Here is a 60,948-nt window from a genome sequence, read left to right as displayed (position 1 = left end):
TGTTCTCCACAACCACAACAAAAGTTAGGATTTGACATAAAACCCTATACTTTCATGGGATGTGTAATACAAACTATTCAAGTTTGGTTAACAAGTTAAAGTCAACACATTACTAGGCATACATTGTTGAACATTTCCAACAATGGTTGCATGTCCATGTTCTCCACAACCACAACAAAAGTTAGGATTTGACATAAAACCCTACACTTCATGGGATGTGTAATTTTAAAACATGTCAATCTCATTAGAATGATAAATTTCCGAATTGGCAATTAGTTGACATTCTAGAAGTTTTATTAATTGTCGAAAAGCCCAAATATAAGATATTTTCATAAATCCATATAATATGATACGAAATGGCTTGCTATGATAAAAACACATGCAACATCTACTTGGGAAACTTGCGTAACATAATAGACAAATGATGCAATACATTGCCAAAAAAATTAACTACATCAATCCACATAATATTATAGAAACATGTTTCTACACATATTCGTGGCATATTCATTAATCGACATTATGTTGTCAATGTTCCAATTCTTCCATTCTTCCAAGATTCAAAGATTCGTGCTGCATAACCTCTTCAAAGTTGGTCTCCATTTGGTGTATTGATGGCCAAAAACATAAATAAAGTAAGATGTTTAAAAGAGTTGCTTTCAAATTTTATGTTTATCCTTCTTGATCTTAGAAAACCATCTTTCACATGATCATGGTAATGGTCGCAAAACAAGAATCATCCTCCAAAGCTTCATTATCCATAGAAAAGGATTTCATCACGATTACCACAATCTTTCTAAGACTTTTAATTCTCCTGATAAAATATTAGTTTTCTCCATTACATTCTTCTTGATTAATGGATGCACTTGAATCCTTCCCAAAATGATCAAACGACACTTATAACCACTCTTTCATGAATGCATGTAATTGTCCAACTCTCGATTGTGGCATTTTGGTCAGAAGAACATTGCAGCTCCAATTTGTCATACCATATGATGGGCATGGCAAACAACTCACTCTATGTAAAATTAATTACTTTGTCAATTTAGTTTACCTTATTGCTTTGTAAAGTCTATTTAAAAGCTTCATTCATTACTATGTGGGGGCAACACTCAACCCATTTCATTGATATCACTCTCTTATAAAAAAAGAGAAACCAATAAAATCTCAATTGGAAAATTATTGGAGGGTGATCAATAATGGATCCAGAGTTGCTTCGTACCATGTGCATGTTGTACCAACATTGATGAGCATTGAGAAGTATGAAATAAATAAATTAGAAGAATACTCTCAAAATAGAGTAGTATTGAGGATTGGGGAGTCATGAAAGAATAAAATGTTGGATATGTATTGCACATTTTCTAAATAAAGAGAATCATCCTCGTAATTATGTTGTGGATGAACACTTCACACGGTTACTTTGTCAAAGGACAAGACATGAATTCTTTCTCCATTCGTGTTGACAAGTAAAAGTTTTCCATTTCAATCTCATTACTCTTTTGAAATAGTTTAACATGGCTTGTGACATTTTCAAAGATATTGGACAAGTGGATAATCATCAAATTCTATAACTATGTACAACCCACCCAAAAACTCAATAGGTTTCAACATTCTAATTTTCAATTTGTTACTAATCAGGAATGCCAAAAATATCGATATTAATATAATGGTTAGGACTTTCAGTATTTGTTGCATTACTAATGTGTCTATTACTACATATTTGCTTGTAGTTTCAACATTATTGTCCCTAATAGTAATGTGAGAAATATTGGCATCCAAATCAAGCAATTAATGTCTAGAGTTTTGACGATACCACTAGGAAGATTAGTGTTAGTAGTTCTACCATTTACTATCACAAAAAGTAAATGGTAGAACTACTATTAGTAATATACCAATTCTTGAGCCTTTTTTTAATGCCAAAAATACTCACTCTATTACATGAGAATTTCTTGCAATTTAATGTTGGGAAATACCAAATGCTGAAATTTTGTGGTATTTTAAGTAGTGCCACAAAATCTGGAATTGAAAGTGTTGATATTGGGGGTTCGGTTCCCACAAAGTATTGGCTTTTCTTGGTTTTAATTACCAAATAGAATGTGTCGTTATAAGTGTCATAAGGAGCCTATTGTATATATACTATTGGTTTGTGCATGTATACTTTGGGCTCGTATTTTCAATAACTCTTGAAAGAGTACATGTCGATGTATTTGCAATACTTCACCTCCATGCCATTGTTTTCCTTTTGATACTAGATACGACTATCTCGACCAAACTTTAGCTCACTTTTTCTTTGCAAAATCCTGCACCCTAACATTCTTTCTATATTTAGTTTGCAGACCATTGTTTGATATATATTGCAATTCTCTTGCGTCAAGTTTCCATGTTGTGTGCATATATAAGTACGTCTTCATGGCATGGGTGTCACAATAGAATTGATGCAGAAGACTATTGATTTAAAGAGCTACGTTTTCTACTAGCCTCTCCCTATCTCCCTGTCTGTCTTTTTGAGATTAATCATTACACATACTATGGTCTCCATCTCAGAAAGGTTCAAGTGCTCGCCGACCGTCCCAAAACTTCAGCTTGGGGGTGCAAGGACGTCAAGTGGGGCCACGTGTCTCGGATATCATGACCCTAAACCTTAAAATCCTAAACCACCCATTGTTATAAACCTATACCCTAAACCTTAAACCCTAAACAACCCATTGTTATAAAACTATACCTTAAACCCTAAACTACCCATTGTTATAAACCCTAAACTATACCTTAAACCCTAAACTACCCATTGTTATAAACCCTAAACTACCGATTGTTATAAACCCTAAACTATACCTTAAACCCTAAACCACCCTGGAGTGATGGGTTAGTCCAAACTTAAAGTGTAGCCCACAAGAGAACTCAAGGCACAGACAGACCCACATATTTTTGTTAACAAAAAAAAAACATACACATATCATATATCATATATCATATATGGATATGGATGTGTAATCTCAAAAAGAAAGAAAGAAAGAAAGGACTCAGGAGAAAGAGATGAAGGAGAAGAAGCGGCCGTGTGGCCCTCGGCTATGGCGATTCCCCAGCTCCTCCTTCCCCTGTCACCTCATGCCTCCAATACTTCACCTCTCTTCAACAATGAAGACCCTCTTGATGCCCTGATTCATGGCCTCCTTCACATGGAAAAGCCACCCCCTCAGAATGTATATATTTCCCTCCTCAGGCAATGCAACCGAAGAAAAAGCTTGAAACATGCAAAGCATGTCTATGAACACATGACCTCGCATTCCGTCAAGCCTTCGGAGTTCCTCGCAGACTATATTGTTGTGTCCTTTGCCACTTGTGGGTCCGTTGTTGATGCACTTGATTTGTTCTATAAGCTGCCATGCAGATCTGTTTTCTCATGGACTTCTATTATATCTTCGTTTGTTGCATCTGGAGAGGCTCAAGAAGGACTCAATATGTATGAACGCATGCTAACAGAAGGTGTCGCACCAAATCAGTACACTTTTGTATGCCTTTTCAAGGCTTGTGGTATCATATTGGATGTGGAAAGAGGGCAAAAGTTGCATGTAGAAGCTTATAAGAAGGGATTTGGTGCAGATGCTTTTGTTGGGAATACCCTTGTGAGTATGTATGGAAAGTGGGGATACGTTTCCGATGCTGAGAATGTATTCCAAGGTTTAGTCAAACGTGATGTAGTTTCGTGGAATGCTATGCTTTGTACATATGTTGAAAATGGATTTGTAAAGAAAGCTATTTTGTTGTATAGACAAATGCAAGAAGAGAAAGTAGAATCAAATCAATATACATTTTCCATTCTTCTTCAAGCTTGTAGCATACTTTCACAATCAGAAGATGAAGTAGTAGAAGAAGAAGGACAGGCGAAAGAAAAAGATGAGAAAGAAATAGAATCAAGAGCAAAAGCAAAAGAAGCTTTTGAAAAAATGCCATGCATTCTCGGACAAGCAGTACATGCTGACCTGAGGAAGAAAGCATTTGGCTCAGAGAATATTGTTGGAACTGCCCTTGTAGGTATGTATAGTGAATGTGGGGATGTTGTAGGGGCAGAAAATGCATTCAGATGCTTAAAAGAGCATGATGTTGTTTCATGGACTGCAATGCAAGTGGTATATATCAAGCAAGGCCATGGAATTGAAGCTTTATGGATTTATCTCAAGATGCAACATGAAGGTATATATCCTAATCAACACACAATAGTAGCTGGTCTCCAAGCTTGTGCCCATATTGTGGATATGGATGAAAAGATCCCCGTACAAGGGGAAGAATCAAATAAGATGATCGCCTTTTTTATTGGAAAAGCATTACACGTGTTTGCATGTGAACAAGGGCTTGCAGCAAATCTCCTTGTCAATAATGCTTTGGTCACTTTGTATGGGAAATGTGGAGCTATAGAAGAAGCCGAGGCTGTGTTTTCTTGTTCTTCTGAGCACGATGTTGCATTGTGGAATGCAATGCTCTCTGCCTATCTAGGAGAAAACCAAGCCAAGAAGGCATTATTGTTGTATAAGAAAATGATAGAGGAAGATGAAATAAGTAAAGATGAGCTCACATTCTCGCTTTTGATTCGAGCATGTGGAGATCTTGCAAAGAAAGAAACGGGTTCAGTTCCAAAAGACCGACTGTTCAAACTGATGCCTTTAGAAATGGGTTTCACCCTACATAATGAGGCTTGTTTAAAGGATATTGCTTCAGAAGTTTTGGTAGGAAACACACTTATAAGCATGTATGGAAAATGTGGCGCTATAATAGAAGCAGAGTATGTATTCAATGATCTGAGTCAACGTGATTCTGTCTCGTGGAACGCTATGCTCTCGGCATATGGAGAAAGAGGCCAATATACAGAGTCCTTACGTTTGTATACAAGGATGCAAAAGGAAGGTGTTTGTCCAACCGATATCACACTTCTATGCATTTTGCAGGCTTGTGGTGAAACCGGGAACCTAGAAATATGTAAACACACACATTACACTATGATTTCATCTGGATTAGATTTGCATCTCTCTCTTTTGAATATACTTATACATGCATATGCGAGTTGTGGAAGTATGGTAGATGCTCGAAATGTATTAGATGGTCTTCCCCAGCCAATAGTAGTTTCTTGGAATGCATGCCTGTGTGGGTATGCAGGGGAAGGGGATTTTGTTGAGATTATGAAGATATTTGACAGCATGCAAATGACTGGATTAAAGCCAGATGAGGTAACATTCACCTCGGTTCTCTCAGCTTGTAACCATACAGGCCTTCTTTCTATGGCATTGAAGATTTTTGAATCTATGACGAATGATTATTGCATTTCTCCAAATGTGACACATTATGGGAGTATAATGGACCTTCTTGGACGAGCAGGCAATTTTGAGACTATAAAGAATGTTATTACAAGGGAAATGTCACAGCATGCTGATCTCACCCTTTGGTTGAGTCTACTGGTTGCTTGCCAAATACATGGGAATCTGGAGCTGGGTAAAGAAATATTTCATCATGTTATAGCTATGTATCCAGATGAGACACCAGCATATATACTTATGTCAAACATTTATGCTGATACCGGATACAGAAAAGAAGCCTAATGTGAACATCTAATCATGAAGGTGTCCTATTGACACATGATGCCATACAGTTTAGACAATGTAATCAAATTGGGTTCCAAGGCTACAGTGATCATAGTTGTGTTATTTCTGTAGAGATCATGGTGGGCTCTTTTAAAGTTTAGCCTCACGTGACGGGTGCATGATAAGACATTGGAGCTCTAGATACTAGTAGCGGGATGAAAGAATTGTAGAATATACCTAAACCCATGTAGTGTTAACACTTCTTTGATAAGTTTTGTAAACCAATGAAAATGTAAAGGTTGCTTTCATAATGCAGAGTGACAAATATTGTAGGGCTGAGGTTTTGCATGCCAATGACAATTTAGAGATTGCTTTCCTATTGATGTGGAGTGGCAACGATTCTTTGCCTGAGGTTTTCATATTGCATCGAGATGATCTGATGTTCATGCAGTTTAGGGTTTACGGATTCATTCTGATTTGGTACACCATGTCTCAATGTTTACCTTGCAGAAACATGGTAATCACATGATACAAAGACATATGAAAACTCTTATCAGCTTGCTTGCTTACTTCTCCATAAATAAAATTATTTTTGTAAGGCACATTCAAACTTTGGGTTAACTGTTACATTGAAGTTACACTCTAAATGTACTCGTAAACTGAAGATTATGTAAACTGAGAGCATTACATTTAGAAGTAAAATGACAAATTAATAGAATTGAAGATTATAGAAAATGAGGCAGAGTAATCAATGATCCTTCCAAGATAGCTGAAGCTTGATCAGTAACCAAACAGGCTTTGCTAATTTTTTGGAAATTCATGTTATTGATTCTTTCATCCACCAAATTTGAGTGATGTATACTTGAACTGCTCTTTTAAATCTCTACAGTGTATAGGGTAGGGCTAGTAAATGGAGATGTACTATAGAGGATTTTATTGTAATGCTTCCTAGGATAAGAATAAACTAATCCAGGAAAGAAACCAATTCACGTAACTCTGTCATTTCCTGAAGCTGTCATTTCACATTAATCAACTGTGAATTATCAGATAATGTCTTTTGTACACCACATATAGAGTTTAGGGTTTAGGGTTGCTGATGTAGAGGCCTTGAAGAATTGAATAATTTCTCTGGACAGGTAACAAAATATTGCTGTCAGAATGAAACAACAATTCCAAAATTTCGAGGTTCCATTGCCATAGGCTACACACATTCATACAACATGCTAGTGGTACAGCATGAGAACCCTATAGAATACAAGTTCCACCTGAGTTGGTAATCAAAGAAGGAAGATTTTCTTTGAAAAGCCAAGCTCTGCACCCAATAGACGTAACAAAACAAGCAGCAGCTCCCGTATCCTCGTCTCTCTACAAAACGTACCAAATAATTGGTTAACATGTATACTCATATGCCCTTTTTTATCAGCAAATAACAGAAGTCAGCTTTTGAATCCTAATATTAAGATTAACGGAGACAAATTGAGACCAATGACAAACCTATCCATTCAATTACTGGTGTTCCTTGCATAAAACCTCTCATGCTTTCAAAGGTCTCAGAGATCAATGCAGTTTTTGAGTTCCATTGATGAACCAACAAGCAATGCAATTTTTTTAATTCAATGGATGGGACATATTTTTGCAATTTTCTCTAATAATATGGTAATGTACGTACTTGCATTCAATATAAAAAATGCATTAAACAATGCATACTTTTTACCTACTGGCCAATGGTATTACATACCAATAAGATTGGTATTGAAGAAATGCTGGCAAGGATTGTCTGTTTTCTACATCAAGGTAGTGTTAACAACTTTGACATATTTCAAAACTATTTGGAAGACTATGAGTACGGTGCATACGGATGGCAGTGGTTTATGGTTTATAGAGAAAACAACTCATCTATTATGTGATTATTATTAGAGCATGATAATTTTGAAAGAGAATGCAATTACTTCTTGGAGCAAGTGAAATTTATTTATTACTTGGACATTTTCAAATTAATACTTGTGCTACTGTGCAGTTCACAAAATAATGCCCATGCTAGACTCAAGCAAAATACCTTGTACCTTGTAATAACTAATTCACATAGTGACCCATATAATGCAACAAGGTGAGCCCGTTCCGGTACTTGTGGTTTCCCATTTATAGCATACACAGATATTTTTGACTCTGTTAGATTTCCAGGATGTAATGTCAGCCTCGCAAGTTCTTTGAGCAATAATAACACTTCATCAATTCTGATAGATGGCAAAGGGATGTCCCCTGCTGACAGATAAAACACAAAAAATATGTCATCAAAGATATGCCAAAACTACTTGAAAGAAACACAGTTAAAACAATGAGACTTCCACCTTGATCATTCTCATCCTTGCAGAACTGCTGAAGAATGAAATCACAACGAGCAATCAAGACTGGCACCACCATTCTGGTCACTACGATGTTGGACAAAGCATCTGGAGATTCATCATACCTGCATACAAAAATGGAGCATGTAAAACGAAAGAGAGACCATCATTTACAGTTTGGAGTGCTTTAATACACAAATAACTGGAACAGTAAATGCCAATGAGGGGAGAACTATTTAGAGTGCAAATTGAATGATGTGTTGTTTATATGGTTTGAGGAGCAAGTATGGCTTGTCATCAAAGATAACTAAAATCTAGATTGTTACATTCAGAATATCTGAACTGTGGAATCACGAAAACCAATTTGGTATAGGTTCATGATCCTTTGGAAGGCGGCAAGCAGTATCTAAGAGGAAATTGATGCTCTGTTTGAATTGCTTTCTTTAGGAATGAAGTTAAACATAAAACTGTAAAAAAACTTAAAATATACATCCACTTGTTATGAACACAACCAACATTCTAGAGTTTGGCCAATAGTACTATATTCTTTATTCACCCCTAATAGTTTCTATCATTTTTGTGCTCTAGATTTCCTCCATATGATTGCTTGTCTATGCTGTAATTATCTATGGTGTCCACGTTGATCCTAAAGTAGAAACTCAACAGCATGGTTGCAGTGGAGGAAATCCTCAGTTCAGGAGATATAAGTTTGTTGGTGGGTAAGAACAGTGGTGTAATATATGTTTATTATGTTAAATATAGAGCTCAAAAAGGAAACTGGCAAAAACATTTGTAGATAACATGAAATCAATTTACCTGGAGAGATTAAAGAGTGCCTGTAAACATACAAAAGAAAACCGGCTGCAGTGAGCAGGCAACAATTGCAGACTTCCCAGAGGCAGAGTTGATGTGCGTGATGCACAACGGTCTAGTACATGTACAAGTCTGCCTAGTACCTGTTATTGATTAATTTTAAGGCATTCAAATTAAATCAACAAACGAAAAACTATTCTGATTTTCTTATGAATTCATAGAATTATACCTCAACTGGAGCGTTCTGGCATAACTTCAACACCCTATTGCAAAGAACATCAAGAACATTTTGTTCTAGTAGTTCGTCAGCTTTTAGAGAGTCTTCATTTAGACTGTTTGTACCCACAGTGGAAGCACGGCCACAAGTTCCAACAAGAAACGTCTCATACAAATCAGCAAGCTCTTTCCAGAAACGAGGTCTTACAAGACCATTCTGCAGTAGATCATTATCTGACTTGTATAACGGCTCAGATGATGAAATTATAGAAAGATCCTGCATAAGCATACTGTTGAATGCAGCAACAGAAACTCGCCAAAGAGTAAAGTGTGGTAAATCTCTTCTCGTACACATACACCTATTAAAACCATTACTCTCAATTAGCATTTAAGATTTTACTTTGAAAGAAATATTGATAGTAATCTTGCGAGAGATATTTAATAAAACAGACTAAACAATGAGCTACGGCAAGATAACTTCACTATCTAAGGCATCCAAGCTATAGTACTCCTTCAGTGCTAGCATAGAAAACCTTTAGAGAGCTGGCGACAATATAGCATTGCAGAATTCTATATTTTCATAGAGGTTCTGAACAGCCATACTAAAATTGCAAGATTGTGGTGTTATGGCCTGCTTTCCTCATATAATACTATTGCCTACTGTAAATATTATTATGGCCCCCTCCCCAAGGAAGCTCAAGTACCCATTCATACGCAGGAACACATGTCACCATTGCAATACACAACTCATTGACTGATTTCCAAAGTCGAGATATAAGACCAGCATCTATTAAGGAAGACCTAGCATTCAACTACCCTTGTTTTTATGATAGGAGTACAAATGTTTGTACTCAAACCTGACGGCAGTATCCCATTGAAAACTCAGCATCAACTAAGAAGGACCCAAACAAGGCTTATGCTTGGTAGGGACATTAGTAAGTTTGAACATTTGTCGTTAAGGCATATTCTAGTGACCTCTGGGCGTCTCTAGCAATAATTAGACAGTAACGCATGAGAACTGGAAAATCCCACTCCCCAAGATCCATGAGAAAGAAAGAAAGAAAGAAAGAAAGAACGAAAGATATATTAACATCTTTTAAGAGGCCAAAATGGCCTATAAGACTGAACAAGAGATTACATCTTAAGTGTGTTGTCTTGTCTTTGAGAACAACAAATCAAAATAAAATAAATATTACTCCGTAAATATCGAAGTAAATAAGATAAAAAGAGACAAGGGAAACTGGTTTTCGGCACATCTTCATCATGAGAGAGAGCCCTATTAAGTCTCTTCATCATCTTTTCTTCTTGCCCATCCCAAACTTGAGATGTCCACATATTCCAAGACAGCAACTAGTTCCCTCCTTAAGTTCTTCCTTGATAATTGATGTGATCTCTTTTTTATTTCGAAATATGTACATCTTCCTCAATTAATATCTGGATTGTATGATTAGGATTACGATAGAAAAATCAAATCAAATGAAACATTATAAAAGAAATGCTAAAGGTTATTATTTCTAGCTGGGTGAGTAATATGAATCAATACTTGGCAAAAGTTACACCATGTAAAGTACAAAAAAAAAGAAATGTATGATAGCGAGAAAGAAGTACACTGTATTAAAGGAGAAAGAAGTAAGAAAGATACATTTATATCCTATAAAACCAAACGAGAGAGTACATCTTAAAATGTTATCTCGTCTTTAATAACAGAACCAAACATAGGTTACTAAAGCATCTAGTTATCAAAGCACTTGTGTCTAAAGTTAGATGCATGGAAACTTTGACCTGCAAAATTTCCAATATGAACTGGTTAAATATGGAGAGAACTCCTAAATAGAGAAGGGCCTTCAGTGCTGGGTGATAATGGCCTTTACTTGTCAATGACAAGGGTAGAAGACCATTCCTGATAGCTGTAGTCTACATTACTGTTGCCCAATCTATTATGAACTCTTCGAGTGTTCTCGTCGAGAACCCAGTTGTGTTGCTCTTGATTGACTTGTAGCACAAAGAGTGACAAAGTTAAAGAAACTCATAATGGATCTTTGTTAATGAGTTTTCGTGACTGTATTGTTGTCCAACAAGTTCTCTCTATGGCTTTTGAACTGAATCCTGTTCTCAACTAATGAAACATGATGGCGTGCAAATCTACGGAAGGACATTATGTTTGTCTTTGTACTGTTTTTGTAAATAAGAGGGAGATAGCAATGCCTCTTCAAACAAGACATTGGCCTATTACACAAGGAAATGGAGTTTGACGACCAAATAGTGACTTACCAAGGAGGGCAGCACCCATAATAAGAGGAGTTTTTGCTGCTTAGTGGATTTCCAAAAAGAATTTCACACTGCCGCCTGCTTGGCTTATGCAACGGTGAGTGTCCCATCTAGATATGCAATGGCACTTGGAATAAAGAGAATTCCTATAGTTCCCTCTGCTCCTAATCTACTGCTTATGTATCGGAACAGTAACATCTAAATTTACGGCTTGTATATCAGAAAATGTTAACTGTAAGGCACTTGGGATGAAAAAGGGTCCAATAGCTGCTATCTAAATGTTAAACATCCAGACCGTAGTCTCAACATTAATGCATAAATTCGCAATCTTGAATAAGCCAGAAACTGTAGAGGCACTTGGAACAAAGGAAGGTCCTATACCTCCCTCCAACTCCAAATGTAATGCAAATATCAGAAAATATTAAAAATCTAACTTTATTCATTCCAATATGTTACCTTCCCAAACCGGCAATAATATCTGGCAAAACATCCAACCTTGCTGGGAAAGGTGCCAGTAAATAGCAGGTTTGCAACACTGTTACCACATTCTCAACAAACACTGGGTCTGAAATGAACTTACTACTTGTTAGAGTACTTGGATGATCTGCAAGGGAATGAGAGAAGCTTTTCGACAAATGGTTAGTTTCAAAATCTTGTTTTGTGGAGTACTGATTCAACGATTTTAAATATTGAGCCTCGGTGTTTTGTATACTCGGCCCTTCCTCCAATTCCACAGCTGCACCATGCCCATTGACTGATAAAGATGTAGAATGCATAGATTCCTTTCCGTGTGAAGTTGTTGTGAAGTCCACAATTAGATACGTTACTATCTGTCGGAGAAACACAGGCCAAGCTGCTGCATGATCATCCAAAGGCATAAGAAGAGGCAGAACCTCGAGTACAGTACGTTGCACCAATGGAATACCTTCCTGCAGATGGCATGATTGAGAAAATAATAAAAAATATTGATATCTTAAAGGATTTGAGGAGAAAAAAACCTGCAATGTAGAAGTGCCATCACTGACGTTAAACGGGGATCTAGCCAAGGCATCCACAAGAGAAAGCATTCTGATGTAAGTGTCTAGTGTAAATATAGAAGAAGCTTGTTTGTAAAGATCAGCTGCACAGTCATGACAGAAACATTAACAAGGGCACATAAAGCATAACAATACCACTACATCTTTGAGATAATAAAGAACATCCCACCAATATTGTGTAGAAGCTCTTGTCGAGCTTTACAAGTGACTCTGCTCTGAGAGCTAGCAGACCCAATTATCGCTGCTTCATATGCAGCAAATGCTGCTTCAAAGTAATCTGGTGGTATAATACCCTGTGAAAAATCCCCCAAAACGTGAAAAAATATTTACAACTTTAGAACCTGATATCTGCATACCCTTTCATAGTATTAAAAAGTGATAGAACTGTATTGAAAATAGGCAAATTTCTCATATTTTACATTGTAGTTTCCAGGAACGGATAACATGTGAATTTTAGCAGTAGGATACATGCAATAATTTGAGCAGTAGTTGCCATTATCATATAAAATAAGGGTGAAAACATTTGTCAGGTGAAATAGAAAATAAGAATGAAAACATTTGTCAGGTTCACCTTCACTGCATGAGTTGTAAGCACTATATGAAGAGTGGTAATTGCAGCAAATCCCACTTCTTTACTACTATTCAAGATACTTTCAGTTATAAACTCAAACAATGAGTCCCAACCTGCAAAAGTAAGACATATATGTAAATTGAAATATTCAATTATACCTGAGACAACTCCATTTGACTAAGACATATACCCTTTTTAAAGTTTTTCAGATTTTGAAGAAGCACAAAAAGATGCTTCAACAACCGACGAATTCCATTCAGTACGAATACCAAAGTTTCATCCCACTGCTTCTGGGCAGTATTTCGGCTGCACCAACAAACAACAAATGTAACCAGAACATAAACATTAGAACCCTATTGATCTCTGAAGTATGCCAAATAAAAGGATCATATTTTACCTATGGTGGACAAGCATATGTACAGGTTTGCCTCCTTCTGTTCCCAGTTCACGGCCCTGCCATTCATCTTTTGATGAAGTTGCAGCCTGATACTCAACCAATACAAAAGTAAGAGCGTTGTTCAAAAAGCATTTTCCAAGAATCTGATCAAAAGAATAGAAATTTAATCTTACCAAGTGCCTCACAGTATCAATCAAAGGGAACACCAGCTTCCAAACACAATGATCCAACATAGCTGGTGATAGTTTATATCCATGCCGGGTTATTGACATGAAGAGTGTATCAATGGCCGTATTTCTAACCTGTCCATTCATGCACGATTAAGATATGTGACAAGATGATTAGATTTCTTGGTTCATTTACAGACAAAAAGCAAGAAGAGTTTAGTATAATTGATTATAGCCAAGACATAAATACATATGTAGAATATTATGACATTGCATCATGAACTAAAGTGCTAAGCTCAAATAATCATATTGTCTCACCTCTTGATATCAGATTATTATGGTTATGGATCTGGCATTTTTGGAGACATTTCATTTCAGATGATTATGGCTAGGGGTTTATGTGGCCATTATCCTCAGGAGAGGGGTTTGCCACTTTTTTATGTCATTCAGAAAGATTGTTTGGATAAGGTTTTGCAAATATCCTAAATCATTGTTTATGATTTTGTAAAGGCATATGGTGCAGAATCCAGATAATCTTACTCCTAGTGCAGTTTTGTACATATCTGCCCACCAAGGGCATTGTTCAAGTTGTATTATTAACTATATGAAACCAGGTCCATAGCCCTCAAATGAAAATGAGTGGTAATTCTGGTTCCATTTGAACTCCTCAAAACTAGATCACGTTCACCATCCTCAAAAATTGGCCCAAAGTCTTAGCATATGCTCATATAAATATGGCCAATATCTACTTGGCCTTATACGTTTTAGATTGGAAATTCAGAATTCTTCTCTTCTTTTCCTCAGAAACTGATATTTATTTCCTGACTTTGTGAAGTCATTCCATTTTAAGCATAAAAAATTGGCATTTCAGAATTTGGAAAACTGGTAACTTATCTTCATTTCCTACTAGCAAGTTGTAATAATGGTGCTAAGGTTCACCTTGCTACATGACATCTATTAAAACTCAACAGTGGATCAGTTTCCATGTTAGATTGTAATCTTGAATAACTTTCTGGATTACACATGATTGTTGATCATGTTGTGTGCACTGTTGACAAAAACTTGCATATCTCAGATAAGGTAGCAAACGTAACCCAAGTAGGTGCCCACTGTGACGCAGACTCGAGAAGACTTTGAACATAAAAATAAATATATCTGAAACGCAAAAATACTCAGATAGTGAACAAACCTCAGGCCTTTCATCTGTACAGAAACCTTGAATAACATCATAAACAGATAACAGTAATCTTTTATAGTCAATGTCAATCCTCCTTTCAGAGGACACAGCAACACCATTTGAAGTTTTTCCAGTTTCTGCTGATGTAACACCTAAAATGTTGGCTTGATCTTGAGAGTGTGCTTGAGTGGTTGCTGCACCTGAAAAAAAACAGTTCAGAATAGAGAATGCTTACACATAAATTTTATAATCATCAATGCTTGTAACGAAAATTATTACTTGCTGTGCTATCTCCATTTCCTTCAAAAACACCTCTTGCGAAAAAATCTGATGTTGTCCATAGAAGCCCTATTGCAGTAAGACTAATATTTACATCTGTTTTTTGTGCTCCGTATGCTCCCGCAACTTCGATGCACCTAATTATAGACAGAAATTTAGAAACAGACGAATTTCTCCAACAAAAAATAGACATTGGGAAAATGCAAATCACCCTTAAGAATAAAACTCAGAATATTTCCAAAGTCAAATATAACACACCTATTCTACAATAGGACAAAACCTTGGTTAAACAACTTTCCAGGTAGATAGGTGTCAGAACCAAGCTTTCCCATCATTTTGGCAGGAAAAACCATTTATTTTCCTGAAAGATTTTTTACAACTAATTTCAGGGTATTATGACATAATATGCTTTAGTATAAGCAGCACAGCCTCAACTCAATCCACCACCAACCTACCCAGTAACTCTACCTCTGCATTGAATCCAATCTACCTAGATTGAAACTATCCACCTACTGGTTTTGATTACTGGTAATCAATGAAGATAATGGCATCGACTGCAGAACCATCATTGAAAACAAGGATATTGTCATCCTTTCCAATGAACTTTTATTCCGGAAGGGAAACATGTTGATCCGATGAACATAAAACCCCAGATGAATGTTAGAAATATTGAGAATCGATTAGATAGGTATATAGAGTTACAACCAAGAGATGGATATATGAAAACAAAACTTCTATTACATATGAGAGTAGCTCACAATGGTAGTTTACCCATGCGCTCACACCTTAGAGCTTAGATGGAATCTGGACCAGCTCACTACAAAATTAGTGGGGAGTGATGATGAATCCAACGACTATGTAAGAAAGTGGATTATATTCTATGTTTGGTCTTGAGTATAACATTAAATATGCAAGTCAGTTGATAGCAGTGGAGATATTCCATTTCTGTCAACTGACTTGTCATTTAATATGACCCAACTCCCTAGATACAGGTTAGTGCTAGATAGTACTTATCTTGAAGTCAATGGCACATACTTCAAGACTAAGTACATCATAACTTGCACACAAAATATTCTAGTTGACTTGATTAGCCAATCCTATTACCTATTTCGCTCTTTCCTAAATACATTGTGTCCTACGCATCTACGGTTTCCTAGATTAACACCATATTGACCCATATGGTCGAGTTGCACACTAGCCGCTCCTCATTTGGAGCGCTATCACAAAATGTGCACTCTAAGAGCACATATGGGGATAGATTTACAACTTGGGGTTGATCATTGATTATATCTAACACGCTACCTCAATGGTCAACCCATTGAGTTCACTTGGAATTGGGCCAACTCCTAGTCGTCAAAGGTGGTGTTGTAGCTGTTCTACTCCAAGCGCCTTTGTGACGATATCCAAAGCATTTTCTGATGTCGAACAGTACTCAAGCTCCACATTCTCATCATTTATTAGCTCCCGCACATAGTGACACTGAATCTCTATGTGTTTAGTGTTGAGAATCAAGCTCAACTTGTGTGAACATGTGCTTGTGAAGAAAAGGACGATGTATGAAAAAGTGTGTGAGCACACTTTATTGTAATCCGTGTAGTTATCAAGTGTTAGTGTGGTCAAAGAATATTAGATATTCTTATGACAAAATAGTCCTCAAGTGGATATCTTGGTTAGATTCCACCAACACATTTAATAGGGCAGACCCTTGAGGACTTGTATATAAAACCCCCTTTGGCCATTCAGTTTAGTTGATGATCTTTAGATAATTAATATAGCTCTCTTAAGTGCATAAGCTGTCATTCCCCTACTGTGTGTTTTCTTATTTTTCTGGTTATTCTCTGTAATTCCTTCTCTTGCTTATACATTCACTCTCTCACTCTCTCTCACACACTACGCTTCTGAATACTAAACTCTACTAGAGTTAGATTATTTACATGGTATCAGAGCGTGAGGGTTAGAGATCCTTCACTAAGCTCTACCATTGAAATTGTGTGAGCAGCTAGAGACGCTGTTTTAAAACCTGCTATCGTCGCTGCAGTTTTGCACAGCAAGAGGCTCACCTTAACAGGATCATACGAATCAAGCTAAATCAGAAAAATGAATGCACAGATGGGTAGCGCACTTCCAACAGAGAAGTTGGACAGGCACAACTATGCATCTTGGGAATATAAGATGCAGCAGTACTTAGTTGGGCAAGGGTATTGGAGTTATATCTAACAGGCATTCCAAGTATGGTATCCTATATCGCGAGGATGCTAGATGCACTCAATGGATGGTGTGGTCTGTAATTTTTAGGCATGTGGTTCTTAGTCTCTAGTTTTGTAATAATCAAGGATACTATTAATGTAGTTTTTAGCCTTGATTATGAAACTATATCATGAAACAGCAGACATTTGTTGAATATCGAGTTGCTCATCACGCCTCCCGTAAAATACTTGGCTACATCTCTTAAAGGAATTATTGTCTGCAATCTGGGGCTACCATTCTCCATTATTATAGTCAAAGATACATTTCTATAGCACAGAATCCAGTTTCTCATGCACATACCAAACACATTGAAGTACAAAATCATTATGTTCCGGACTGCATAATCACTGGAACTCTTCTCCCACATATTATCACCCTCACAATGTGAAATCTCCCCTGAGGTAACCTAGAGGCCCAATTTCAATCACTTAGTGGATCTTTGTCCCTGATGTGAAGGCAAGTCATTCACAGCCTCGTTGCATTTCAGAGACAATAAAGGCGACAAGGCAGCACATGACCTAAAAATCCTTCCCTAACTTTTTCTATTAATCCTCCCCTATCTTTTCCAACAATCCCAAGCTATCTTTCCAGCCAAACCATAGTTGTTGTGGAACTATAAATAGAGCCACATCCTTCTGAACCAATCAATTATAAAACACATCTAAGTTTGGACCTGTGGAGTCTTTTCTACTTCATCCAATATTCATTATCATTCCTCTGTTACTTCTCATCAGCCACCTGTAGGAAAGAGCTTTTGCTCCCGTTATAAGGTGTGGCACTAAAAATAGAGCCACATCCTTCTCCACCAACCAATTATAAAATACATCTCAGTTTGGACCTGTGAAATCTCTTCTCCTTCAGCCAATATTCCTTATCATAGGCCAGATGTAGTTGAGAGCTTTCGCTCCTGTTGTCGTAGTTCGCACTCTTAACCCATTATTCTGCAATGCAGAATTTCCTGCCTATGTCTTGTCTTCTCTATTCATTTCTTTTGTGAAAGAAGGAGGTGGTCACAGAAAACGTTGTTTTAGTCACATGTAGAATTACTAATCCTTATAAACCTCCTTGCAGAGTTTATAGTCTTCCATTCTATTACTTATATTATTAATTAGCACATAAATATTTCCTCATTAAACTTATAAAAAAGGCATGTGTCAATTTGGAAAAATGAGACATAATAAGGGAGAGCATTACATGTCAATAGCATATGCAGGTACTGACATAAGTCCGTCATTCATGATGAAACAAATGCTCTAACAGAATAAGAAACACCCCGTTAATCCCAATGTCTGCAAAAAGTAAAACTAAATAGGTGATCAAAAGTTAAATAATATACCTGAAAAGCTAAAGGAACTAAATCCTTCTCAGAGGTATTTGCAACAGATCTGCCCAATAAATAAAGAATCAGTAACGCTTGAAAACCTTCCTGCTCAAAAATCATCAATATATCCAAAGAAAAAAATTTACCGACAAAATTACAATAGTGATTCACCTTAAAAGTTCCAGTGTGTCTGTCCAGCTATGGTGTAACTTTTCACTATGCCTCTGAATTTCACAATACGAACTGAGATTTTCATTGCATGATAAAAGCATACACAAAACAAGCACATAATCAACAGATATACCACACACCTCAAGAACATGCAGCAGAATCTTTAAAGCACCAGAACGGATCTCTATTGTTTGACCAAAATTGTAGAGTGTTCTTAATGGTAAAACAACTTTACATTCAAAAATATCCAACTTGAATTTCCCATCTGTGCTGGCTTCTGTTTGCTTTTTGACTTCAGGAGAGATGTCAGAGAGATCAATTGGTTGACAAGAAGCATCAGAAGATTCTCTATTAGAATTAATGTCACTTCTGATGCGTTCACATTCAAGTACAGCACAAATAGATCGATCAAGAGCATCAAGTGCAATACTACGAACTTGGGAGCTTTCATGCTCTGCTAGCTGAGAACATTATTCAGTTCAACGAAACTTTCAGGAATAACCTACGCAAAGAATACAACATATTGAACAGGTTTACCTCCAGAAAATGAGCAATAATTTGATCCCAAATCAACTCAGCTCCTGCCAGCATAAAATAAATTCCTCCAATGTCAGAAAAGGAACAAACCAAACAACTAATCAATAACCTCCGGGTTTCAATCATAGATTCAATAGAGGTCGAAAAGATATCCCAGTAACACAGTGAGCATAGGGTCAGTCAGAAACAACGATGCTGATTGTTCAACCATAGGGAGACTGTCTATACAAATTATTTTGTACAACGCCATGCTGATACAATAAATCACATAAGCAGTACTCTAAAATCTAACCTAAGAATACCTATTCTATCTAAATGTTGATCGATAGTGTCACTTATAGTTTAGAAATTACACATTTTACTCTGTAGAAAATTACAAAGTACTTACTAACTCTTACCAGCTCAAGAGATCCAGTAACCATCTGAAAAAGCCTCATCTCATGCGTTTCAAATATTTTCGTGGTGAGCAATAGGGAATGAGAATGAAGGAAGATGAGTAAACACCGCAAACAAATGAGTTCCTCTAAGCAAGTTCTTTCAAAATGTCTAAACCTATTCCACTCTGCAACTGGGAATGCATCTCATGGCAAAGTGTGGTAAACAGTCAAAGAATAAATGAAATGTTATATGAATGACTTCAAAGAGCCACATTGACCTATAAGATTAAAAGTTACATTCAAGTGAATCTTATAGAATGTCTGGTAAATAGACTAGACATTCTATAAGAATTGAAATGAAATGGTATATGAATGTCTTGAAAGAGCCAAAGCTACTATAAGATCAAAACTTACATTCAAGTGAATCTTATAGGCATTTTGCCCATGTAACTAGGTTGTAATCAATGTACAATGATATAGGGACATTGGGTGAAAGTGATGTGAAAGATCAACGTAGGAAAGAAGCAAAATAGAATAGGTATTTTATCGTTCCTGATGAGGCCAATTTTGACTTATGGAACCAAATCAAAACATCATCTTGTATGTGATTCCTTCCTAAGAGGAGGGGGGGGGGGGTTACTACTCTATAATAAAAACTCTCAATGTGAAATACTGCAGGCACATATGTGCTCACCCTTCTTGGATGTCTTCATATTTAGGTCTCATGATGTTATCTCAATACCTACCTTGTGTGTGAGAGTTTGAAGACGTGATAAAGCTCCCCAATAATCAACGCTCATGGGGTAATGAGATGTGATTCGATACGTTCTAGCATTTTTTCTTTGTATTGGAGCCAAACATTGGGGGTTAATATTTGAAATGTAATATCACAATTTTGACACTTTGGCATCTTGCCACTTTATCCTCAATGATCACATACTTCATAGCATCCCCTAAGAGCTCCAGTAGATCTTTTACTCCCCATCTCTTAAACCCTTTCATAATATCAAACACCCGGCCAAATGAGAGGATTTTGCTCTTACAAGTTTTTTGTATCTTGCATCCTATGCTCAGAGCTTGTTGGGCAGTCTATGATCAGGTATATTCTTGACTTCCGTGATATATTTGTACACTCTTTGCATGGCTGGTACCTCTATGGGCCAAGCACCTGTTTCTAATAGCATGGTAGGATGGGATGTTGAGGATTGGCAGATGTAGAAACATGAGTAGAAGAACATGAATGCTCTCGCATAAGGATGTCATATGACATCAATAACCTCCATACTCTGGGACACATTGGCAGATGTAGAAACATGAGTAGAAGAACATGAATGCTCTCACATAAGGATGTCATATGACATCAATAACCTCCATACTCTGGGACACATCAACAGTGAACCACCTAGGGGATCCAGCTCAATTTTGGACAATGATACTAAGTATCCTCCGATGCAGTTGACATCTGGGCCAAATAAGTTGTTCAGTCAAGAAATATCCCTCAATGAGGTGCTGGTTATGCTTGCTGGGAGGTTTTGGCAACACCTTCCAAAGAGATATGGCATCTGCCTTTGTACAGCCCTGGTAGCTGTCAATTCCTCGTGAGTGACTTTAAATCTACGGATCTGTTAAAAATAGCACCAAACAAATCTGATCACACAACTCCATGACCCAGGAGAATGGCTCCAAACCTAGTTAAAAAGTCAGTGGAAATGCCCTCGAAACTCATAGTAAAATTTGCAGCAGATATCTAGTCCTTGACAGACTCTGGCTCTGAATGACAATCACATCCTCTTTGCTTGGGAGGTACACAGGAGCTAGCATAAAAGAGATGTCAGCATGAACTATAAACTACGAAAAGAGAGAGCAACAGGTATGTGCTAGTCTTCCTATTTCGCGTTCAATTGATGTCTTCATCACAATAACAGCTCAGCAAAGATGCATGCAGGCTATCAAAGAAGTTGCGTTGTGGAGGGTATACTCTCATCAACCATGATGTCTCTATTGGCGTGTATTGTGTGGTGTATGCTTGAGAGATTAGTAAAGCGGTTGAAGAAGTTGATAGATACAATTCCTTACATTCCTTTAATTTACTTGCATCTGGATGTCAAGACCTTCAAGGTAGATACTTACTATGCAAGTTGTTGACCAGAGTAGCAACCATCCTTTCAACAGCAAAAACCTTTGGCATTGATAGTGGCACACTCACTGAGGTGGTTACATTTGGCATATTTCCTGAAACTGCCTGACCAAGACCACTTGTGACACCCGATAATGACTCATTTGAAACTTGCCTTAAAGCAGTCAATAGTGAACATACTGCTGATGTACTCATGTAAGCAGTACTCTCAAAAAGCTATTAACAGCAGAAAAATGGAAAATGATATTAGAGAGCAGAAATATAATAAACAAAGGAAACTATCTAGCGAAAATGTAACCATATTCAGTTTCCATATATATCACCTGAGAATCAAGAGTGGAAAGAATGTTGAAATCACTGGATTGAGAGCTTAAATCTCGAGAGAAGCGAGGGACTACAGCTGACACTTCCTGTTGAATGTGACAGAATTATCTTATACAGACCAAAATTTCCAGATCTAGAACATCAAAACTCAAAACAGAAATATTTACAAATTAACCTCACATAAACAACCACATGAACATTATGAAATGCTACCAAGTTTGTCTCCACATAATACCATGATAAGTCCATGTTGGGCCTCATACATTAGTTTCTTTACCATGAGTCAAAAAGATGGTTAAAAATCACATGAATCACAACACCAGTTATTCATCATATGCAAGTGGCATTTAAATTATAAACCCAAGAAACTACAGAGGCCAACTAGATCTTTTTAACATTCATGGGAGATTATTACAATCTACCAATACATAAACCCTCCTTTTAAGAGGCCAAAATGGTGGTATTGTCTTCAACAACATCTCTCTGTGCCTCTGGAATCTCAAACATTGGTGGTCTTCCCATTCCATTACCTTACATCCCATCTAATGGTTAGGCATTGATAGTGGCACACGATTATATAATGGATGCATGATCAGTAACAACTCTGATGGGTTGGTAGAGACAAAGAATTCCTGAAAGACAGATTTAAGTAAAGGAAGACTGAGAGCTTAATCTACTGTACAAGCTCCCCTCCTAAGTGGTAAGCATGTGCATTCTGACTATGCCCATTGACCTACACAGTTATAATTGACCAGTCCATATGCTCTTAATGATAGTAGATGGTCATGGGAATTCCATACAAGCTTTGTATTAGATAGGTCATGCTCTTAATTCAAAGAAGGTACTTGAAGGTTTATAGTATCCTACTACTGTGCCTTCTCATTCCTGCCAACCATTTAGATCATGTATATAAGCTCCTCTCTAAACAAGGATTTGGCCCACTACGCAAGGTAATTGAATACGAGGACCAAAGATGCCTAGGACTTTTCTTGCTTGAGCTCAAGAGACATCGGGAAAAGTTGTTGAACAATACAGCCACACAAACTCATCCACAAAGAACAATCACAACTTTCTTTAGCCCCATCGCTCCTACTAATGCTACAAGTCTATCACAGGATACACAAATGGGCTCCAGACCAGGACATAACAAAGGGGTTAAAATTGATCGGGCAATAGCAATTTGCTGTGCACGTAGGCCCCAGCCCCATGGACCATGACCTCGACACCCTTGTCATCGACAGATAAAAGCCATTATCTTTGGCCATCGTAGATGCTTCCTCGCTTCGGAGACATTTCCGTTCTGGATCAACCTATGCTAGAGATCTTTCGAAGACAAAAGCTACAATATACCTAACTTGAGAATCTCACATGTGCCAAAAACCAGATTCCCTCGTTTCTTTTCTTTTCATCTTATTTACTGTTATATTTAATGTGTAATATTTATTTTATTTTGATTTGTTCTCAAAGACGAGACAACACTTAAGATGGAATCTCTTATTTGATCTTATATGCCATTTTGGCCTCTTAAAAGCCGTTAATATTTCTTTCTTTCTTTCTATAGAGAATGATCTCTTCGCCTGATCCATGCATCCCACCCCATTCTCAGTGTGGAACTACTAGTTTCCTAGCATAGACTGTTTTCCCTTCTGCTCTTTGGTCATTGTTTGGGGCATGAGATGGCCACACCATTATATAATATTATGAGATAAACTTTTTCAAAACAAGAGACAAAAGTATACCTGAGTTGTCGCATGTGGCGAATGAATCACCCGATCCAACAGAGCCAATGTTTCCAACACCTGCCCAACCATTAAGTACTCAAATTTCAAACCTCTCCCAGAATACTTTGTAAGCATCATGAAGCATTCATCAGAACAATTGAAACTCACCAACGTCCAAGATGACCCTAAAACACTATCAAGCCTGTGAGCAATGTTAAATATCGTCCTCAAGGCCTACAGCAACAATTATCTCATGACACAATTCTCAAGATACTGAAAATTGCCCAAAAAGGTCAAACATATAAGTGTTTTACCTCATTATGAAGGCTATATTAATACACTGCTTAATAGCTTTTAAGTATAAATCTGGATGAATAATCGTTAATATATCCCAGATACAAACCTGAACATTTTTAGGTGTCAAAACAACATCCCTTGCATCATTAATATTATCATTCCGCTTTCCAGTGGGAGACAGCATTCCTCCAACACTGTTTGCGAATGAGTAAAGAATATTAGCTAAAACTCCATATTGTCCATTTTTTATCAAAAACCAGGAATTTAATACACAACCTGATTCTTTCAAATTCGCTTTGGGACACAAGTGCAAATTTGCAAAGTGATGCCAAAAAAGCATTCAAAGGTTCCACAGCACGAAGAACACCACAAGCCTGAAAACAAATATAGATATGATTTCAGTTAAATTACAAAACCCAGCACAGACCCTTCAGAAAAGAATTCAATGAATAACTAGAGATGTCTTGATAATGAACTTGAACTCAGATGCATAGGATGTTTCAGACAAACAAACATTTTATTCCCTTGATCAGGGTCATGTCCACAACAAAGAGCACGATATACAGAAAAGTATAGCATTGCTTCTTCCTGGCCTTTGAAATCCATTGATGGAATAGTTCAGAATTAAATGTGTGATAAGTAAAGAATTATGGAAAGGTGAACCATATTGGCAGCCAGAGCCTACAGCAGTTTGTATATCTTATAGAGCTGTTCGTAAACAAAGTGTAATAGAAATCACGCACCTGGGTAAAAGCTTGATATCCTTTCAAGATTTCTAACACTATAGCTTCACCCTGACACCTGTGATACCAACTCTCATGATATCAAACAGGGTATACAAAGTGCTTTAAAGAAACACGCTAAGAACAGAAAACCAATATTACCTAGAGAGGATCAAAGAAAGGGCATCCAGCAGTATTTTCCACACAGAATTCACCATTGAGATACATAACGATGCCAAATCACCACCTTTAACAAGAACATTTGATTGCACAGTTTCACATCGTGGCGAAACAAGCTATAAACCGAAACAAAAAAAACCAGATAATCAGTTCCTTTTTAGAGATATTGAGTATCAAAATTTTGTCGTGTAAGTATTGGTTTTACCTCCCCTGCATCTATTGCTTCATCTGTCAAAGTAGCCACAGTGAAAACCACTCCTAGAAGACCTTCTACTGCCAAAGTGATGGCATGTGCTTCACTTGCAACTATAACTGCAACCCCGCTTGCATCATAATCCATACTCCATTCAACACCTGCAATACAAATAACCTTTAGAAAAACCTCAGGAAACCAAACACACTTTCTAGAAGTGTGCACATCTGGCCACCACATTCATGAGCCATATGATTGGTAAAAATCATCAATAAGGAGACAAATCACCTTTGGCTTTACTGTTGAACATTCCTGCTACTGCAACTAGACTTTCCTCACTCGTATCTGGAACCTGTTAATACTAACAGAATGGAATGAATACAACATACATTACATATCGTCACATTCATAATTGCCTTCAAACATCCAACTTCAAGTGAAAGCAAAATCAATTTTCACTCTACTTTGAATTGAAAAAAAAAACGACATGACTTGCATATACAGAAGGTTAAAATATATCTTCAGTCATAAATGTGTTAAATGTGCAAGAGTATATCTGTATCAGTCAGGTCAAATTTCAAATTTAGCTCGATCTAAAAGCTACAATCTAGTTTGCAGGCCAATATATAAACATCAAAACTAGCTCATGTCCTTTATTTTGAGACATCCATACTTCACACAATGAAGACAGCAGAAGTACCTGGAGATTCGTCACAACATTGGACAATATTCTCACCATCCCAGCCACCACTTTAGTATTTTCAGGACGCCTAAGACACAACTTAGAATATCATATTGCCATTAGATCCTTGAAGACATGTTTGTACAAAGAAGCAATAGAGAATTTACAAACAGTTCAGAGGTCGGGACCTTACATATCAAATGTTTGGAACAATAAACGTAATATCCTGGCTTCAACACAAAACCCCTGCAATCATCACTTGGTTTTCATTGTCTATTGAAAAACAAAGATATTTCATTCCAGAAGCATAAATGAAGTTGGATCATTGTCCAGTGAAAAAACTATTATTTTTCATTTCAGAACCATAAATCAAGTTCTTAAATATATATCCAATACAAACCCGCAATACTTCAAGAACCATGATACGATGCCATAGAGGTAGCTCCAGATTTATGCACTTCTGGAGCATATTCAAGAACACCTGAGTCAACAAAAATATAAATTTAAGCATAAGGGAAGAATGACTTTCACTGTATAGTGACAGATAAAATTATAGTATCCTACAATGACATATGCAACTTGCAAGTCGTTGTTCATTCTTCCATTACAGGTCGAGTTTCATTACTGAAATTTCACCCCAAGGAGACTATCTTTTAAGAACCGCACAAATAATGATTTAAGACTTCAACACCTAAAATGTCAGGCAGGGTATATTACTCAACATACAAAAGTAAGCACACCAAACATGTATTTCTACATTTTCTTTTGCTCAAAAACATGGCTTAAATTAATGTGCATAAAGTCCATCAGAATCTTCGAGCTGTCCAATGTGAAGGTAGCACAAAATCTTGCAGACTAGAGGCTGCAAAGGTTGTAAAAAAACAAATTATAAAGAGCCTGGTCACAGAGTAAGAAAATGTAGTTAGTAACCGTGAGAAACACCTTCAAGGAGTTTGCAAAACTGCATCAGGACAAAAACCAATGCACCAAATTGTGTCAAAACCCCAAGGATACTGAAGTGGACTACATGTCACTTCATAATGGTACACTGAGATGCATGAAGCCAAGGTTATAACACACTATTGTGTGGCTCCCAAAGAGTGTATTGTCTTGTAACACGCCACATCTTGCATCTTCAAGTTACTATTCCTAGAATTTGTGCTCAAAAATAGGGGGGTATCCAATCCTCACTTTGTTTCGTATTGAAACTAAGAGCAACTTTAATAATTATGATCTGACTCAGGCCATTTTGGGAATCAGTCTCCACTAGACATCGGATATGGATTCATCATCACACCATCTTATATGGATATACATCTATCATGTGTGTTGCATAGTGTGATAGGGCAGTTGCAAACTTCTTCAATCAGTCAGAAATTGAGATAGTCAAATATGTGCGAATACCTCTAGAAGAAAGAATTTGCCAATTCTGTCATCAAGGAGTGGAATCTGAAGAACACTATGTTTGACATCGTGTTGTTTTTTTATGAAATAAGAGGGAGATACCATTGCCTCTTTAAGCAAGGCTTCAACACAATACATAAGCTAATAGAATGCGAGGACCAACAGTGCTTCAGTTGTTTCTTGCTACAACTCAAGAGACACAAGGAGAAGTTGCTGAAAGACAAGACAGCCACACAAGCTCACCAACAAAGAACAATCACAGCTTTCTTTCGCCCTACGACTCCTAATCATGGTACACGTCAATCAAGGGCTACATAGATGGGCTCCCAACTAGGACATTACAAAGGGGTTACAATAGAATGGGCGATAGCAATTTGTCGTGCACTTAGGCCCTAGCCTCATGTACTACAATCTCACCATCCTTGTCATTGACAGATAAAGGCCATTATCTCTTGCCAACGCAGGTGCTTCCCTTGCTTCGGACACCTCTCCATTCTGAATCAACCTATGCTAGATATCCTTCAAAGAAAAATTACAATATATCTTATTTGAGAATCTTACATGTATAGATGACAATGACGAGAGAACATTTTATGATGTAATAACTTGCATGGTCTTATGGGCCATTTTGGCGTCTTAAAAGAAGTTAATATATCTTTCTTTCTTTTTCTTTTTCTTTTTCTTTTTTTTTCTTGTTTTTCTTTTCTTCTTTTCGGTCACCCACTCTCTTCAGTCTTAAAAGAAGCAAGGTGGCCCACTATCACCCACTCTCTTCAGTCTCTATATAGATGAGGTATCACATTACATAGAGAGATTCGGGGGTTCGGGTATAGCTATACAAATATTACTATATGCTGATGATATTGTGCTGATTTCTGACTCTCCAAAGGGACTACAAAGACATCTCAATGCCTTAAAACTATTTTGTACTGACAAAGGTATGTCAATAAACATGGATAAAACTAAAGTGATGGTGTTCAACACCACTCAAGCATGGGTAGATCAGAACCAGAATTCTTCTTGGGTGAAGAAAAGGTGGAATACATACGCTCCTATACATACCTAGGAGTAACATTTACAAGGCCTAGGTTCTCCGTACGGGAGTCTGCTTGTGCCCGACTTTCTCGTGGATATGCAGCCCTTGGTGCTCTCGAGAGACAATGTGCACATTTGCAGTTCCAAGAGCCACAAACTAAGCTGTGGTTATTTGATACACTTGTCACACCAACTCTTCCCTATGGAGTAGAAACATGGGGACCGAGCCTTAACAAGGCGAATCATTGGAAAGATTTAGAGAGACCACTAGAATCAATGATTGCCCGCATATTGCCCGCATGATAAGGAGCTAAGCATCGGTGCCCCATGAGATAATAACCGATGGGAGCAGCACCTATAATCACTGAGGCATTGTTCCAATCAATGACATTTATCCAACGTCTTTGGGAGCTCCCGAAATGAAGGTACCCAACCCAAGTTTGGCACTTATGTCATCAAGACAACTGGCTGAAAATGGAGACATTCATTGTTGGTATGCTGAAATGCAGCAATGGTTTGAGTCACATGGCATGAGTATAAATGCACTACCCCCATTCCAATATAGCATAGACTCTCCACATCTAAATATGACCAAAGTGGAAAAGAATAGAGTGATCCGGACTAATATTATTAACATGGAAAACAATATAACATAGCTCAGCCCCAAAATTTCACTTGGTACGAAGATGGCCAGCTATGGCCAGCTATAAGACACACATCAAAGGATGGATTCATCATCAGGCCACCTTATATGGGCATACATCTATCCTATACGCTGCACAATGTGATAGGGCAGCTGCGAACTTCATCACATCAGTTACAGATTGATGTAGGCAAATATACACGAATACCTCTAGAAGAAAGAATTTGCCAACTGTGTCATCAAGGAGTGGAATCCAAAGAACACTATGTTTGCCATTGTAGTGTGTTTTATGAAATCAAAGGAAGATACCATTGCCTCTTTAAACAAGGCTTTGGCCTACTACGCAAGGTAATGGAATATGAGGACCAACAATGCCTAGGACTTTTCTTGCTAGAACTCAAGAGACATAGGGAAAAGTTGTTGAAGGACAATAATACAGCCCCACAAGCTCATCCACAAAGAACAATCACAACTTTCCTTAGCCCCATCACTCCTACTAATGCTACAAGTCAATCAAGGGATACACAAACAGACTCTCAACCAAGACATAACAAAGGGGTTATAATTGATCGGGCAATAGCAATTTGTCATGCACGTAAGCCACAGCCCCATGGACCACGACCTCAGCACCCTTGTCATTGATAGATAAAGGCCATTATCTCCCGCCATCGCAGGTGCTTCCCTCACTTCGGAGACCTCTCCATTCTAGATCAACCTATGCTAGAGATCTTTCGAAGACAAAAGTTACAATCATAGATGGACATATTCACATTCGTGGAGGTTACCAAACGAATGCATACGAATACGCATACGAATGCATGATAAAATATTCGTTAAAAAAAAAAAAGAGTTCATAAAGTCCCTACTTTTAGTTTCCTAGATATATGATTATATCATATATCATATAACAAAGACGACTTTGACAATAAAAAGGGGATATTTTACTTCACATTAAAAAGTAGACTTAGAATAATAATATTTTTATAATGGATGTAAAACTTAAAAGTATTTGTTTTATTTTTAATAAATAAATAAAAGGTTCATTAATTCCCCACATTTTACTCTCCCACAAAATTTGATATTTTTATCTGTCATTAAAAAGGGGACCTCACACTAATAATATTTTAATAATAGATGTAAAAATATTTGTTTTTTTAAATAATAAATAAATAAACGAATGGTTCTGTAATATACTTGTCATTTTGTATTCTCGAATATTACGAATGTTGCGGATGGAGAATACCACGAATATCATGCATGGGTCAATCTATGGTTACAATACATCTAACTTGAGAATCTCACATGTGCCAAAAACCAGATTCCCTTGTCTGTTTTTATCTTATTTACTTTTATATTTACTGAGTAATACTTATTCTATTTTGATTTGTTGTTCTCAAAGACGAGACAACACTTAAGACGTAATCTCTTGTTTGGTCTTATAGGCCATTTTGTACTATACTTTGTTTGAATAGACTCTAAATTCCTATTTTATTAGAGGTTCCATTGCTCTTTCTTTAGATGGCATAACTTCTTTGTTGCATTATCTGCAAATAAAATACATTGTGCCATCAAAACCCAAAGACTTTAAAAAATGCCAGTGCATGAAATGTCTCCAGAACCACAAATGCAGAAAGGGCTCCTAAATTGTTTCATGCACTTTTTGAGTGTATATCTTTGTATAACATACAAATAGCATTGTAACTCCTGGATTGCATACTGCCTTTTTGAGTGTATATCTTTGTGCACAGTGCAACACTGAATTCCAATTGCACATGGTTGTGAGCTGATCAATCCCCTTTACGAAGACTTTAGGTAGGCACAATTTTCTCTTTTTTATGCCGATCGTATAACATTTTGGAGAGAGTTCTGCATTTCTCCCATGAAACCTTGAAATGTTCCTCTTCATGCAAAGGCACTCATTTTTCACCTCACTCTACATGTCTAACATGCATTTGATTCTTCTCATCTCTTTCCTCCTAATCCTTCTCTTGAAAAATGTGTGTTCAAATATAAAATCATCTTTTAATAGCAATTCAATGTTTTATTGATAAGGTTTCTCTCACCTCGCATTCAGTGACAAGTAGGGAACAATAAAGTCGGATAACATTGGCAACACATCGAAGAACCAATCGGCGAAAGGAAGGCTCCCCAGCCTCACCTTCAATCTACACAATGTGCACAAATAACATGAAGTAGGAACATAACATAAAATATGCAGAAAAAAGAACTTGTAAACATCTAAAGCAAATATTAAACGGTATACCTCACCAGTTGTTCGAAGTGATGTCATTAATAGTGAGCATACTTGATGCCGAAGTACCTTGAAGCATAAATTCCCATATTAGATCATATAATGGCAGTTCAAAATCAGATTGACAACTGGGAAAAAAAAAGCACAGGAGTTCATTACTTGTTGATATGGACCTAATTTCCGAAAGATAGGCGCATAATTTGAAAGCACGTACCTGAAAATAGAAGATGTTGTCCCATCATTTAATTCTCACTCAGGTAAAATTTATCATCAATAAGGTAATAATTTCTTCATATGGTAAAGAAAATTATGCTTACTCCAGCATATCAAGAACAAAAGTTCTTTGAAGAGGTGTAACTCGCAACCATGTTGCCTGTATGTTGGCAAAAGGCAAACAACAGGTTTCTGCATCATGCTCAAGAATTTGGTAGTTTGAAGATAGCAAACTTACTGACCGGCCCACCACTTGCAATGGCAGTAAGATCTTCAAACAAACGAAGCCCAAGCCTAGCTGCCTGTGTCATTTTATCTTTCGTTGCAAGAATTGTCTCTTCAATTTCCGTATCCACCACCACCTCAACTGATCTACAATTGCAAGAGAGATATCTCTTAAGTAATCCAAAATACTTTGACTAGTCTACATTGCCCATAAAACGAAAAGCAATGAGATACTTTGCAGACATAATACTCCGGCTAACATCCCCTGAGACAGAATTTGATCGGGATGTCCGTCTATTTGATCCAACACAGCTAGCAGGTAATCCTTCAGCTGCAATTACCCTATCAAATATGAGGGCCACAGCCTGCCGCAAGGTTGCTGCTGCGGTGCTATGTAGCAAAAGTTTTTGAATTTAATCATGCTCACATTTTAGTGATATAGTATTAGTAATTGTTATATTTGACCAGCCCATATGGATGACTACACACATACCTGTGCACACTATCAGGATTATTGTTTTCCAATAACCGAAAACAAATTCCAAGCGCTATACTCATGTTGTCCTTGAATAAAGAGAAAGACAAATAGACAAAGTTACTATTGTCATTAACTAAATTAACACATAATTCAGTAAATTTTGTGTATCTTTTTCTTCTATCAAATAGTATGCTGGTTGAAACTCAGCAGATTTTAATAAATACCTCATCCCCCGGATGAAGTTGAGATTGAAAAATCGTCAGGACAGTTTGGAGAGTCTTCAACTGCACAGTCTCATCATTCATTTCTGAATGCTGTAAAAGGAACGCACAAGCAGCCACACTTAGATGAGACAGCCAATTTTCCACAAATAGTCATAATTCAAGAAATGAAACAAATACTTTTAGACAAAAGAATTGCTAAACTAAATGTTAGTGTTCATTTTGCATGGCAACATCTCCTCATGACAAAAGTATTGACAGCATAATGTGGACAGCTGAGCAAAGTAGTGCCCAGCATGATATTCCTAATTTCTTTCAGATTCCCAACTCTCTAATATGTCCTCTAGTGTTGACAATGGTGAGAACTAATCTCCAGCAATGAATGCTTTGACAAATTCAAAACACCACCAAGGGACATGTATAAACTATTATGTGACTACCTGCATGAACTTACATGCAAGGTTTCCTATTTGTAAACTGGCCGTTTCTTGTGAATAGCAATTCGCACCATATCAGTATCTCGCAAAATTCTCAACCACCTATATGGGACATGCTATGCATGTTGGCAAACATTGGCATACTAATAGACCAAGGGAGATATTCTTAAACTTCTAATGGCTCAAGCAATCTCGAACAAGTATCAGAGGTTATGTCAGCATTCTTATCTAAACTTTTCAGATATCTCTAGGTATATTGCAATATTGTTCACGAACTCCACAACTTAAAGCTACTAAACAGAAAAAAACTCTTTTGCGTTAGTTTCAACATTTTATACCTTCAATATAATTCTAGATTTGGAGAAGATGGTATGAAGTTCTTAAAGTAGAATCATCTGCAATTGAGTTGTTAACATGGAGCTCACAGTTCATGGAAATTGAAGGTATCTATTTTTACCCCATACAAATGTAAAGAGGACATTCCAAAATCTTTATCCTTATCCAAACAGATTTAAGTTTATATCTAAACTCAAAACGTGTTACAATAGATCAAAGATGCCTCCCTCACTCTGGAGATCTCTCCATCATGGGGTAATCCACGATAGAAATTTTTCATAGATAAAAATTTAAGTCTAAGTTCAGACTCTTAAGTTCTTCGATATCAATACCCTAGGTTTAGTATTTACTTTGGTTTGTTGTTCTCAATGACAAGAAACATTGTAAAATATAATCTCTTAAAAGACATGGATATAGCTCTCTCTTGGAAAACTAGATTTCAATGAAATTTAGATATGTATATACCAATCATCCAGCTCAAATTGAAAAATATTGGCAAAGATCTTGTCTTGCGGGTGTTTTGATTAGGTGAAAAAGATTTTTGGTTAACCCCGATGGGGATATCTTAGGGTTCCTTCACTTAATTTTAGAATCCAATAGCGGTAGAATTCCCCTATTTCCTCCTTTAAGTGTTTTAAGAATTTCAGGTAAAGCGGGAACCACGTCCACTGCATACTTCTGTAAACATGATATCTATGTGAAAGCTTCACATTCTGACATTCGTATGACGTGATAAATATTCGCACAATGTCATCACTCTGTATTGAATATGGGGATACCTCGGTGGTTTTTCAGATATATTTAGAATCTGTCCACAGAATACTTGAAAGAAATCCTTTGACCAAGATAATAAATTTTTACCTGACTTTGTTAAAATTATTTAATAATACATAACTCAATATTTGAAAGGCTTATTCCAAAACGTCTCAAAGTCTGAAGGTACTTGTAACACCCAATTTCAATATGTAATGGTGATTTTTATATAATTATGCTAAGGTTAATACCTCCTTCAGAGTTCCAAGGATTTCAGGTAAAGAATGTGCAGGAACAGCACCATGAGCTATCCACTTCTGTAAACATGCTAATCCTATGATCCGAAGCTTCACATTCTTACATTCACATGCCATGATGAAGATTCGTACAATGTCATCACTTCGTGCAAGTAGAGTAGGATCCGGAATTGATCTCAACTGTAGCAAAATATACCAACAGAAAGGAACACAGTGAATAATATTTAATCTAGAAGGCTTTTAAACAAGATTGATATGATATATGATAAAAAAAGGTATTTTTCTTTGTCATTTTGCAAAATTCTTTTCATCACATCGCTTCATTAAGTGAGAGTTTAGTCCAACCTAGAGAAAAGAAAGTATTTTCCTTTTTATTTACCACATCTCTTTTCATTACATCTGAAATGATGAGTGGTGTTTCATTAAGAGGCCATTTCAGCCAAATATTGATCTGGTAAAGAAAAATACTGAAACAAATGCTTCAAATCATAAAGGAAAAAAGCTACAAAATACCTTCAAAAATGGGAACAGATTTCCAGAGAAAGTTCCCATCACAATAGAAAAATACATAGCTTTCCTTAACCAAAGAAAAATACTCAAAGAAAGCTTCAATATAGTAGAATAGCTATATTGCCATAACAAGCTTCAAATCATGGAGAAAAAAGGTTATAGCTTACCTTTTAATACAGCAAAGAAAAATATCTCAAAAAAAGCTAGGAAAGTACACAAACAAAGCTAAACATTTATTCAAAGAAAGCTAGAAGATTAGTCAGAAGCTTCTGATCATGAATGGAAATAATCATACAGCTTATCTCAAAGAAACAGCAAAGAAATGATACAAATAGAGAACTTAGAGGAAACCCTGAAATGCTAGAAATGTAATCAAATGAATCGAGAAAAACACTGAAAGAGAGCTTCAAACGATGAACAAAACAAACTATAGTTTGTGTCATCAAAATTTAAAAAATGTACACAAAAAGCATCAAATCATTGTAGAAAAAAGCTATATAATATACAAGCATCAAGTCATGATAGCAAAAATCTATCGATACACAAGTATAATACCTTAAGAGTGCCATGTTAAGTAGCTTTCTTGATAGAAAATTACTCAGAAGTTTGGCGAATAAATAAAAAGAAAGAAATTTACTCAAAATAAAGCTAGAATAAAATACTCGAAGGAGGCATCAATGAGTGCAAAAGCGTTTTAAATATATAGACATAAATCTTACCTTAAGAATGGCGTGTTCAGCAGCTTCTTTGATAGCAGGAAATTTTTTTCTAGCTTCAAGAGAAAGAGCTCTCAAATCCGCCTCCAAAACCGCCATTAAAGCCATTGTGATTCTAAAAAAAGGCCAGATCAACGAGAATGGTAGTTAAAAAACAAAGAAAATTTAATTAAAAATAAAGTAAGAGAGTTTTCTTAATATTACTTGGAATTTTGTTACATTCTGAGATGAAGAGAGCTGCGTGCAGGATCAGATCGCCATGGGGACTTCGAACCAAAGAGAAAGACGGTGATCCGTGTAAGTAAGCAAGAGAAGAAGAAAATGGACTGAACGACGGGGGTTCTTCTTCGTTAGATCTCAATAGTTTTGTTTGTTTGTTGTCTTGGCAGGATTTGAGCTCACGACCGAGTGGAGAGGAATGGGAGTTCACTTTGGGGTTTCAGAGATCTCAATAATTATGTTTGTTTGTTGTCTTGGCATGATTTGAACCCACAATCGAATGGAGAGGAATTCCTACAAGGCAGATCTCAATAATTTTGCTTGCTTGTTTGTGCCGCGAGGATTTGAGCTCATGACCAAACCAAGAGGAATGGGCGCCCACTTTGGGGTTTCCTACAAGATGACCTTAGTAATTTTGTTTGTTTGTGGTCTTAGGAGGATTTGAACCCACAATCGAATGGAGAGGAATTCCTACAAGACAGGCCTCATATAAATTTGTTTGTTTGTTGTCTTGGGAGGATTTGAACCTACTACCTAATGGAGAGGAATGAACATCCACTTTGGGGTTTCCTACAATACGATCTCATATAAGTTTGTTTGTTTCAATTGTTTGTTGTGTTTGCGAGGATTTGAACCCACGACCGAATGGAGTGGAATGGGCGTCCACTTTGGGTTTTCCTACAATATGGTCTCAACAATTTTGTTTGTTTGTTTGTCTTGGGAGGATTTGAACCCCGGACCAAATGGAGAGGGATGGGAGTCGACTTTGGGGTTTCCCACAAGGAAAGACACCACCACCACTCATCTGCCCTCCACGACAAACAATAACCTGACACAAGGTCACGCCCACGAAATGACCTCCACACCTATATGTAATTCTCGAAGGAGGGACTGTCAGGACTTCACTCCATCTATTCCAAGGACAATGTTCTACTTCATGCCACCTTTTTCATTTGCATCCATTCTACGAATGGGAAGTCATGCTTGATGTGTGTTGAAGTTAGAAATTGCCCTTTCCTAGTCACTTTGGGTATAGGTTATGGATTCCACGTGTTCCAATATATGTAAAAGGTTCTCCAAACGTGCCTAATTTGTGGAGACCCCTATAGAAACCACTAGTTGGCCTTTCGGATGAGGATGCACTATTAAACTCCATTCTCATCCCCTTGAACCTACATTCTACAAGTTCTCAATCAATATCACGTAGAGGGCACACTTCACATGTTTATTCTAAATATTATAAAATGTTCACTTCATATGTCATTGGATAATTCAATGTGTATTTCCACCAATGATGGACTAAGGAAGGCCGATCTACTCCCAGTCTCTCATGGATGTTCAACAAACACATTTGGCATGAGATCCAAGGGCCACTATTACAGTCATAAGATTAGGAACCAATACTAAAACCACTTTTAGTGGTTTAAGGGTGGGATGAGTAGGAAACCAATTATTGTAAAACTCAGGGCAAACTTACAAGGAGTCATGATACATGGGAATATGTGGTGGTTTGGGAACCTAAGGTGGGCATGTTGTTTGGACATCATTGGGGAGGCAAAACGCATTTATTTCCAATTTGTTCGCCTCAAATGATGAGGTATGGGACACCTATGGTATTTTATGTTTCATCTTTTGTCCTTTGCTTGGCATGGTAGATACGGTTAAACACCTTGAAACCATTAGTATTTTAATCTAAATATTCATTGATTATCATTGGTAATTTGATTCACTCGTGAAAATGGCAATTTAATAAACCATGCATGATACAATCCACATAACTATATAAGCCATACTCAATACAAGGGGATCATGGGGGGGAGTTTCCTACATAAAAGAGTTTACAAAGAGGGGAGGCTATAGCATGGGAAATAACAAAAATATAACTTAGTCATGATAACTTAAGTGCAACCTAAAGCATGTGGGCCAAAGGGTGGCTATATTGAATCTTGCACCTTTGAACGCCGAATCAATGTGAATGCTAATAAGGTATCAACTTTTTTTTTTGGAAATGATTAAAGAGGTTGTTGGTCAATACAAGTACAAAAGAGGGGGAAATCAATATTATTTTTCTTTAATCTTGACTTATTAGCATTGGACAATTATTTGGCAATAATCTATTTAACATTTTATATCTCAAGATAACTGTTATTACCAAATAATATCTTGTTTGTACATAAGTACACATTGTTTCGTAAATTATTATGCATCTCTAATCATTTTTTATCAATCAATCTTTAATGCTTCAATATGCAAATTTTATCATGACATTTGATCATAAATCGATTATTTTAAATTGATGTTTCGATGAGATCATGAACTAATATTTGACTAACATTCTTAATTGATTGATAATCATATGTTAATTACAACACACTTGTTTCTTGTTACTTATGATTGTTGTGTTGCATCAAATGTCCATTTTGTGCAGTGTGGTTCATGTTATAACACATTCATGTTGCACTCGATGTTCTAACACATTCACATTCACAAGTGAAAGGATCATGCATGTCATAGACATATGCCACACCACGGTGGAAGGTAGGGATTGAACCCAAGACCTCATGGTCTCCTTTGGGCAACTCCACCAACTAAGCTACATCCATCTATGCATCTTTCTATTAAAATCCAACTTCATGTATGGTAGATTGATCATGGGAAGTTCCTAGCTTGCATGCATTCTCTATTCCTAGCTTCGATGGATCTTCATGCATTCTCTATTCCTAGTTAGCATACATATCTCTACCTTCTTATATAAATACTCAGGTGCACCTTGATTCTAATCAAGGTGAACAACACCAGTTATGGAATCATAAGTCAAGTTCTTGTTCTTTTTCTCTCTCCAAGTTCTTAGTCTCGTCTTGGTTCTACTCTATTATACTCGTCCGTGACAACGCATTCCACTTTTAGATTCCCTTTATAATTGAATATAATTAGGCTATTTACCAAAATAGGGTACTCTAATATCATATGATCAACCAGGGGGGTAGAATTTGCCAAATTATTAATATATAACAAGTCTCAATATGGGAAACATATAGTTTATAGTACATTTACAAAGCTGATGATCTCCTCTTACACAATGTATTTAAAATTACAAACATTACAATGGCTCTCTTGTTTTACACATGATCAAGTTTTGGAACGACCAACTTAAAATTGAACTCTAGATTTAAAAGTTGGGGTGTGAAAGTCCTTATGCATGTTTAAACATCCTATAGAAGTGTATATGCCTGAAGTGGAAGTGATAATTACTTATAATTCGTGATTATAGTTGATGCAAACTATTTCTTAATGAAACTTGCAGGATATAATACCTTACGCTAATGTTTGTGGAAACCCAAGCAATCTATACAAATGGGGTCCAAATTAGATACAACATTCAATTATCAACAATGAAGCATGCAAGGCAACTTCATAAGAGGAAACACCCATAAAGTTATGTGAAAGAGGACACACCCATGCATACCAAGGAATACTCATGATTTTTGGAGAATACCAATAAACAAACAAGAATGAGAGCACATATAAATTGGGATCATATATTGGATAAAGTTGGAGACATAGATAATAATGGCATTTCAATCCTAAATGTAGAGAATATTTCAAAATACGGGCAAAATACTAGATACAATGAAATTGTAGAACTTCAACTGTCTAGAAATGTATATTTTAATTCAAATGGGTTAGACAATAAATCAAACAATTTATTTATTTTTTCAAAATAAAATATCCTTCCATTAGTTTTAAAAAAGGCACATTCGCTACAACATTATGCTTTCCGTAGAGACTGTGCAACTATTGAAGCCAATCTATACCACAACTCCTCCCTCCATCACAAAATCTAATTTCATTTTAGTATGTACAACCAATTCTCCCTCGTTGCCACATGCTTTCAAAGTACCAAAAAATGTTATCATATTAGGTAAGAGGAAACCTTACACAAGCATTTGAGGATAAAATTGTATAGCATCCTCATTCTTATCTTGCTCACTATAGCCCAATAACATGACAGTCCCTCCTACCACATCTCCAACCTACAATAATTAATCAAAAAGCTCTTGGGTGTCAATTATTACTTAGCAAATGCAAGCATACTGACCGTTGATGTCGATTTGAAGGGCTCGAATAATCCAAAATGAATGCTTAAATAATCTCAGAATGCATTAGCCCATTAGCTACAACGTTATGCTTTCCTTAAAGATTGTGCAACTATTGAAGTCAATCTATCCTACAACTCCTCCATCCATCACAAAATCTAATTTCATTTTAGTATGTACAATCAATTTTCCCATGTTGCCACATGCTTTCAACATACCAAAAAATGTCATCATATTAGGCAAGAGGAAACCTTACACAAGCATTTGAGGATAAAATTGTATAGCATCATCATTCTTATCATGCTCAATATAGCCCAATAACATGGCAATCCCTTGTACCACATCTCCAATAAGCAATAATTCATCAAAAAGCTCGCGGGCCTCAATTATTGTTCAACAAATGCTAGCATTAACAACATTGTACCACATCCGGCAAGATTTGACCCTCGAGTTACATTTTCTTTAAAGAATCTAGTGCTTTTTTAGCATGACCCTTTTCAACATATCCCGATATCAAAGCATTCCAAGAGACCATATCTTGAACCGATAGATCATTTATTGTTTTTTGTGCTTTTTCAAGCTTGCCACATATAGTGTCCACTAAAGCATTCCCAAGCTCAATATTGTCTTCGAACAAACTCTTACTCCTAATTTCATGGTGACTTTCTATGCTTATCAACCACTCCTACATTGCCACCTGCCTTTAGCAAACTTACAAACTTACAAAGGTGATGTGCTTTGCACTGACCTCTTCGTCTTGATCCGGACATTCCCATAAGGCCTTTATCCTCGTATTGATAATCTCACTTGCTCCTCATCCTTCTCTAATGCAATATTGTTTCGGAAGAGCTTCAAAGCACATGCAGATGTAGTGTCTACAATCAAAGTGACAAGAAGGTTGTTTTAGCCAATAGAATGTGTTCGTGTATGTTACAATAACCAACAAGTTTTAAATTATACATGTGCCAAAGAACAAATCTAATATATAGTCACCCTCACTGGAAAACATTTCTATCAGGTGCATCATAAGGCGTTGGGGTATTTAATACGAGTTGAAAAGTCCCCATTCTGTAGTGGCAACATATCGTAGTTTGCGTGTAATTGCTGGATACAACAACAAATTTGAACCTCCAACTTCATTAGAATGCTCCTTAATCCTTTGCTTATTTATTTTGTCAAAATAATCAACCGTTATGTACTCGATTGCGTTCATGAACCGAAATGTTGGTCCTCTATTCACGTTGGTTTTGATCCTGTCAATCACAAGTAAGGAACCAAAAGACATAGTTTAGAATGAAGTAGAAAGAATCATAGACAAATCAATTTATTCAAGATGTAACAAAATAAAATCCTTACCAAGCAAGGTTCTCGATGCCATGACAACGAGATCTCAATGCTTGAGCCACAAAGTACACTTGGTCCATGGTATGAAACACAACGATTCTCCACAAGGACGTTGTGGTCAGTTCCGCAAAACCATTTTCTTTAGTTGTTTGAACCTAAATGGCTCATCATCGGTCATCATCATTGGATGAACCTGCCATCCGAAATTTGTAAGGTATATTTGCAATAAGTAGACTATAGTCCTTCTTTGGCAGTTTCAAGTTCATGTCTGCTACATCTCCACAGAAGACATTATAGTATAAGTCTTTAGTGATGTTCTTTTTGTGGCTGAATTTCTTGAGAGTTCCGTCATCTTCAACATCATACGCTTTCACTAAGCGTCGATCCTTTTCTTTCCTGGCTCTCTCAAGATGTGCAGGGAAGGATGTTGGAAAGTCGTGTATATCTTTGATCTCTCCTAGTTTCTTACCACGACAAGGTTTCTAATAGTTGCAACAATAAAAAATACTTTAGTTAACCATAAATAATATATACCATAGTAAGATGTCGATTAAAAGAAAAATACTAACCCAATCCTTGAATGCAATAAATTATTCCGACAACGCCTTATAAGAAGACATCATCGGATAATCCTCGAACACTTGCTCCCAAGTAATGCATCCAAGTTGTTAGAGACATAGACTAATTTAAGCATTAGATAAGGATAGAAAATAGATAAATAGATAGAAAGGAGAAAGAGAAAGAAGGGTGCCGATCCACCCGACCATCCCCGAGCGAAGGGATCGACATGGACTCGAGCCTCAATCGGCGTCCCATACCACCGCCGTGGCGTCGAGTTGTACCTGGTGTTGGCACACTCGCTACAAGAGTTGACCCACCACAAGACAGAGTCTCGACGTAGTCAACCAGATCCTAAAATGAGGGTAGCTAGGCCTCTATTTATAGCGATACCCAAGGCCCCCAACCATGTTCACACTTGGCCTAATGGGTTGTCTCAATCCCGAGGATTTAAAAGTAATCCTCCCCTTCTTTACACTCTCGTTTAACCCTCACACTTATCCATGTGTATAGAATACTACGGTAAATTCTCACCACGGGATATTATATGGTCATGCCCGTAACATACTCCCCCTCTTTAAAACATTGCACTCTTGCAATGGAAAGTTAGGGAAGTTAGTTTTGAGAGTATTTTCGCGTTCCCATGTGGCATCTTTTATTGATTTGTCCATCCATTTTATTTTAAATTCTCGGATTTCTTTAGTACGTATTTTTTTGTTTTAACATCGAGAATTCTTTCTGGTACATGTGGTTTAGAAGATAATTCTTCAGAAGTAACTAGAGTTTCAGTTGTAACTGTATTATTGCCAGAACCTAGAAGTTCTTTTAGACGACTCACATGAAAAACTGGATGAATTTCAACACCATTGGGAAGAGCGAGACGATAAGCTGATGACCCAATGCGTTTGAGGACTGTAAAAGGTTCACAAACCGTGGGGCTAACTTAGTGCACTTACCCTTAAACAATGTCTTAGAATTGTGAGGTACATGTAAAAATACCTTCTGTCCAGGGTTGAATACACGAGGTTGCCTATGATGATCGGCATAAAAACGTGCTTTATCTTGAACTGTTTTTATATTATGTCGTGCAATATGCAACATATATTGCATATCCTGAAGAAAGTTTTGCGTACTTCTCAACTCATCATGATGTATATTAACATCAATCGGGGCTCGTAGCTGAAAACCATACATCAACATAAAAGGATTATATCCTGTCGATGTATGCTTGGAGCTGTTATAAGCAAACTCCAAATTTGGGAGATAACGTTCCCATTTTGTTGATTTTGCACCAACGTATGCTCGAAGCATGTCCTCAATAATTTTATTTACTCGTTCTGTTTGTCCATCGGATTGAGGATGATCCGTGGAGCTCATGCTCAACGTAGTTTCTAACTTCTTAAAGACTTGCATCCAGAAGTCACTAGTAAAATTTGGATCTCGATCACTCACGATATCCATCGGTAACCCATAAAAACAAAATAACTCGTCCACGAATTGGTAAGCCAATTCAGGAGCTGTTACCGTGGTTTTAGTAGCAATAAATCTGGCCATTTTAGTTAGTCTATCAACCACAACCTAGATGACATCATGGCCTTTTTGGGTGCGAGGAAGGCTAACAATAAAATCCATGGATATACTTTCCCACTTATTATTGGGAATGTCCAAGGGATGTAAAAGTCTTGCGGCTTTAAGTCGCTCGACTTTGTTAACTTGACATCGGTGACATTTAGTCACATAGCTATGTATGTCAGGACACATCTTAGGCCAATAAAATTGTGTGGAGATGAGAACGAGTGTAAGATGTATTCCAGGGTGCCCTGCTGAGGGTGCATCATGGCATTAAAAAAGAATCCTCTTTTTGACCTCGGGTAAATATGGAACACAAACCTTCCCATTACGGTAAAGCAGACCGTTAGCAATGTGGAAGTATTCCTTCGAGGATGTGGTGGTGTCTGTTCCAGACTCGACTCTTGCCCAGTATTTTGCGAAATAACTGTCATCAGGATACTTTCCTCGAAGGTGATCATAAAGATCTGATGATATTTCAGTGAAGCTAAGCATGTTAACTTCACGGATGCGACTTAGTGCATCAATGACAGTATTCATGGAACCTTTACAATATTGTATGGAAAAATCAAAGTCCTGGATGAGATCAGCCCATCGTGCCTTACGACCTTTCAGGTCTTGTTGGTCACAAAAATATTTCAAGGACTCGTGGTCTGTAGTTACCACAAAGCGATTTCCATAAAGATAATGGTGCCATGCTTTGAGCGCATGTATAACTACAAATAATTCCTTTTCTTGAACGGGATACCGACATTGAGCAGAATCAAGTTTCTTACTCTCGAATGCTATTGGTTTACCATCTTGATATAAGACAACACCTATAGCATAATCGCTTGCATCGGTTTCAACCTCAAAAGGTTTTGAAGGATCGGGTAAAAGAAGTGAAGGAGGCTTGCAAACCAGGTCCTTGAGTTCCTTAAATGCGAGGTCTAGTGTAGCATTCCAGAAATTAGGTTTTGTAGACTTACGCGTTTGACCTTTTAAAAGATCAGTAAACGACGTCGTCAATTGGGAGTAATTACGAAGGGATTTTCGCAAAAACCCGACAAAACCAAGGAATGATCGAACTTCTCGAATATTCCGAAGAGTGGGCCAAAGCTTGATTTTCTCGATGCGAGAAGGATCAATTTCAACTCCTCGTTCGGTTATGAGATGTCCAAGATAAGTAATGGATTTCTTGAAGAACTCACATTTTGAGATCTTCGCGTAAAATTGTTTGTCACGCAATGTTTGTAAAACAAAGCGGACATGTTTAACATGTTCTTGTAATGTATGGCTATAAATAACGACAAATTTTTCAAGTTGTTCGCGGAAAATGTCATTCACTTCTTGTTGAAATGTAGCCGGAGCATTGGTCAAACGAAAAGGCATAACCAAAAACTCATAATGGCCATAGTGCGTACGAAATGCCGTTTTAGGAACATCGTCCTCACTTATATGTTTTTGATGGTAGCTAGTACGAAGATCAAGTTTCGTAAAATACTAAGCTCCTTGGAGACGGTCAATTACATCGTCAGCCCGGGGCAATGGACGAATTCTTGATCGTCACTTTATTCAAGCGTCGGTAATTAATACACATACGCCATGTACCCTCTTTCTTTTTAACCAAGAGAACATGTGCACCCCATGGAGATTTACTATAACGTATATAACCCATTCGTAAATAGTACTTGAGTTGCTTAGCTACCTCATCCTCTTCAGATCGACTTAAGCGATAAGGAGGTGCACTTATTGGTGCAACGCCAGGTACAATATCTATACGATGGTCTATATTACATTTAGGAGGTAAACCATCTAGTAGTTCACTCGAAAAAACATCACGAAAATCATTTAAGATTTCATCAAGTTGTTGTTCAAAATATGTTAATTGAACCGAGACATTATTGATATTGTAAACGTGAATGTCCGGATCAAGTATACAACAAAATAGAGTAGAACAAGACAACTCGGATATTGATGGACACGAGGAAACAATCGAGAGGGATTGTTTTTTGACACATTGAATAAAATGAGTACAGTCGTTCAGTACAAATGTAATTGAATGATGAACCCAATCAATAGATAAAGAAGAGCTTTTATTATAGAACCAAGGATAACCCAATATTACATCAATGGTAAAAAGATTCATTACATGGAAGTCTACTTCCTCTATATAAGTGTCAATAGAAATTCCTAATGAATGAATCGCCTCGTTGATGTATTGTACTCTTCCATCAGCCAAGTGCACCGTATAGGTGTGATCACTTATGGTGGATTGGATTCCCCATATCTGAACCAAACGATCATTGAAAAAGTTGTGTGAGCTTCCCGAATCAAATAAAAATTGTATGGGAGATCCATTGATATACCCCTTTGCACGTAGTAAATCATTGGGACCCAATACATAGTGAGGGAAAGAACATTGACAATTACTTAAATGATGTGTATAGACATGATGGACATTAGGAATCTGACCTTTATGGTCTGCAGCTTTAGCTTTGTTGTCGTGCTCTTTCTGTTGGAGCTTTCGACATTGCTCTTTTGTATGACCCTTCTTTTTGCAAAATACGCAAAAAGGATGTTGTCGCTTACAATTGCGATCCATGAATTCGTTGGGTGTCTTGCGTTTCCCACGAATTGTGATTTCTTAGTCCCATGTGCTTTGTTGGGTTTATTGTGGTCCTTCGAAGTGCGTTGATAGCGAATAACTATTTCAACAGCCTCTTCGAAGGATTTTGGATCCTTATCGTGCACTATCCAATGATAGTCCGAATTGGGGATGCCATTGACAAAACAAGCTATTAACCAATTGTCCCCTTCTAGACCCGATTTTTGGATTTGGGTTCTAGCATGGTGAACATAGTCTTCTAGTGAGGAAAACTTCTTGCTAGAGAGGTTCATTAAAGCTTGTGCTGCCTCGGTTCGAGAGGGAGGTTGCAGAAATTGGCCCTTGAAAACTATGACAAAATTTGTCCAGGTATCGGGCAATTTCCCCAAAGTACGGAGCCCACGCCACCAAGCGGCGGCCTTACCCCCTAGTTCTCGGCCGACATATGCAATATTCATACTATCTGGCGTGGGATAGAGCTCAAAATGAGACTCCCATCGGCCTAGCCACGTGTAGATTGCTTCTTCGGTTCTTTCCTTTTTGTCTCCCGTGAATGGCTTAATGACAAACGATGGTTCACCCTGTCACTCATCAGGTCTATTAGTCTCACGTTGTAGAGTAATGACACATGCCTCGAGAGCACTTTGAGAGTGCCGAAGTTCGGTCATCTGTTGAGCGGTGAAACTAAGGTATTGGGTTATTTGCGAAAAATACATCTCAATGGACATTTGTCCAGGAGGATTCCCTTGAGTTCCTTCTGCTTGAGCGGATGACATCGGGTCGTTATTTTGAGCCATTAAATGATTATTTCTGGAAAAGAAATAGGATAAGGTCAAAGAGATAGTCATAACATCATGTCGTGATGTAAACATATCATGGGCAAACATTAATCGATATCATGATCTCACGTCAAGACCCCTCTAGATGTATGAGATGAGGTTCAAGATCAGGTTACTATGGTAACACAAAGGTGTTTTATAAACCGTGGGGGTGACAAATGAATGTCTTTCCCTGATCTCTATATCGATTTTATATGGCGGCTCCACGAGGCTCAACAATGTGTGTTCGCATCATGAGTAGTTTATACACCAAAAAAATGTTAACAATAAACTATGTTTTTGTGCCCACATATGTGGTTTCGGCTCTTTAAGTCCTATTACGAGGACCCCGAAGCGCACTTAGACCTCAAGTCTAAACATGTGTTATAGTCATATGTATCAACGATGTTGTATGGTCTTGGTCATATTTGAACTCGAGACCTCAAGAACAAATGCATTAAACACTTGAGCCAACCAAGTAAGTTGCTCTTCTTGAATGTTTAATGTTTCATACGTATAAGAGATATGCGAGGCATTTGCCCATATATGTTTTTTTAAAAAGAAACATATATGTCAAGAGTCCTTATTTCGCCCTCATTTACTACAACTATGTTGGTATGTTGCCTAACCTCAAGTCTCGTAATTACGATGGCATACGCCAAAGTGCAACCTAATGGTCAAGCCAAATGAGCCCTCTTTTTGTCGTAGGCCCACGTGGCCCATCACATGGTCACGTCATTACGAATGCCTCTCGTAAGAATGATCTCATGGTGGCATCGTATCCATGTAATGAGGGAGGGATGTTGGATACGTGTGTCATAGGAACGACCTCACATGAAGTGGGTCAAGCCCTACGTACTCAACATCATTATGGCTATAGGTGTTTCTTTACGTAACGAAATATCGAAGTCACCAACGGGGATTTCAACAATAAAAAATTGTTGAAAAAATGGATGGTGACAACGTGATTCTCACAAAAATGTGAGGACGGCCACCAAGATCCTTTCCCCGAAAAGGAAAACATTCGATTTAAAATCACATAATAACTTATATACACATATGTATATTATCACATATATACGATCAACTACGTATACACGTGACCACATAGGCCTATATTAAAGAAATCGTTATATTTAATAGCCAAAAATGATGTAATCGAGATACGTAATCGAGGCATATAGCTCTACGCACACGAGACATCAAAAAATAAGGGTTAATCGTAATACGCAATTGAGGTATTGACCTCTTACGCATACGAGACCAAATGCATATCATTTACAACAAATCGAGGTATTGACCTCATACGCAAACGTAACATATGTTTGTGAACGTAATACGCAATTGAAGTATTAACCTCATGCGCATACGACACTCATCACATATTCAATATACGTCAAATGAGGTATTGACCTCATACACATATGTAAACGTTTTATACAACCAATGAATTACCACTACAACATCATTCAATTAATGAAAAAAATCTACATGTTAACCATACACATGATTAGATGGGAGAAGAAAAAATAGACAAAAAAACAAGAAAGATTACCGAAGTTCCTTTGTTGATCCTTGTCTGCATGAAGGCCGACCGCACGTAGATCGATCGCCATCAATCAAAAACACAAAAGACAACAAAAGAAACATTAGAAAATGAGCTCTGATACCAACTATTAGAGACATAGACTAATGTAAGCATTAGATAAGGATAGAAAATAGATAAATAGATAGAAAGGAGAGAGAGAAAGAAGGGTGCCGATCCACCTGACCACCCCCGAGCGAAGGGATCGAGACGGACTCGAGCCTCGATCGGCGTCCCATACCACCGCCGTGGTGTCGAGTCGTACCTGGTGCTGGTGTGCTCGCTACAAGAGTTGACCCACCACAAGACAGATTCTCGACGTAGTCAACCAGATCCTAAAATGAGGGTAGCTAGGCCTCTATTTATAGCGATACCCAAGGCCCCCAACCATGTTCACACTTGGCCTAATGGGTTGTCTCAATCCCGAGGATTTAAAAGTAATCCTCCCCTTCTTTACACTCTCGTTTAACCCTCACACTTACCCACGTGTATAGAATACTACGGTAAATTCTCACCACGGGATATTATATGGTCATGCCCGTAACACAAGTTGTTTCATCATAACTTCTTGGATTTTCATATATACCTTGTGGCTGTAAAATCATTATGACACATTAGAACTCGTGATGCATAACTAAACAATATTTACGAATTAATAAACTCACAAGACTTACTTGTTGAACTCCATGACCATTTCATCTAGGTTTAATTCCTTGGCCACGACCCTCGACAAAATCGACACAAGTAGTTGCTCATCTTTAATCCTTTGCATAGATCTCCACAGTGTCAGCTTCATGTCATCGACCGCTTCTTCAATAGTGAGGTCGATCTTTTTAGCCGTTGTTGACTTCAATTCTAGTTGGGGGTTGACTCAAGATTTCTTTTGTCTTTGTCCCTAATGACCTCTTTACTTTCCCACATTGTGAATATTTGATCTTCCCATCTCTAAACAATAGTTGGAACCAATATTCATATTTTTTGAGACCATCAGACTTTAGATTGTCATCCACGACGATGCCAACCTCATGAAGACATTGTCGCCTAAGTATTGGGTGCAGCTTCAAACCATATTTTTGTTTGGTGTCTAAATATTCATGATGGAAAAATTTTATTCCCTCAATGGAAGACATTTTCTGTATGTAATCATTATCATTATTATGATCCCAAGCCAACAGTTTTGCCTCTTCAGTTGTTAAGCCCACATAAATTCTGCATTCGGCATATTTTTGTCACGGACGAGTAGACCAGGACATGGATAAGTAGGTGAGCTAAATATTAAGAGAGCGAAAGATAGATATATAGATAGACAGAGAGCATAGACAAGAGAACAAGAGAGAGAGAGAGAGAGAGAGAGAGAGAGAGAGAGAGAGAGAGAGAGAGAGAGAGAGAGAGAAGGTAGACAAAAGAGCAAGAACTAAATTATGCTTCCGTAACTGGTGTTGTTCACCTTGGTTGTAATCAAGATGCACTGAAGTATTTATCAAGAATGTGGTGGTATGCATGCAAGCTAGGAAACATCTAGAGAGTGCATGGAAACTTTTAGAGAGTGCATGAAGATGCATTCTTTAGAAGTTTCTTGAAAGTTCTAGTGATTAACATAGAATGTAATAAGTTAAAACTTATACAATACAATAATGCATAGATGGATATAGCTCAATTGGTGAGGTTGCCCAATAAGACCAGGAGGTGATAGGTTCAACCCCCTACATTCCATCGTGTCTATGACATTATCCTCCCTCTAAAGGTCATGGGTTCAACCCCCTGCATTTCATCGTGTCTATGACATTATCCTCCCTCTAAGGCCGCCTCCCAGAACTCGTGGGTATCATTGATGAAAATTGTGAATGGCCTCCGGAGCATTTTGTAAATGTGTAATTGGTTCCCATGTGGCGTCCGAAATGGGGTAACCTTTCCATAAGACCAAATATTGGAGTTGTCGACGACGATATCGAGAGTCGAGGATTTGGTGAACCTCATATTCTTCGCCCGTCGACAATTCCATAGGTGGCGGTGGAGGAGGTTGTCGTCCCGGAATTCGAGAAGGATGGTAGAGTTCGAGGAGAGAAACGTGAAAAACATTGTGAATCTTGAATGTTGGAGGAAGTGCTAACCGGAAGGCGACTGGGTTGATCCGCTTGGTGATACGAAAAGGGCCTAGTCTTTTGTAGTCCAATTTTGCACAAGGACGTGTGGTGGCGATGTAACAACCAAACCATGTCCCTGACTGCAAACGTCAATGCAACCAAGTGATGTCGGTCCGCTTGATCTTTATATTGGTTGCTAGAGACACAGAGCTCCAAGGAGAGATCACAATGGACATCGTGTAAAGCGGGGGCACGCGTTGTCGTGACGATTTTCGGCTACGGTGTGAAACCGAGTGAGACGAATAAACCAAGGATGTGCAACATTGCACATACACTTAGCAAATAAGCCTCCTAAGGCCTAGTGGCACTTGAGTTCATACAGAGGGGTGCAAGCAAGGTTTGAACCTTGCACCTCTAAGATACAAGATAATTGCCTTACCACTAGGACAACTATCATATAGTGTAGATTTTATGTATTTCCTTTTCATATACAAATGATAGACGAAACAACCATAGAAAACCATGTGCACAAAACCATGGTTTTAAACCCATGGTTTGTGCATGACATAAGCAAAACCGTGTGCACAAAACCATGGTTTTAGCCCATGGTTTTGTGCATGTCACGAGCATGGAAAGACCTATAAAGGCCTCTAGTTGGGCTTGTGTAAGGGGGGCTCAATATGTGATATCACCAACACCACTATCATCAATATAATTATATTTGTCTTTATCTTCTTCATGTTTTTCTACTTCTCAAGTGTACAATCTTTCTTCTTCTCAAGTGAACAAATTTCATCCAATCTTACATTGATCGTCATCTAGCGTCGATAATTCCGCGAATGTCCTCCCTAGTCCAAGACCCCGGTGGTCGCTCGAGTAGCACACGCACGTGCGAATCTTCGCGACAACATCTCTGCCGATGGATTGACCGAAGTTGCAGGTATGGAAATGCTGAAATGAGGGTGAAATCCATAGTTTGCAAAGAAGGGGGAAACCTTAGTCGAAGCATGGATACTATTATTGTAGGCAAATTCTGCCATTGCAAGGAAGCCCACCCAATCCAATTGTTGGTAGCTCATGGTACACCGAAGGTATTGTTCGAGGATTTGGTTGACTCATTTTGTTTGTCCATCAGTTTGAGGATGGTATGCTGAGGACAAATTTACAGAAGTCCCGAATGTTTGTAGAAGTCATCACCAAAAGTGGGAAATGAACTGAGAACCTCGACCAGAGGTGATATCCTCGGGTAAGCCATGTAATCAAACAACATTTTTAAGAAAAAGGTCAGTTGTCTCTTCCCCGGAAATGGTTTTGGAAAATGGGACAAAGTGAGCCATCTTCAAAAACCGATCGACAATGACTAGCATTGTGTCATGGCCACCAACCAAAGGGAGGTCAGTGATAAAGTCCATGGATAGCGAGAACCATGGTCGTCGACTTGGAATGGGGAGCGGGTGGAGAAGACCATATGGCCGATGGTGAGGCATTTTGGACTGAGCACATACATCACATGTCTTGATAATTTCCTTGACAAATTTCCAAGGTTTGGGCCACCAAAACCCTTGAGATAGCAATTCTAGGGTTTTCGTGACCCCAAAGTGGCCAACAAGAGGATCATTATGACAGTTTTGTAGTACCTGTGTCCGACACGATCCTGCAGGAACGCACAAGAGATGATTATGATATAGTAACCCATCCCGGGTTGTAAATTGGTTGAGATATGAGCTTTTCATGCCTGGAGATGGGTCATTGATGCGGGCCATGATTTCTTTGGCGAATGGGTCTGACGTGGTTGCGATGGCAATCTCGTTGCACAAAGAATCATGATGCAACATGCAGGTGGCGAACATCTGAAGTTGATCGGGCCGCAACAAACAATGGGATTGTTGTGAATATGCGTCATCTCCTAGGCGCAATGCAAAATCAAGATGCCGAGAGAGGGCATCAACTTTCCCATGTTGAACTCCAGGTCGAAACAAGATCTCAAAGTTGTAGTCGACAAGAAAAGATGACCATCGGGCTTGCCTCCGATTCAATGTACGACTGGTGGTGAAGTAAATTAGATTTTTGTGGTCATTCAGCACCTGGATGCAATGTTGGGCCCCAGCCAAATAGGGTCGCCACTCGGTGAAGGCAGATATGATTGTTGCAAGCTCCTTGTCGTAGACCGGATAATTGATTTCCGGGGCGGTAAACTTCTGAGAGTAGAAGGCAATAAGATGTAGTGTGCCCTCGTCGTCTGGTTGGGACAAGACAAATCCAATGGCAAAGTTGGAGGCATCGGTTTCAACTTGGAAGGGCCTTGTGGGGTCAGGGTGGACCAACACTGGGGTTGAGAGAAAAGCTGCCTTGAGGGTAGCAATGGGCCCGGTTCGGTTCGGTTTTTTGACCTTGAAACCAAACCAAACCAAACCACTTATTAAGAAAAAAAACCCAATCAAACCGTTTGAACATTTTGAAACCATTTAAACCAAACCATTTAAGCCAAACCATTTAAGCCAAACCATTTAAGCCAAACCATTTAGGAACAATTTAAAACCAAACCAAAGCATTTACGAAAAAATCAGAACCAAGCCAAACCATTTATGAAAAACCAAAACCAAACCAAACCAAACCAAACCAAACCACTTTAAGAAAATGTAACAAAAGGCATTGCAACATCTAAACCAAAACCAGATATTCGTTAGACATAATAAAGAAAGTAGAGGTTAGATAAACATAAAAACAAAACCAAAGACAAATAATAATAAACAAAACGAATTAGAGAAAGAAAAACAAAAATTTAGACATTTGAAATGTTTTTTGAAGAAGAATACCATAATAAATAGAAATTTTCTAATAATAAAGTTTTGTGGAGAATGTATAGATAATACACAAAAAACTAAAAGTTTTTTGGAATGAAATCCTAGAGCTTATGACCAACAATCGATCATATACAGTTCACACCAGCATTTAAGTTTATATCCACCATTTACAACAAAGTCAAAAATATAAGAAAAATGTGAAAAACCTTTACATAAACTAATGTTCCTCTTTTAGTTTCCAATGTTTACTTTCAGCTTGAATTACGGATTCCTAGAAGTATAAAATATGTAAAAGAAGTAATTAGTAATAAATAAATAAATAAATAAATAAATAACAAATTCGTAAAAGTATGCACTAAGAAATTACAATGTCTTCGAGGATCTCCAATTGCAACTTGCATTTCATGGACTTGTGAAAAAGTATCATGATTCTTGTACCATGTACATATAAAAAATATCAAATAAGTAAAAAACTAGTAATGAAAAATAAACTTAAAGAATGAATTAAAAGGTACGCACACCTTATCTCCCATGATTATCACCAACAAGATCATCTAGATTAAATTTAAGTTCTTCATAAGCCATGTGAAAGTTATATGTTATTTGAACATTCGATTCTCGCAAAACTTGCATCCATGATCAAATACACATTTCGGCCTTGAATGTGCATGAATGTAGTTTGATCCTATCATCAAAGGTCATTTTTGCTACTAAATTTGCCTCTTCAGTAGGTATTGATGATGTTGGTATAACAAGCTAATCACATGCCATCCTATACAATTGTGGCATTGTAGATTTATTATCATGCCACCATTGTAAAGGATCCTTGTTTGTGCTAGCTAAAGGAAGTCTTATGAACTGCTCAATTTTAGATCGTGAATCAGAAACAAGACTTTTATTGTGTACACCCATTAACCTCCAAATTTTAGAGTTATTATCAATAGGTTGTATTGTGGTTGAAGATGGCTCAACACCACTCGAGAATGAGTGGTAATGGGACTCAATCATGCCTTCAACCAGCTTAATATCTAACTCTCTTTCGATATGATCATTTGGAATAGGCAATCTATAATGGAATGAAAAATATTATTAAACTCAAATAAAATATTAGAAATCATGAAGACAATTGTAAAACTTAAAGGAAAGTATTATCTGGGATCAAGAAACATTGCAATGCGCGATGGAATAGACTTTAACGATTCTTGATAGTTAATTAAATATTGTAAGCAATTCTCAGACGCTTTTTGAAGCACCTCTTGTGTGAATCTAGATGATCCCAGCAAGGAAGAATATAAAAACTGATTACAATGATTAAGTAAACAATTATACGCTAGTGATGCTAGTAATAATGTAGGATATCTTGATCCTCCTAGAAAGGTAGAAACCTCTACATGTGTTTCTAACCATTCCTCCATAGCATGTATGTGACTCCAATCTTCTACGGTCAAGACATAACCATTGAAATCACTTGAAATTGTTAGATCTGAAATTATAAAATTCAATATATCTCTATCCTTGATAGCTTGCCTAAACATCTCCAAAGTAGAATTCCATTTTGTAACGACATCAAGCCTTGGAGGTTCCTTTTCACGATATTCAATCATCTTAGCATACTTCCTAAACACTTCCCTTCAAACCTTGCTAGATCTAATAGTTTGGAGCATTGTTCTCAACTTTTCCGTTGAGGGTGAGATAATCTCTAATGCTGACTTGATGCCCAATTGAAAAGTGTGCACCATACACCGTAACATGTGTGAGGGAGCTAAAATTTCCTTACCATGCTCATTTTGTAACAACATGCTCAATTCCTTTGCAACCATTTGTGCATCACTAGCTCCATAAAAAATTGTAGCTAATAATCGACTTGAAATATTAAAAGATCCAAGTCGACAAAAGAGGGCATGTGCACAACGTTTCCCTGATCTAGCACCTGGAAATACATGCACAAAATCCAATAACATGAACCTTGATCTTGTTGTCTCGTGACATGCCCAATGAAGTGTCACTGAGTAGAAGCCCTTTAGACTACTATTTGACCAACCATCAAAAGTAATAGAAAATCTTGATTGACTTTTTGATAACAAATCTATCACTTGATGGCGCAACACCACATACATTTCTAAGATGGAACGTTTAATTGTGCGCCTTGTCTTCATCTGATATCCAGGTACAAGGTCGTGTACGAACTCTTTAAATGCATATGATTCCACATGTGCATGGGGCAAAGTTCCCTTGACAATATACCTCGTGACGAAACAATCAATTTTCTTCTCTAAAACATGAGATGCTTTAGTAGACTCTATAGAAGATTGAATAATCTTCGAATTACCTGAATTTTGATTTGGTTCGTTTAATAGATGATGTTTTTCCGTTAAATGCTTAGCTATAGTACTTGTGGATGTTTTTGAAGACCAACAAACATGACAATGATGGCATCGTTGTCGAGGTGTGCCATTATCCATATAAGATATGATGTGAGCATCTGTCCATGATGAACGTTGCCTTTTTCTTGGCATGCTTGTTTGCCCATGGCTAACATTAATTGATGATGAGTCCATCGCTGCATGAGTTTGAGAAGATGATTCCATTTAATGTTGTCCCTATAAAACATAAAAAAAGAAAGCATAGTTATGTATATAATACACATATTTTGTCCATAAGATAGTAACTACCATGACTATGACTCATATATGCATGGTTGCATCCTCTTATTAATAGCAATAGTAAATAGCATTGTATGTACTGAGCAAATACAATGTAAACAAGTTAAAAAGCTCACAAAAACGAGTGTGCGTTCAAATGTTAAAGTTAAGCCTATGAACTCACTCACAAAAATGAGTGTGCGTTCAAATGTCAAATACCTCTAGAGTGGTAATTGGGTTGCTAACCTCTACAAAATTGGCCCAATATTGGAATTGACTTATTATCCTCCAAAATTCCCATCTATGGCCAGTCACGAACCGCTCGCTATCCGATGCCTTGCTTAAATGGTCCCAAAAAATGGATGTAGTTTAACTTCTAGAAGGTCATCTATGGTCTAGAATAAAACCCCTTAAATACCCAAGAGACAGAGAACTCAAGCAAACCAATTTGGCTCTAAAGCCCCATCTATGCCAAGTGTGTGGAATTTGGTTAACTCTAGAAACAAACTGGAATTGGGTTGAAAGATCTTTAAAAAACCATCTATGCCAGGTACACACCTTAAGATTCATCGGCAAAACACGAAATTCAAAATTGCATAAGGGTTGAAATCTTGACAATGTAACATGGTAGGCAAGGTAATCTGATATGTTAGAGTGGGTTCAGCTAGAAAAACCTTGTTATAGCAGACGACAAAATTGAGCTGAGCTCTAGTAACCCATCGATGTTATGAATGCCTAAGGAGTCTTCGATCAGTCTAATGTTCCAATGAACGTAATTATCTAGGCAAACGATGCAACTTGATCTGTCTCTGGGACGCAACTGTAACCAAGTTTGCTTGAAGGCCATATAGGAATGTGTCTATCCTCTTGGCCAAAACTGTGATGCCCTTCAACAACACGTAATCAGCCATAACAACCCATTTACACACATAGAACTGGGTAATCCTCTCCATGATGATCCAAATGGATTGTGAATGAATTGATTGCTTGATTAGAATTCACCTCAATTGATGATCCAAAGGATTGTGAATGAATCATTTGCTCAAATGTACTTCGTTTCGATGACAATCTAAAAAGATTGTGAACGAAGTTATTGGCCTCATTTACATTAAATTAATGCAACAAGGTACAGATATGGGACTCCGATTGATTCTAGGATGATGAATTTCTAGAGCTACCAAAAATGTCCTCCAATGGTGTCACACAAGCATCATCATCATTATGTAACACTTTTCGAGACTTACAACAACTCTAGTTATTGTTGATGGAATGTATTCAATGAATAGTAGAAGCGTTTTGTTTAGATCGTTTAACATAACCAGTCACATCCAACTGATTCACTTGTACGAAAAACATGTAAACCTAAACAGTTTTTGATACAAAGAGGTAAGGTAAACTCCATGACTAAAATCCTTAAGCCATTGCCTTTTCTTCATATAAACAAGGACACCAACACCATTGTAATTGCAGGGCTTTCTGAATGAGCTCAAAGAGTTCCTTGCTTTCGTATCTGTCTAAGAGAAACCTGTACATGAACTTATTTATTGTAGGGTGTTGAATGATGGATTGATCATCAGGCACCCATAACCTGAGGACTAAATGCATTAAGTCCATCTAATGGATTAAAAAATCAAGTTCTCCTTGACAAAATTGCCAAGTGGTTTGACTACAAGCTTTGGAAATGGAAATAATTATGACAAAACAAAATGAAGTTTTCTTCCATGCAGAGTATCGCAGAAAGCATAGGATACTTGCAAGGGAAACATATGAATTATCCCTTAATTAATCACAACTATAGCAACGGTCACCACTGTTGGATGATGATGGTAACATCTCTTTTCAATGACATTGTAACAAATCATTGGGTAAAATGCAGCAAACAATATGTAACGAAACTAGTTGTTGATCCTGAAAGTGGAAGAGAAGCCAATATATTTTCTACTAGTATCATCCTAGAAATTAAACTAATGATTAGTGCATTATTCAGTAATCATGCAACAAACATGAAATCATGTGATGCTCCTTGATATCATGTGATGTACATACCCATCCACAATGAATGCATGCATTCTGGTATACCAAAAACATTCAAAGGAAAGAGCATAGACCTGTTCTGAGATATCATGGGAAGTATAGCAATACATACCTGTGTAACGTGTTATAGTAGTAGATTGTAGACTGTAGTAGGAACTTTGAAGAGGACTAGGGAGTCAAGACTCAGGAGTTAGGAGTTAGGATGAGGATTGAGCTAGCGCAGCAGAGAGTATACAATCTGTGAAGGCATGTAGAAAAGAGAGTCAATACTTAGAATTTAGGATTATTATTTTTAAATCTAAAAACCTAAAAACCAAACCTTTAAACTGAAACCGATAAACTGATAAGCCTTTAAACTGCTAAACCGCTAACTCCAAAAACCAAACCGAATCGTATACTATGAAACCAAACCAAACTAATTATTTAACTTTAAACCGATAAACCATTAAGCCACGGCTTAGCGGTTCGGTTCGGTTCGAGCGGAAACCGGGCCCATTGCTACTTGAGGGCATCAAAAGCACTTTGCGCCGCAGAGGTCCAAAGAAATGGAGTATCTTTTCTAGTAAGGATGATTAGAGGTTGCACTAAAGAGGAAAAACCATTGATAAATCGTCGATAGAAATTTGCAAAACTGAGAAATGATTGTACCTCTTTCAATCGAGTAGGGACAGGCCAACCGGTTCTTGCCGCTACTTTGCGTGCATCCATTGTGATCCCGAAGGGTGAAATCACGTAGCCTAGGAATTCGACAGAGGTATGATTGAATTCACATTTCTCACTTTTGGCGTAAAGTCCATGTTCCCGAAGTTTGGATAGAACCAGTCGGATGTGTCGGGTGTGCTCCTCTATGTTGGAAGAAAAAACTAAAATGTCGTCAAGGTAGATCACCACGAAGTGATCGAGATACTCCCAAAATATATTGTTGATCATGTGTTGAAAGACCATCGGGGCGTTGGTGAGACCAAAAGGCATTACCTTGTACTCGAAATGTCCATAGCGTGTTCGGAAGGAAGTTTTCCACTCGTCTCCTAGCTTGATATGCACCATATTGTAGGCTCCCCGAAGGTCGATTTTGAAGAAGATATGCCCGGTTCGAAGTTGGTAAAGGAGTGTTGGAATTAAAGGCAAGGGATAACGATTATGTACCGTAATTTTGTTGAGATCTCGATAATCCACACATAGGCGTAATGAGTCATCCTTCTTCTTGACAAATAAGATTGGGGCCCCAATTGGTGATTTGGAGGGTTGAATTAAGCCCTTGGAGAGGTTTTCATCTAGATATATGTGAAGAGCCTCGAGTTTGGGTTCAGATAGCCCATAGATGGGCCCAAATGGTGGATGTGCGCCATCTTGGAGTTCGATTGGGCAATCATAGGGGCAATGTGCCGGTAGCTTTTCAAACACCTCCAAAAAATCCCTATATCTTGCGGGCAAATTGGTGACAGGAACCGAGACGTCTTGTGACAAAACGGGCACAAAAACGCCCACGCTAGAATCGACCACAACGGAATCGGCAACATCGGAGATTGAGTTGAAATTAGAAGAATGTGCACCCAAGCTGAAAGCAGCCCCCACACAAGTAATAGTGTTTGCGGAAGAGACCTGCGTTGGTGTTTGTGGAAAGGTAATGGAGTGGTTGCACCAATCCACCATCGGATTGTGTGTTTCCAACTATGAGAGCCCTAAAACAATCGGATGTCGAGGGGTTGCATGAGATAGAATGTTAATACCTCTTGGTGGAACCTGACTTGAAGTACCAACGGGACAGTGGCTTCAAGAATTGCCCCCGAAGAGAGAACCTGTCCGTCAATAGCTTCAACGGATATGGGTTGTGTTGTGCGGTCGATGGGGATTTTATTTGTTCGGACGAACGCGATATCGATGAAACAAGTAGATGCACCAAAATCAAGCAAGGCATGGGATTTTATTGAAATAGACCCAAAACAAAGACTTACTTGCAAAGTAAAACCTCCTGTTGGCGTGATTGAATTGTAGGAGCACAGAGAAGTAGGGCGACAGGAAGTGTCGAGCAGCATGGCTCCTACTGCAACCAGACTTGCTCGTTTTCCTATTGTCCATAAACCTCCGCAAGACGTGCACGATCATTTTCTTGTTGTCGAGAAACCTATGCAAGACGTGCATGGTGGGATTGATGACGAGGGTGGGTTGCGCATCGGGCAATGGAGGATGACATGGCCGGGGGTACCTCAATAGAGGCAGAGGCCATTGTCACGTCGATGTTGTCGTTGGACATTGGTTAATGGTTGGAACCGAGCATGTTCGATCTCCATTAGGGTACGGGGGTTAGCCTCCATCGGGGTATGAGTATCATTGGAATCTGGCAACCGTGGCATGCTTGGCGAAACTGATATATATGGCATTGTGTGTGGAGCATTGCGGGAGGAAGACGGAAAGCCTCGAGTCCCCCGTTCCTCTTGTCGAAGCTCGAAAAGACAATTATCACATTGAATGGCTTGGGAGATTACTTGGGACAATGATGTGAGCTCTGGAAAGTTTAAGAGAAGAGTCTTGACATAATTTCTGAGGCCTCGACGAAACTAGTCGCATAAAGCTTGGTCATCCCAGCTGACATCACACGCGATCTGATGAAACTCTGAAGCATAGTCGGAAGCTGGACGAGAGCCTTGTTGTAAGGAATAGAGTTTCGTGAGTGTTGTTTGTCGTCGATATGTCTCTCCAAATGTGGCTTCAAGCTCCTCAAGGAAGGCAAGAAAGTTGTCTAAGAGTGGGGATGAGGTCTTGATCAATGGTGCAAACCGTTGACGCGTTACTACGCGCGTGCGTGGAGAAACGAGGCGGGACCACCGGGGTCTTGAACCGAAGAGCAGGTGATAGAAGGGGAGAGAGAAAGAGAGAGACACTCGGTTACGTATGAGCAAAGAAACACAAGGACGCGGCCCGTCAATGCAGAAGACACGAATGGACACAGAGACAGAGAGACACAAATGTTTGTATATTAACGAATGATAAATAAACAACAGAGCATGCGAGCGGTTACAACCGAACAGGCCGGCGAACAGATGCCGATGCCTGTTCGTCTGCGCGCGAAAGGGGATAGGATGGAGGTGCTGTCGGAAGCACACGGGCGTTCCTTGAAGCAGCGCGAGCCTCCCGAAAACCTGCAGAGAAGAGTGATGGAGGACGAACAGAGGAGAAGCCTTCGGTTTCAGTCCGACAACACTTCATCCTCCTCCCTCTCTAAATAAAAATGCCCCCATCTCTCCCGCGTCTCCCTCTCTTTTATAGCTTCAAGAAGGGAGCCGTTTCCCTCATTAACTTCCTACCTACCGAATCTAACTACCTAGGATATACCTTTGTACCTAATTCTCTATTATATACATTAAAGGGCGCGCACGCGTGA

At 37.9% G+C, this 60,948-nt stretch overlaps 3 protein-coding genes across 9 annotated transcripts; 1 reads left to right on the top strand and 2 right to left on the bottom strand.

Annotated features, from left to right (window-relative positions):
• Positions 1-3,015: 3,015 nt before the first annotated feature.
• LOC147859176 (pentatricopeptide repeat-containing protein At4g19191, mitochondrial-like) lies at positions 3,016-6,154 on the top strand. Its single transcript, XM_087325530.1, has one exon. The coding sequence runs from the start codon at positions 3,069-3,071 to the stop codon at positions 5,586-5,588; it is 2,520 nt and encodes an 839-aa protein (XP_087181656.1). The 5' UTR covers positions 3,016-3,068; the 3' UTR covers positions 5,589-6,154.
• Positions 6,155-6,217: 63 nt separating this feature from the next.
• Positions 6,218-35,628, bottom strand: LOC147859175 (ARM repeat superfamily protein). Of its 7 annotated transcripts, none has more exons than XM_087325524.1 (43): positions 35,445-35,628; positions 35,229-35,340; positions 33,994-34,179; positions 32,220-32,309; positions 32,011-32,081; positions 31,761-31,907; positions 31,535-31,664; positions 31,397-31,452; positions 31,239-31,293; positions 31,092-31,148; positions 30,892-30,993; positions 26,147-26,227; positions 25,940-25,992; positions 25,765-25,834; positions 25,353-25,416; positions 25,077-25,225; positions 24,854-24,987; positions 24,713-24,770; positions 24,243-24,343; positions 24,076-24,163; positions 23,841-23,906; positions 23,691-23,750; positions 21,951-22,037; positions 21,621-21,843; positions 19,114-19,157; positions 18,717-19,037; positions 18,577-18,629; positions 18,421-18,469; positions 18,279-18,337; positions 14,838-14,974; positions 14,571-14,758; positions 13,388-13,516; positions 13,215-13,300; positions 13,008-13,123; positions 12,818-12,930; positions 12,416-12,539; positions 12,208-12,329; positions 11,666-12,138; positions 8,955-9,300; positions 8,729-8,868; positions 7,919-8,037; positions 7,634-7,832; positions 6,218-6,935 (listed from the first exon to the last, which is right to left on the bottom strand). In XM_087325524.1, exons 2-43 carry the CDS (start codon positions 35,331-35,333, stop codon positions 6,848-6,850), a joined length of 5,139 nt encoding a protein of 1,712 aa, XP_087181650.1. In that variant the 5' UTR covers positions 35,334-35,340; positions 35,445-35,628; the 3' UTR covers positions 6,218-6,847. The 7 variants fall into 7 exon arrangements, with proteins under 7 accessions (XP_087181650.1, XP_087181651.1, XP_087181648.1 ...); XM_087325525.1 differs by having other exon boundaries at positions 24,246-24,343; XM_087325522.1 differs by having other exon boundaries at positions 31,752-31,907; positions 35,445-35,627.
• An 18,018-nt stretch (positions 35,629-53,646) lies between these two features.
• LOC147859174 (uncharacterized) lies at positions 53,647-55,448 on the bottom strand. The gene is made up of 5 exons (XM_087326289.1): positions 54,932-55,448; positions 54,528-54,820; positions 54,276-54,473; positions 54,058-54,188; positions 53,647-53,956 (listed from the first exon to the last, which is right to left on the bottom strand). Exons 1-5 carry the CDS (start codon positions 55,446-55,448, stop codon positions 53,647-53,649), a joined length of 1,449 nt encoding a protein of 482 aa, XP_087182415.1.
• Positions 55,449-60,948: the final 5,500 nt, after the last annotated feature.

Source organism: Azolla caroliniana, unplaced genomic scaffold, assembly GCF_043228905.1.
Source record: "Azolla caroliniana isolate FFs.n. ecotype wild unplaced genomic scaffold, voAzoCaro1.0.p SCAF_10, whole genome shotgun sequence".
Lineage (NCBI taxonomy): Eukaryota > Viridiplantae > Streptophyta > Polypodiopsida > Salviniales > Salviniaceae > Azolla > Azolla caroliniana.
This window is presented reverse-complemented; position numbering and strand designations above follow the sequence as displayed.

Excerpts from the sequence above, each read along its gene's own strand:
- LOC147859176 (XM_087325530.1), top strand. The coding sequence starts at position 3,069 with ATGGCGATTCCCCAGCTCCTCCTTCCCCTGTCACCTCATGCCTCCAAT.
- LOC147859175 (XM_087325522.1), bottom strand. The coding sequence starts at position 35,333 with ATGGCTTTAATGGCGGTTTTGGAGGCGGATTTGAGAGCTCTTTCTCTT. Across the intron at positions 31,294-31,396 it reads TTTGTTCTTGATATGCTGGA|GTACGTGCTTTCAAATTATG; the intron begins GTAAGCATAATT and ends TTCTATTTTCAG. Across the intron at positions 24,344-24,712 it reads GATATCAAGCTTTTACCCAG|GCTTGTGGTGTTCTTCGTGC; the intron begins GTGCGTGATTTC and ends ATTTGTTTTCAG.
- LOC147859174 (XM_087326289.1), bottom strand. The coding sequence starts at position 55,448 with ATGGACTCATCATCAATTAATGTTAGCCATGGGCAAACAAGCATGCCA. Across the intron at positions 54,474-54,527 it reads AAACTATTAGATCTAGCAAG|GAACCTCCAAGGCTTGATGT; the intron begins GTTTGAAGGGAA and ends TATCGTGAAAAG. Across the intron at positions 54,189-54,275 it reads GGTTAGAAACACATGTAGAG|TTTTTATATTCTTCCTTGCT; the intron begins GTTTCTACCTTT and ends CATTGTAATCAG.